The sequence below is a fragment of the Rhinichthys klamathensis genome, unplaced genomic scaffold (genome assembly GCF_029890125.1).
Source record: "Rhinichthys klamathensis goyatoka isolate OS25496 unplaced genomic scaffold, OSU_Roscu_1.1 h1tg000073l_1, whole genome shotgun sequence".
NCBI lineage: Eukaryota > Metazoa > Chordata > Actinopteri > Cypriniformes > Leuciscidae > Rhinichthys > Rhinichthys klamathensis.
Window position 1 is genome coordinate 493,128 of NW_026606616.1, and position 56,199 is coordinate 549,326.

General features: G+C 38.7%; 1 protein-coding gene across 2 annotated transcripts; it reads right to left on the reverse strand.

The window, feature by feature from the left end:
- Window positions 1-482: 482 nt before the first annotated feature.
- Window positions 483-53,518, reverse strand: nfatc1 (nuclear factor of activated T cells 1). Of its 2 annotated transcripts, none has more exons than XM_056250700.1 (10): window positions 53,386-53,518; window positions 45,097-46,126; window positions 44,812-44,971; window positions 38,906-39,108; window positions 37,421-37,593; window positions 36,187-36,327; window positions 21,710-21,765; window positions 17,360-17,492; window positions 14,434-15,072; window positions 483-1,806 (listed from the first exon to the last, which is right to left on the reverse strand). In XM_056250700.1, the coding sequence occupies exons 2-10, from the start codon at window positions 45,981-45,983 to the stop codon at window positions 1,751-1,753; spliced, it is 2,448 nt and encodes an 815-aa protein (XP_056106675.1). In that variant the 5' UTR covers window positions 45,984-46,126; window positions 53,386-53,518; the 3' UTR covers window positions 483-1,750. The 2 variants fall into 2 exon arrangements, with proteins under 2 accessions (XP_056106675.1, XP_056106674.1); XM_056250699.1 differs by lacking the exon at window positions 53,386-53,518 and adding an exon at window positions 48,574-48,944.
- Window positions 53,519-56,199: the final 2,681 nt, after the last annotated feature.

Genomic DNA, 56,199 nt, shown 5'->3' on the forward strand with positions numbered 1-56,199 from the left:
GGAGGATTAAATTCACAAAGAAATATTGTAATTTAAAAGGCTTTTGAATCAGTATATCTACAAATCTTATGGTTACTGAGAAATAGACATTGTGACAACTGGTACTTTCTATATATTTGTATGCATATCTGTACACCATTCAACTATACACAACTCTAAAAGAGCCAACAAAGCATGAATTTATTGTGCATATTTTGGTACTGAAATGTAAATGCTCCGTAGAAATGTAACAAGCATGGGTAATTGAATACATATACTTGCAAGAAAAACTCTGTTGTTGTCATTGATACCTTGCGGAAGAATATATCATGTTAGGTCTGATTGTCAAGAAAGAACAACAACAACAACAACAAAACAATATGTGGTATTTCTGAGATCCCAGTACAGAAAAAATACAAATTAAAGTGCATACATTACCTAACAACCTACAGACAGGATACAATGTACAGGAAGCAAAACCCCCTGTACGAAAATCTCATTATATGCTGAGAAACATGCATTACGTTTATAATTAGAGAGGACAATTACATATATAAAAGTATTCCTGCTTAATAAACACTTTAAGGCACAGTGCAGTAAACCATCAGGTCATAGAGGCAGTTATAGTGAAACATATATTCTGCCGTTTTAAAGGCAGTTCAAGAGAGCGTAGCCTAATCGGAAACCATTATCCTGCCTTGAAAAAATGCTAGAATAATATTGGATGGTTGACAAATGCCAGTCCAGTCATTCTGGTCACAAAATTTGCTACCATTGTGACCGTAGAGGGGACAGAATTACTATATTCCCTTATGGCTTGCGTGTGATTAATTCCAGCTCACTCCAAATAAATAATTCTATTCTATTCTATTCATAAAAATTCCAGTTAACAAGTACATATCATACCTGGTATTAAAAAGCTATAGACATTGGAATGGCTATTCAGAGATAAGCACAGACATCTGCTGTCAAATGATGAACAAAACCACAATTTGGCATAAGCGTAAGGCAAATCAACAAGGCCGCTCGGGCTTACAAATAGGTCAAGGCTTTCAAAGTGATATTCGACCAAACGTCTCCATAAAGGCGGTCGTCAATGTTTTCTTCTTCATGAGGAACAGATACTTCATTAAACCACACGTATTTGTGCCACTGGATGATGAAATGTAACAAAAACACAGACAGAGTGAGTTTTCAGAAGTGCACAGCTGCATTCACATACGCATGCATCCAAAACAAAAACAAAAAAGTTTAGGTTATAATTTACAATTGTGCATGCGTCAACTGTACGCCTGGCTTTTGGCCTGCAAAATTACTTGGATTTGTGACCAGACTCAAATGTTCTTTTTTTAGAAATGTACATGGTCGTGGATGGAGAAAGATGTCAAACTGCACTTACGGTAATAATTTAAAAAGCTACATCGTGTACAAGAGAGTAAATAGGAAAGCAAAAGGAGAGACAACTTGGTCCACAACAGCACACGGCTCCGTCTCGGCAGGATGTGCTGATAAATTCTGAAGTGAAGTGCACTTGTTTTTTTTCTTTTTTCTGTGCTTTTAGGCTGGTTTTCAGGTTCCCCGTGGAAATAAAACAAGCAAGGTTCGGTGAGTTCTGACGGCCTCGCATCAAGTGGAACTCTGAGAGCACAAGGTTTGTTTGTTGAGTCGGTGTTATCAGGGTCAGGTCTTGCAGATTCAGATCTTCTGTATGAAATTTGGTATGCTGAAGAGTTCAAGACTGCCGTGGTCTTCTCAGAGGGACCCTCGGCTGCTATGCATGGCTGTGCACGGAGATGCTGGAGAGATCGTTCCTGATGATTTCATTTACTGTGAATGCAATTGGAAATCATGTTACTTTTAGGCTACACCCAAAACAAACAATTGTATCAGCACAGGAAAATATTGCTAAATGCACTTTTACAAAAAACTGTTCATTCTTAAAATGCTGTCTTGCCCTGGTTGCAGATGTATGTCACAGACATCTATTATATGTGGACGATTTAGAAAGATGATGTATTGTTCGTCTGTAACAGAGCACTAAAATAATAGACACGGTTGTTTTCCCCAGCATGCACTATTGTTCAGAAGTTTGGGGTCGGTAAGATTTTTAAATGTTTTTGAAAGAAATGCTGACCAAGACTGCATTTATTTGATCAAATATACAGTAACAGTAATACTGTGAAATATAATTCTGATTTAAAATAACTGTTTGCTATTTTTATATACTTTAAAATGTACCGGTAATTTATTCTTGTGATGACAAAGCTGAGTTTTCAGCAACTTCCAGTTTTCAGTGTCACATAATCCTTCAGAAATCATTTTAAAATGCTAATTTCTTATCATCATCAATGTTGAAAACAGTTGTGCTGCTTAATATTTCGGCGGAAACCGTGATACATTTTTTTATTTCAGGATTCTTTGATAAATAGAAAGTTCAAAACAACAGAAAGATTTTTTGTAACATAATTGAAGTGTTTACGGTCCCTTTTGATCAATTTAATGTGTCCCTTTTTAATCAAAGTATTCATTTCTTTTAAAAAAAACGTACTGACCCCAAACCTCTGAACGGTAGTTTACATACACTCATCAGGTGGTTGACATGACTAAAATAAATTCAAAATATGTTGAGTATGTTGATCAGCAAATCATTTTGCTTCTGTGATATGACTCATTTTCAAAAAAAAAAAAAAAAAAAAAAAAAAAAAAAATGAAACATGTATTAAGGAAGTAAAAAATATCCATTTTGATTGACTTCCAATTGAAGTTCAAGATTATTTGACATTCTTTTGCAAATCCTAATAGACCTGATTATAAACAAAATGTCAGTTTGATCGATTTTAATTAGGTCCGGGGAACATAGTAAAAGATTTTAACAGGTAAAATAAGAGTTTAATTATAATTTCTACATATACAGCATCTGTGACCCCAAACACAACAACAGTCAATATAAATAACATGAATAAAGTAAATCAAGTCTCTTTGAGTGGCTTCCCTGAGACTGAGAGGAAGAAAGATCAGAAGATCTCATGCCCTCTTACGGAGGACCCTGCAACTCCAGCCGTCTGCTATCTTCCTGCCCTCTATCTGTCATTGCATTTTCCCACACACTAGGACCCTGGCTCCTTCTGTCAGCTGTATTCTTTGGCCCGAGCATGGGAAGTGACTTAGCGTGGCTTCAGGCTACACAAACAGCCTGGCACTCACTCGCTGTGTGATAGCAGGGGAAACCGGATGAGGCTGCCTCTTAGAGTTAGCATGTTAGCATATTAGCGGTAGACATATTATCTTACTCGCAGGCCCATAGGGAGCATTGTATGACCAACACACAGCACATTACCCTTCCCTAAATGTCTGTATTTCAGTTTTCAAGCCTTCAATGGTTTTATTGCAAAACATTTGAGCCTTTTAGCTCTGAGAAAAGCAATTTTTTTTTAACGGCTCTTAAACCTCTAAGGGCCATAGATAGCAACTCTATCGGTTGCTCTATCTGTTTCAAAACAGCACATTCCTCTTCCCTTACGATCAGCGCAGACTGCTTTAGTTGGCCTTTGAATTCTTTAGCACAGACGTAAGCACCTGCAGGAAGCATTTGATAACTATTAGACAAGCTGTGTGTGTTTTCCTCATTTGTGGTGAGGAATATCATCACAGCAGAATTCTGCATCTTTCTAACGGCATAAAACGTTTTAAAGTCATAGTTATACTTCTTTAACCTTTTCTGTGTCAAATAATATATATATTTGGTCATTTTGAGATTATCAGCATTGGAAAAAGTATAACAAAATCTAACAATAAACATTTGTTTTCAGGCTTACTGTTAATGAATTTTGATTAAATGTTGAGTAGAATAAGTGTTTTTCATTTCAAACATGTAATTTACGCCTCCTTTGCTGTTCTTAAATGGAATTATTCATAACATTAGCATTATCGTCAATCAGCATCATGTATTCAAGATATTGGGATTTTACACACATTTACAAAAATTGTGTGGTGTAAGATTTTTAAAATGTTTTTTTGTAAAAAGTCTCTTATGCTCAACAAGGCTGCATTAAAAACAGTAATGTCGTGAAATATTATTACAATTTGAAATAACAGTTTTCTATTCTATTAAAATTTAATTTACTCCAGTCTTCAGTGTCACATGATCCTTCAGAAGTCATTCTGATATGGTGTTTTGCTGCACAATAAACATTTCCTATTATTATTAATGTTGAAAACAGTTGTGCTTCTTAATATTGTTCAGAAACCGTGATACAATTTTTTCAGGATACTTTGATAAACAGAGTTCAAAAGCATTTATTTGAAACAGAAGCGGATGCCTTTACGGTCACTTTTGAACAGTAATGAATAAGTCACATCCTTAAACGACCCTTAAAAATCATGTAAGCCTTAAAATCCCAACAATCTAAAGGCTGTGACACAATGAGAGAGAGAGAGAGAGAGAGAGAGAGAGAGAGAGAGAGAGAGAGAGAGAGAGAGAGAGAGAGAGAGAGAGAGAGAGAGAGAGAGAGAGAGAGAGAGAGAGAGAGAGAGAGAGAGAGAGAGAGAGATTGAGAAGACATGTGGCTGAAGGCGGTGTATTTCCTTCCCTCGAGTGTCTCTCTCGGCCAAGACCAGGAAGCCTGCTGAGGAATTCCCTGCAAATGAACCATGGTCTTCGTGCTCCCACTGCAAAACTGCCTAAGGGACTGAGAAGAGTCCGGAATGCTGACGTTCCCTCTAAACAATGAAGCCGAATCTGTCTTTCATCTCCTCATGAGGGGAGGCGCACCCAGCCTACCTGACCCCGGCCTGACACGGCCTCTTCCCAGTCTCCTGGTTTCTCTTTTTCACCAAACTGACACAGGATCTTTCTTGAAAGACTAAAAGAACTACGCCTCGGGAAACCGTCAGCTGACAAAACACAAAAATCTACACTTAAATTTACCCCTGATATTCAGAATATCACAACTCTAACCACTAATATACCGAAATATACCGAAGCTCCAGTAAAGCTGGAGAAATATTTTTCACAGCCTTATAAATATTAAAATCCCTTAAGATTTCATATTCCCTTTGGCATAAGCCCATATGATATGCTACTGCCAGTAGCGTTCTGATTGAGTAGCACTAATATGTGAACAGGAAATGAATCAATGAGATGGTTGAATTATGGGGAGAAAATCACACATGGACATGCCACACAAACACCACTCCATACTGAAACAATTAGGGACCTTTGACAGTAGGGAGTAAATTACGTCAATACATCTTCGTGAAAAATTTGGCGAGCACTGACAACTGCCATGGGAGTTTGGACATTAAAACGCAGGTCTCTTGAATCACTAGGATCCCAACTGTCAAAACAGAGGAGGTTGGGAAGAAATATCTGCAGGACTGCACACGTGCAATAAAGTTTTATGGTGAGCGGGACACTAAAGAAAACATCTTTTCGATGCGAAAGACTACTGAATGAGTTGAAGGGACAGACACAAGTTTTAAGGGTAAAAATTATGTCCAAACCAGAGAGCTACAAGCAAATATTTGGGTTTAGTTTCTTTTAAATCGAAAATACAGTAAAACAGTATAATTGTGGAATAATATTGCAATTTAAAAATAGCTGTTTACTATTTTAATATATTTTGAAAATGTCATTTATTTCTGTGATGGCAAATTAATTTATTAGAATTAATGATATATTAGAATGATTTCTGAAGAATCATGTGACACCGAAGACTGGAATAATTCAGTTTCGCCATCACAGGAATACATTACATTTTAAAGTGTACTCAAATAGAAAACAGTTATTTTAAATTGTAATAATATTTCACATTATTACTGTATTTTTAATCCAATAAATGCAGCCGTGGTGAGCATAAGAGACTTCTTTCAAAAACATTTAAAAATCAAACTTTTGACCGGTATTATATTTAAAACGGTTTTATATTTATAACGGTCTATATTTAAAGGGATAGTTCACTTTGAAATTAATTTTTGATATGTTTTAGCTTACCTCAAGGGCATCCAAGATGTAGGTGTCTTTGTTTCCGCAGTAGTTTCAATTTTGAAATTTTTAGGTCAAACCGTTCTTGTCTGTCAGTCATATAATGCAGGTCTATGGTCACCACCTCAAAGAGCATGCACAGAGAAGTCCAAATTAAACATGATTTAATGACTCGTAAATGTAAGTACACATTGATGGCCTAAGACACGAAACGAGCGGTTTGTGTGAGAAAACGAACAGTATTTATATCGTTTTTACCTCTTGAAACCACAGCCATGTCCAAGTGATCTGAGGGCGCGGGCGCTTCGGTCTGTGCGTTACAAGAGGTAAAATCGATATAAATACTGTTCGTTTTCTCACATAAACCGCTCGTTTCGTGTCTTAGGCCATCAATGTGTACTTACATTTACGAGTCATTAAATCATGTTTAATTTGGACTTCTCTGTGCATGCTCTTTGAGGTGGTGACCATAGACCTGCATTATATGACTGACAGACAAGAACGGTTTGACCTAAAAATTTCAAAATTGAAACTACTGCGGAAACAAAGACACCTACATCTTGGATGCCCTTAAGGTAAGCTAAAACATGTCAAAAATTAATTTCAAAGTGAACTATCCCTTTAAGTAAATCAATGGAACGTCTGTAAGATAAATAGGTTCTTCTCTGGTAATATTACTGGTAGTACAAACATGTGAGTTCTAATAGCCATGACCTATTGTGTCTTGGTATAAACACCTTTTCTAAGATGACGAAGCGTCCGTCTACTAACACTTTTCAGCATTCGCCACGTGTTCGAATTGCACCAGATTCAGTGCAAGCAGCATAACTTTGACTGTTTACAGCTCCCTTGAGGTTTCACCTTACATTGACCTGATCATTCAAATCCTTTTGAACCATGTGCCTCCTTGGCGTGAATAACAGGACACACAGATTTCTTGTTAACTCATTCTTGGGAGAGCATGCCACAAAAGAGAGTACAAAAGAGAAACGTGAACATAACCAAAGATATCAAGATATTTATGCTGAGCGGAGAGACTCAAGGGACGCTGTTATTTTGAGCCAAGATGACAACTTACATTTGAAGAGGTTTCATCTTGTTCGGAGTGCTTATGGTAAATAAAGAGAACCTCAGTAGGTGTTGACACATGCACTAACATTTTGAAAAGACCAAAGGAAACTTTGATTGTTTTCAAGTCTCTGTTGGTCAACAATTTTGGTTTGGGGTTTTGGCTAAGGATAGCAGCTAGTGACTCATGCACTGCGATGCTGCTTTTGTACACTGTTGGCTTGAAAAGAAAACTGTTGGCAGTTGCCATAGGATACATCTCAATTTGCTGCCACATTTCGAATGAGGAGTCTAATGAAAGGACTTCAACAAGTGATAAGTGACTGGATACACTATAATAAAGCTGCAATATGAGATGCTACTTAGGGCTTCATACCAAACTAACAAGTGTTTTTGATTTCAGCCTGGTGCTGTTTGAGTTGGCAAAGAATAGCCGAGACTTACCCTTCATAACCCGATAAGCTTAGCATGACTCAATTGGTATTTCAGCACGTGATAAACAATTCAGAGTGAAGATGATGCATGAACAGAGTTTATAGAGTGCGACAGAGACGGAGATCATGAATCGATGCATTCGTCAGCCAGGTTTTTATTAGCCCTCTGCATGAAAAAAGAAATCTGGGCGTTGGACACCATTTCTAGTTCAATAACATGCTAAAACAGTAGAGGATATTTAAAACAATAGCCCAACAGTAGGTGCTAGCAATGTCAAGATCGTGGGTTCGATTCGCAGGGAATGCATGAATCAGGGTTATTATCGTTAAAACGTACACTGTAAAAAAATCTGTAGAAATTACAGTATTACTGGCAGCTGCTTGCCAGTAACTTACTGTAGTTTTAAATTGATGTTATTTACTGGCAACAGTTTGTTCAAAGTTAATTGAACATTAAACATTAACAAGTCTTTATCTTTACAGAATAAAACTAAAATAACAGCCTCATGCAAAGCATTCTGGGAACCAAAATCTGAAGGAAAAAAAACAGAAAAAGGTTGATGAAGATTTCTGGTTCCCAGAATGCTTTGCATTAGATTGTTATTTTATAATTTTATTCTGTAAAGACAAAGACTTGTTAATGTTTAATGTTCATTTAACTTTGAACAAACTGTTGCCAGTAAATATACATCAATTTAAATCTACAGTAAGTTACTGGCAAACAGCTGCATAACTACAGCAATTTGTTTACAGTGTAGAAATATTAAAAAACGTTTTTTTTTTAATAAAGCTGAAATAAAATAAGACATAAATAAAATATGAAAAGCTAAATGAAAATTAGCACTAATTGAAAACTGAAATAAAAATAAAGTAAAACTAAATAGTAACTTACAATTAATAACAAAATAGTTAATAGAAAACTGAAAATATAAAAATAAAAGCTAATAAAAAATATTAATAGAAACTATAATAATACCTGAACAATACTAAAATAGCACTGGCATGAACTGATATTTAAAACAAAACAATTCAGATCAGAGTCCATTCCATGTTCCATTACATTTAGTGGTTCTGACATTGAAATAAAAAGCTCAGGATTCTTCCTTATTACAGCCAATGACCATTTTAGCAACCACAGATACATATTTATGTATCCTTCTGACTAAATTAAGAAATGCATGCCTTACAGAAGCTCATAAACAAATAAATAAATATTACTTAGATTTTTGTTTTATTTTGACAAATGTACCTCTTGAACTGTGATATAAAGGTCTTGTATCTCTGGGATTGCTGTTGTGACTCTGACTGGGAAGTGAATATGTGGATGTGAGGTAACCCAAGAACCTGCTTCCTGCTGGACCAGGATAAGCAGCAGCTGGATCCGTGTGATAGAGCCCAGAGACCTGGCCTGCTCTCTACCTCCAGGAAACAATGGGGGAACAAGGAACTACCAAACAATTATCCCACCAGCACTGTTAGCCTCATTATGGGGTCCGCAAGCGGCAAAACTCCCAGTAGTCCTAATTGTTTTAATCAGCAGAAGACAAGAAAAACAGACCTCGGGTCAGGATCACAATCACACTGGGATTTGTCATCTACGCAATGACCGGCCTCATAATTGACTCACAGGGGTATATCTTCCTCAAAAACTATGTTAGCCTAACCAAGTATGACCACAAGATCTGTTTGGCCTTTGCTACAATGTTAGCAAAATTATGATATGTCTACCAATCTCTTCTATTTAAACTCTTATGTAAGCACCCAACAAATTACATTATTTAAAGCCCAAAAATGTAAATTCTGTCATCCTTTACTTTTGTGGAAAAAATTCTCAGGTTCCCTCAGGTGAGGGGTCCATACATTGAGTCAAATGGGTTCAGTGTTGTTTCAGAGCAAAAACATAATTTAAAATATCTCAGTTTGTACTCAGAAAATAAATAAAGTCATACAGGTTTGGAACAACATGATGATGAGTTTTCATTTTTGGTTTTCATCACCACTATCGACTATTACTTCAAGCACGAGTCAAGACATCTTAACCCTTGTGTTCTGTTCGATTTCTGTGTACACCCCTTATGGACCGGGTCAAATTGACCCTAATTGGATTCAATACAATTCCTCAAAAATCACACTATGAAAAACAACAAAGATTTAGATACAAACTGTAAACTTTTAATATCAACATTTGTCAAACATTACAACATTATATCTGAAAATATGATTTATGAAAATGTTTTTAAAACATTTTTTTTAAACAGTTTTGTTTAGAAAAAATTGGAAAATAAACAGTATACTGATTTTTTTTGCATATATATATATATATATATATATATATATATATATATATATATATATATATATATTTTTTTTTTTTTACATTTTATGCTTTGAACATCGTAACTTAACAAAAAAAAATAGCTGTATAATGAAAATGTTTCATTTTCCTAAGTTAACTTTCCCTAGTTTCCTAAGACCTATTTTCCTAGTTTCATTATTCACTCACGGGGAAGTGAGAAACCAAACATAACAAAAACATACATCAAATAAATGTTTTTTATTTATTTTTTGGCTCTGTGAAGCTGCCTTTGAAAATCCTACATAAAAGTTTTGGTTAAAAGCTAGGTATTTTAGATATGTTGAATATTGAAATGAGAGCTTATTTTACTATCTGTGTCTGACAAAGATTTTCATCTGTAATTTGCAAATAATTCTGAACACTATAATTTTAGCTTTTTCAAGTGTGTTTGGTTAGGGTTAGAGCACTTTTAGATGCACTTGCACGTTAGAACTGGAGTTGAAGTGCCCTGACATACAGAAAATAAATGTTTTTATTTTGTGTCTGTACAGTTGCTTTTGAATGGCTGTCTATGAGGGTCAAATTGACCCGCGAACATCACGAACGTAACAATAATTTTGTTTGTATATGTCAAAACACATCAGCATGTTGAAACTTTGCATGCATGTTCATCATGATAAATGAGAAAAAGTCACAAAATATCAAGAAAAAAAACAAAGGTTAACCAACAACTTGAAAATCGAAACGGGTCAAATTGACCCGCAACATAACACAAGGGTTAATAACTCATATACAGGACTACAGTTTAAAGGGTCATGAAACCCTAAACCAAATTTTCTGAGATTTTATCAGAGGTATGTGTGTTGAACACCATTGAAGACAATGTTAGCATCTGTTAGATTTAATAGTAGGGTGAAAATGGTTAAATTGTAGTTTCTTTCCGCTATTTTCGTCTTCCGGGTTTAAAATCTTCATCGCAGGCTGTGACGTGGCAGAGCACAGTATAGTGCGTTGATGACTCATCGGTGTCTCATAATTATTAATGAGACTGAGTTTTCATATCCTATGAGAAGACACAGTCTCTTAATTATTCATGACACCACGTGGATCTTTCCAGTGACAGACATGTCAAACTGTGATATCGCGTAGTAGATGAGAGAGGCAATCATGGGACGCACGCAAGTGTTTGTTTTCGTGGTGCAAAAGTCCAATTGGTTTGAATATGTTTCCCCGCGATGCTGCCCGGGCTAGACTCTGGCTCTGGGCGGTTGGTTTTCCATCAACCACGGACACATCTAAACGTGTGTGCCCCAAACATTTTTGAGCTTCGAGAATTGGAGAATGGTGGACTTCGCCTTGTTGACAACCAATGCAGGTTGCGTCTTGCGAGTGATGCGGTACCAAGTCCCGAGGACTTTTCTATCCCTTCAGAGGTGTGTGTGTGTCTAAAATGAGAAGTCATCCACCTCCACAGAGCCATCTTTATTATGGGGGTTCAGGGGGCGCGTAGATCTAGGCTATGCACGGAACGTTTTTTTTAAGCGAAAATTAATCATTTTCAAATATACGTATAGTGTCTATAAACTATATATTTTATAATGGCATTATAATTATACATGTAGCCTACATTAATATGTTCTCAATAGAATTACGATTACTGTAGGCTTACTAGGCTAATATAGCAGGGCATTCAGTTACTTTTGAAAGGACAATAATAAAGTGTCGTATTTCATAAGACTTTAACTTTGCCAGCTATAAAAAAAAAATCTAGCATTTCCTCACGTTTTACCACTGCTTTTAGTGACAGTCGATATGCATGGGATACTGGCGATGACAGTGATGGCCTTACCACACCCCTTCTCACAGCCATCCACGCCCATTTAAGTTGCATTTTTCAAAAAGATTGTGAGCTAGACTTGAGCTGAAAGAGGGGGGTTTCATGACCCTTTAAAATGCTTGTCACTTCATGGGTAACATTTCTATTGTTTATACTCACAAATGAACAGTGTATTGGGTGACAAATTGTGTTTTTATAAATTCGCATAAATATGTTTCGCAAGTCCTCACTGTACTTGCTCAATGCTCTGAATGTTCAAACTGCTCACCACTCCTACATATGTTTCTTAACAGCCCCACAGGCTGAATTGGAAAGTTTGTTGTGGTTTCTTATGGGGAACCCAGCTCGTGGGTCACGTGGTATGGAGCGGTTCCCGTATTGACCCCCTCCTTTACAGCAGGATCTACTGCTTTGGCTCGGCCCGAGCTGGATCGCTCTTCCTGGCAGCGCTCAAGCCACAGGCTTGCGTCGGCAGCGGCCAAGTCAGTGTGCTTTATTGCAGTGAGGCCCCTCAAAGCTTACGGCTGGTGAAGGCCAGGAGCCAGGCTCGCAGCCAGCTTTTGTAAGAGTTTCCATGAGTAAAAGGGTTTGTAACCCCTCCTCAAAGAAGCAAAGGAAAACAACAGAAGGACCGTATCAGAGGAAAGAGTGAGCCGTAAATGAAGACTGAAGTATTGGATAAGTGGTTGGTTGTGAAGTTTGAAAGTACCTTCATCACACCGACAGCTTATTCAAGTATATAATAAGAAGTAAGAACATCTTCAATGATAATAAGACAACTAAAGCCTCAGAAAACCTCAATACTAGATACGTTGACAGCAGTGCATGACGGATGACAGTTTTGTGCTGGTAGAAAAGTGCCTCTGTTTCAAATCAAATTAATGAGAGTGGTTGACAAGCTCCCTGAATGCCACACCTGACAGAGTCCATTAAAGCTGCAATCTAGAAGAAATGCAATCCGAACTTATGACACAGGGAGCCGTGTTAGCGCTCGCTAAAACGTGTTATATTTTGCCAGGAGAGAAATGACAGGTAATCATTTTGACAAGCAAGCCCATAAAAAATCCCGCTCTCACTCCATGCATAACTACTTGTCCATGTTTCCGCTTAGTTTAAGCAGTATGGACTATATTTCAACTGCTCGAATGTATGAAGACTTAAGCCTTGCCTGGAACCTAAGGAAACCACTATGGCATGCATAATCTGCTATCTGACATCTTAACTCCAAGGAAGGATCTTAGATCGCTAGCATTATGTTTGTTGTCTGCAGAATGATTTAAGACAATTTCTTTCACTAAATTAGCATATAGGAGTTTTACGTATGCAATAGTGTTTTTAGGGCAGCAGGAAGGAAGCCCTATGAAGACTTTTGGAGAACACAAGGTTTGAGAAATACATGTTCTATAGTGTTGAAAAGCTGAGGGGTGATGTCCAGACAATTTGTCTATCAGCATGATACAAACTAAATGACAGTGCTGAAAAGTGACCTCCTGTTGGGCTTGAAGCACCGTTTCAGCAGATCTTTTCATAACCACTAAGGTTTGGGTCTCTGCAAATACACTAGAGAGCCATTAGTCTCAATGTCTGTACACCCACGGACTGGACAGAGACCGCCTGATGCATATTACACACAAAACTGGACAGAACTTTCTCAACCTGGCAAGCTCTAATCTGATTGGCTGACTATAAACAACTTTCCGGAGTCATGGCACAAAGGGTTTTTTAATCAGCCAGCCTGGAAAAAAGTTGGGTTTATAAGTATGAAATATTCAGTATATTTTCCAAAGTTTGCCAGGATAAATAAAAGCAAAGTATGCAAAGGGTGCTACTTGGGTATCATGTTGTACTTACTGGTGCACTTTTTGGATAAGGGATATTCAATTATATAAAATATAGTACTCCAAGGCACTCAAAGTAGGATTTAAATGAAAGAAGTCTTTGTTAGATCATGGCAATAGAGAAAGTAATTCAGATCAAAGAATATAGAGAGAGATAAAAATAAAGATTTACATGTACATGGCATAATAAAATTTTAAAATAAATTAAATAAAAAATAATTATTTCAAATTGTAATAATATTTCACAATATTACTGTTTTTACTGTATTTTTGATCAAATAAAGTAAATGCAGCTTTGGTGTGCATAAAGCCTTACTGACCCCCAACTTTCGAATGTTAGTGTATTCCTTTTCTATATTTGTTTGATTTTTGTCTGCGGGGAAAAAAAACATTACTTTTTACAAACAGAAATTTTATACACATTTTCTATACACATTTTTCACCAATTCTTGTGAGGCTGTTGTTTTATTTATTTTCCCATTGCGGCCTATTATTGTTGAACTGTGATCTGTTGCATTATATGTCATTCAGATCATTCAGTCTCTTTCTGTCTAGGTTGGTGGTTCTGGGCCAGAACAAGCTGTGATGTAGATCAGACCTTTCGCCATTTAGTCAAAGGTCTGGCTATGACTAGAAAACCATTATCTATTAGCTTTTATGATTTAATAGACAGATCTAATATTAAAATTCTTCCATCTGTTGAATGTTTCTTCCACAGATGCTTAAAATTTAACACAAAAAGTTGAAGGGAAAGCGATGAAGTCATTCATTAACTTTCCAGTTAATTTAACTTGCTTTCTCGATATATTAAACATCATGGAACGCTGTCGTTGTGGCAGTACGGTTAGCGCTGGATCTTAACAGTCTTAATTTTGTGAGGGAGCACTCAGGCAAAAAAAAAAACATCAAGCAATTAGAAACATCTGTTGGGCATTACATCACCAGACTACGATGCACACGGTCACTAAATTTCGCTTGAATAGTGCGCTGTCACTTACCATCATCTAGGTACATTTGATCCAGTTCCTGTGGTTCCTGCTTGATGCTGACAGCCAGCATGGCGGGGGCGTCTTCCTCCTCCTGTAGGAGGGGGGAGGACCCGCTCCTCACTGGTCCTTTGGTTATGTGAGCCGCTAACGCAGAGGCCTCACTGGTGGCCTGTGATTGGGTCAGACTGAGGCTGGGAGTGAAGGGGAGTTCTGGTGCGGAGTTTGGGGTGGAAGGATGGGACCCTGGAGAGGATGCAGCGCTTCCTGTCGGGTAGAGCATGGACTGAGGGTAGCGTCCGGGTGTGGGCTGGATGGTGGAGACGTGTGGGACCGTAGGAGACTGGGAGCCCAAGTTCAATCCCACTGATAGGCACTTAGTGGAGATGTGAGGCGGGGAAAGATCCTGCAGTTTTGGGCTGGTGCTGGGGGAGGACGAGCAGGACAGGGAGGTGGGCTTTGCCGCAAGTCTCTGAGGGCTCGACGCGAATGAGCCCGTCACACAGGACCTTAGTTCTGAGGGTATCATGGGGGTCATCGCCGGGGGGCTGTAGTAGGGCTTCGGATGCAGTGCCAACCCAACAGGATGGAGCGGCGCACATACCTGGGGGAGGTCGTAGTCGTCGCGCGGCTCTGTTTTTATGGTTGGAACTGGGGAGGCGAAGGCGAAAAGAGAGCAAAGAGAGAGATCAGATGAAGAAAACGGGGGAAAAGGAGAAAAACTAATAAAAACACGTTCCGGGTTCATGTGACTTATGCGAGCTAGCGCGAGTGAGTGGGTTTGTGGCTAGGATACCCACAGCGAAACAAACATTCTCATCAATGAGACTATGTGTCTGAGGCTACACGCTCCCGCCCAACTGAAAATATTTAAAGAAAGAGGGAAAAAAGGGATGAATCATCACCACAAGAGCCTTCCAGCTGCTTTCGAAAATAAAAGGGCTATTTTTTTTGGATCTGCCCCCAGTGCTAATACCATATAAGCGTGCATTATGAAATATTTTACTGCTACAGTAGTTTCGCATCCACTGATCCCCCCCCCCCAGAAAAAATCCAGCATTTTTTTCAGAGTGTCATTTTAAGATGCGATCTCAGGTTTAAGAGAGCCAAATTGCTAAGAATTGGACTGAAACTGAATTAGAAACAGATCAGCAGATCCTACATATCGAGTGCATGGAGTTCAAACTAGCAGAGAGGCTGCCCAATTTTAACATATACACAAGTAGCAAAGGTGCCTTTAAAGACAATTTAAAGAAAAAAGAGTACTGTGTAGTACACTTTCAGTTCATGTTGTTTAGCTTCTAAAGCCATCTATATGCTTCAGGAAAAAAGCAAAAAAATATCAATGACCTATTTTTACCCAATCAGATGCTCTATAGAATGAGAATGTCCCTCCCCCAACACCATCTTCATCTGACTAGCAAACTGCAAATCATGACTGTTATGTAAATATAAGCCTGTGTTTCAAAATGAAATTCATAACTAACTCCAGGGAAGACCACTATACTTCAGCAATTTCACCAAGTCATCCATGTCTTTTTGTTCTAAACATCCATTTATTTGTAAGCATTAAAAAGCCTGATAATATAACTACAACTAAAAACGACCGTTTCTTGGTGTATATGATTCTGGTGAACAGATGTTGAGCTACTGGGGAGAATTCATCTGTTGTTGACAAACTCTTCATCCACATGACGTTACATTTTTCACCTTTTAACTTCTGGCTGCATTTCTCAACAGACTGTCAAGCAGCCGTTTATTTTTCTTCGTCGATGAGACATCCCTCACACAAACATGCCTCCACAGAAGCCCTGAAGTTTTAGTTTGCATTCTGTCAACAATACAGAGAAAAGGGGGAAATCTCTGTGCCGCCCAGACCGACCGCAGTTTTAAAATAGAGCCTAGACACCTATTTTAAGCTCTAAAAGGGGAAATGAGGCTTCTAGCACATGACCATACAGGCAGGCAGATATCTGTCACTCTGTCTCATGTTACCACCAAAAGCCATCTTAGATGATTCAGATTTTTGTAACAATTACCACTGAAGCTTATAGACTTATGATACTAATGTACAAGGGTATAAGTATATGACTCTAAACATCAATAATAGTTATCTAAAAAAAGATGCACTTCTATGTGCAGTTAAAAAATAAATACACAATGAACAATATAATAATAATAAAAAGTAATTATTTCAGGGGTTCTTGGTCTTGGCCTGAAGACTTAAAAAAGAAGCTTAACTTTAGGAAAATGTTCTATCGTTCCTCCCACATTAAAATGTATGAAGTATGATTAAAATGTATATGACTTGAACATCAATAATAATTATTTAAAAAATGAATTACTAATATAATTAAATAGTACTAACAGTTAAAATAAATAATGTACAAAATCATTATTATTTTAGGGGTCTTTAGTCTGAAAACCTCTGCTCTAAAAGACAGTTATTAATAAAATGTCCCGAACAGATTCCCTGCATCATCTTTACAGCGTCCAGTCTAAAAAAAGACAGTACTGCAGTGTGAGTGGGACGGCCTGCAGTTGCAGTGCCCACACTTCAGGAGACAGGGCTGGGACAAGCTGGGTCTGACTCAAGCCTTTGAACCACCCACTGGTTACGCACACTGGGCCTGAGGGAATTAGCGGTGGTTAGGACTTTTCAGAAGTCAAGTCATTTTTTTTATTTCACCTGGCAACCAGTCTGGATTTGAATAATAGCATTCACATACTGGACCCCACCCTGTCACTGCCCTTCCACTGCTCCCAGAGCAGGTATGGAAAAGAACAAATTTTATGGAAATGCTTTTAACAAAGAAAGAACTAGCCACAATTCCATCCACTAAACAAGGCTTCAGAATTTCTTCTGAATTAATTCAGTCACAGATTGGAAAAAGAAGCGTGCGTGAATTAAAGGGGAAAGAGGCGATTTTTTTTTTACCGTTTGTGGGCAGGTATGTGAAACGCTGGTACTGGCTTCTCTTCCGTTTGCCATTGCACACGTAGAAATTCACTTGAACTGGGTTGGATATTCTTTGGTTCCGATATGATGGGACTTCCACAAGCAAAGCCACCTGAAATGCAATATATGAACATGATTTCAGTCAGCTGATGTTGCAGTGTCAGTGTTGACGCTCAAAAAACAACAAACTTTTTTATAATACTACAAAGCCGCTGTCTGGGTTGCTTCTGGTTCTCTTGAATATTGAGCAGGGGAAAAAAGAAAGTATTTTAACACCACCTACAATCAATTGGAATAGATTCATCAGGCATTTTAATAAAAAAACTAAGTTTTTAGATACCAAAAACCTTAACAGCACCATCTCCATTATTCAACCTCACACCATGTGCAGCATCCAACAGCCGCACACGCATCCAGCGATTGTGGCTTTGTGAGCTCGGGGCAGATGAGGTTCAGACAAACCAAACTGCATGCAGCAGACGGTGTTATTTTTGCGCTTCTCACCCTGAATGAGAGAGTGTCCGGGGAGTCCGTTCAGACAGTTTATTTCCCCTGCGCGTCTCCCCTCTCTGTCTCCAGACACCACTGAACTTTTGACCACTGAGCCGTCTGCGATTATAACTACAGTATGAGAAAGGTGCTGGGAGTGTCAAACTGTCTATCTCCCCCCAACCTCTTTTCCTCCACCCAGAGATGAACCCTGTGTGGCTGAGAAGAAATTGATGGTAGTGCTGTACAGTAGCCAGAGAGGAAGTCATCAGTCTTCTTGCAGGTTTTAGAACCATGTGCAGGTGAGCTCCCAGACTATTTATATTAGCACATCGCCTTAGCCGCAGAGAAATGCCAGACCAAGCACAATGTGTTTGAGGGAATTTCATCTATTAGTCTGATCTGCAGCTGTGCTCGGGACCCTTGGCCTGCAGCGAACTCCAACTCTACTTTGTAAAAATTCAGATTTACTTCAGTAAAAATGTACTTAAAAGCATTAAATCACCAACAACACACCCATCTATCTATCTATCTATCTATCTATCTATCTATCTATCTATCTATCTATCTATCTATCTATCTATCTATCTATCTATCTATCTATCTATCTATCTATCTTATCTATCTATCTATCTATCTTATCTATCTGCAAGCATTTTTACTTTTGTAATGTGAGGTATTTCTGAGTGAAAAACATATTCAGTGAAAAATTGTAAGGCAATTTAGGTCATTTGGCGGCCTAATCTTAGTTACGCCCCCAAGGAGTCATTTTCTATGAAGGTAAAAGTCATTGAGAAAGAATCTCTAAAACTGTTTGTCAAGATGACATTTCAAAAAACATGTTTCAAAATGGTAATAAAATCTCATAATGGTATCATAAATTTTCTTTCTTTAGCTTAAATCATGCTAAAAACAAAACAAACACACACATTAAATTTTTTTTTTTTATGAATTAGAATGATTTCTGAAGGATCATGTGACACTGAATACTGGAGTAATGATGCTGAAAATTCAGCTTTGCCATCACAGGAATGAATTATGTTTTAAAATATATAAAAATATAAAACAGTTATTTTAAACTATAATAGTTTTTCACAAGATTGTTGCTTTTACAGTAGTTTTGGCAAATAAATGCAGCCTTGGTGAGAATAATGGACTTCTTTCAAAAACCCCAAACTTTCGATTGATAGTATACACTCACCTAAAGGATTATTAGGAACACCTGTTAAATTTCTCATTAATGCAATTATCTAATCAACCAATCACATGGCAGTTGCTTCAATGCATTTAGGGGTGTGGTCCTGGTCAAGACAATCTCCTGAACTCCAAACTGAATGTCAGAATGGGAAAGAAAGGTGATTTAAGTGGCATGGTTGTTGGTGCCAGACAGAGCCGGTTTGAGTATTTAACAATCTGCTCAGTTACTGGGATTTTCACGCACAACCATTTCTAGGGTTTACACAGAATGGTGTGAAAAGGGAAAAACATCCAGTATTCGGCAGTCCTGTGGGCGAAAATGCCTTGTTGATGCTAGAGGTCAGAGGAGAATGGGCCGACTGATTCAAGCTGATAGAAGAGCAACTTTGACTGAAATAACCACTCGTTACAACCGAGGTATGCAGCAAAGCATTTGTGAAGCCACAACACGCACAACCTTGAGGCGGATGGGCTACAACAGCAGAAGACCCCACCGGGTACCACTCATCTCCACTACAAATAGGAAAAAGAGGCTACAATTTGCAAGAGCTCACCAAAATTGGACAGTTGAAGACTGGAAAAATGTTGCCTGGTCTGATGAGTCTCGATTACTGTTGAGACATTCAGATGGTAGAGTCAGAATTTGGCGTAAACAGAATGATAACATGGATCCATCATGCCTTGTTACCACTGTGCAGGCTGGTGGTGGTGGTGTAATGGTGTGGGGGATGTTTTCTTGGCACACTTTAGGCCCCTTAGTGCCAATTGGGCATCGTTTAAATGCCACGGCCTACCTGAGCATTGTTTCTGACCATGTCCATCCCTTTATGGCCACCATGTACCCATCCTCTGATGGCTACTTCCAGCAGGATAATGCACCATGTCACAAAGCTCGAATCATTTCAAATTGGTTTCTTGAACATGACAATGAGTTCACTGTACTAAAATGGCCCCCACAGTCACCAGATCTCAACCCAATAGAGAATCTTTGGGATGTGGTGGAACGGGAGCTTCGTGCCCTGGATGTGCATCCCACAAATCTCCATCAACTGCAAGATGCTATCCTATCAATATGGGCCAACATTTCTAAAGAATGCTTTCAGCACCTTGTTGAATCAATGCCACGTAGAATTAAGGCAGTTCTGAAGGCGAAAGGGGCTCAAACACAGTATTAGTATGGTGTTCCTAATAATCCTTTAGGTGAGTGTACATCCAAGAGGAAACAAACTATCAAAAATGGATGGTGAAAACTGGTGATTACATATTAGAGAATTTGCTAAAGTGATATGATACTATAGTTATTTGGCTGACCTTACTGAACATACAGTGTTATTATTTACGAGATCTGAGAAAAAAAAAAAAGTCATGAACAACTTATTTGGTTATTCACTTTCTGGAGCTTGTACCTACTGACTGAAAAGTCAAGCTCCGCCCTTTATTTACAAACACCAAATTCTAGAAACTATTTCAAATGTTGGTGTTTATATGAAAAAGTAATGTAACATTAAAGAAAATCTTGCTTTGTGAAAAGACAAACCAACCCAAAAACCGTTCCAAAAACTGACACAAGACAGCATAGCAAAATAAAAGAGCCATGTGGTTTAGACTGTGTGAGAAAATGGTTCACATTAAATAAATATACATATACACACACAGCCGGGTAGGGAGGGGAAGAAATCAAAGGCGTCCTTGTAAAAAAATGGTCTAATACATTAATGCTCCATTCAAACAGATGGTCCCCATTCACTCGCTAAGCATTGAAACCAGGCGTGGAGGCTCTCATAAAGTTATGAACCAAGAGACACCAGACAAAGGCTAGCTTTCAGGGAGCTTTTGGCTCCGGAAGGGAAGAAACAAACATCAATTCATCCTAAAAAAAAATATGACAGCCATAGTGCTCTCTTCATTTTATTATGAACACATGAGCTCAGACAGAAGCTACTAAAATTTAGCCATAAATTAAGGAATTTTAGCTAGCTCATTTTTTTGATAGCAGGACCCAAAATCGTACTTGAAAGTTCTACCGAGAAGCAATTAAAGAGTCACTACGCAATTATAGATTCTCTTTACGAGAATCAACAAATAAAATGGTAAATAGCTGGTGCGTTTTCCCTTTAATGCTTTGATTAAAACATTCTGTCACATTCCAGAGCTTGTCTTTTTTTCTTATCTGGGCAATACTGACAGTTAAGACCTTTAGAATGGGTTTTATCCAAAAGTCTGAGCTGACATGTGCTACCTAACAAGAGTGTGTGGTGAGGGGAGCAGGTGCAGTGTTCACACACAAACACAGCCTAATCCCAGAGTCTAAACTGTGGTCCCTGAGCTCTCGCAGCAAGAATCTTCCATAGAGAAAACAAGGAGCAGGTTTGCGTGTGCGAGTGTTGTGTGTGTTTCCTCCCGAGAGAAGAGAGTAGGGCTCCACACATACATTATATCCGCTTTACACACAAAAAACAACCTGTTTACCTCAAACACAACAATACAACAAACATTTCTTAGTTGTAAACATTTTTTTTTTAGTTATATATAGTTATTTTTTAAAATGTATATAGTTATATAATTTTATTCATAAAATTCTCAAGATTTCATTTTGCTGCCTTTTTTTAAGTGTAAAAAAGTTGTGTAAAATGCAAGACTTACAGATTTAAAGGATTCTCTGTTGACTTTGGCCTCCATTTCCCAAATGTGATGGCCATCTGTAAAAAATAAAAATAAAAAAGAGCTGAAATTTATAGCATATGTGACCCGTCACGGAAACCAGGGACACAAGTCGGCAGCACAACTTGCGAGCAAAATGAGAAAGAAGCGTTTTTTTCCAAAATTGGTGATTTCCGCTTTTTTGCAGAATCTGTTAGTTGAGATCATGAAGAAGCCTCTACATGTTTGAGATAACAGTATTGGTATATTTAAAAGCGTACATTTTGAGGTTGAAATCGGCTTGTTTTTCGGAGATTCTAGCATGCAGTAGGGGCGTGTCATTGTCTGTGTGTATTTCCATACTGAATAGCCGCCGGCGCTTTTGCCCCCGCCCCCCAACAGCGTGGCTACTTAATATGCAGCGCTCTGGCCGGCTCTATCTGATATCAAAATTCAATGAAGATGGACGCCGCAAAGATTGTCGCAGACGAGCTGAAGCGTGGCAGTTACACCGAAAATGTTTTCGCCGCACTTTGTGGGCTCGGGAAACTGAACCGGAGGTATGGGCGCGGCGCGCGCGCCCTCGGTGCTTGAATACGGCGGCTCGGCTCGCTGACAGCGGTGGCTAACTGTTTCATATGTGATGTCCCGATTGCTTTGAATGGGGAACGTTTTGTGAACAGGGAACAGACTTAATGGACTGGCAACAATCTCCATAGAACATGAACTGGCACAGAGAATCGAAATAGAGGATGCAGTTAAGACCTTTGCTGCGATGAAGGCCTGCCGTGCGCGTTTCTGAAACGTAAGTTAAGCTTCATTTGCTCTCTAGTCGTTATTTAAGATGCTGAACCTGCTGATGATATAATGTGCTTGCGGACATTTCATTTGTGTGTGTATACGCACATAAGAAAGTGGTGTAAAGAGATTTGCAACAGTAATCTGAGGAGGAAATATGATTATTTGGAAAATTCCTGTCATGACTGCTTAAAGAAAAATGCCAGCAGGCATTTACCTCCTGCATAAACTTTAATATTGTTGACATTTTGGGCACACGCGCGTTGCGCACTATTTGCGTTATATGTAGGCCTATGGCTTATTGGTCTTTGTGTGTTGTTGCTGGTTTTGCGTTATATGTATATGGCATATTGGTCTTTGTGTGTTGTTGCTGGTAAACGTTGCAAATAGAGGGGCAGCACAATTGTTTTTCGCCTAGAGCGGCAGAAGTGCATTCGCCGGTCCTGGGGGTGAGTTTGCATTAAGCATTAAAGTTTGTCGTTTTGTTTTAATTCTAAGAACACGTACATGTTATCTCATGTTTAGTCTGTTTAGACCTTCCCATACCTACCTATTGTTATTAGCTAGCTCAGGAAAGAAAAAAAAGCTGTAAAGCACAGGGGGAGCTTTACAGGGGGTATGGCTTATCTAAATGAGATGTAAATGAGCCCTATTGTCACTCCCAGCAGGAGAGAGAGGTGAGAATGCACAATCTTTTGAGGCCGTTTTCTCCCATTTTACCTTTTTTGAGTTCCTACCTTCAAATGGCCACAACTTCTCCAAATATTATCAGATTTCCACGTGTTACACATCGTTGGAAAGCTTGGAGACTACACTTTCAGAATCTATGAATAACTCAAAATGCCGAAGAACCGACTTGTGTCCCTAGTTTCCGTGATCGGTCACATATTATTAACATTCACCTCACATATGTGAAGGACTACACCACAGAGTGAGCTTCAATTCAGAATAGAAGATACATTTTGATATTAAAATCCACATATTATCACACTGTGATGGAAGTCTGATCAAATCAAAAAAATGAATTTATCACCAGTTACAGTAGATGATTGAATTGAACTTTTTCCACACACATATGGTTGTATTTTATAATAATTAAATTAAATGAACCATATCACCATGCATAGTTAGTATAGATAAATAAATAGATTTTAGAGGGATGAAAAAGAGCTTATATTAAATGTATTTGATATTTTTGGGAATTTTTGGTGCAAAGCAGTGTCACTTAAAATGTCAATATGTAATATGGCTAATACTAACAGAATATTTTTCCATAGTTTTCCTATTCAGTCTCTCACAACATATTTGGTAACACTTTACTTAAAGTTTTTATACATAATGCATTATAAAAGTATTTGTAATTCATTAATTATGCTAGTTTGTAATGCATCGTATAATGCATTGTATGTTCTCATGAATAATTGTAACCACAGTTATAATACATTATATGACTTATCTATTCACTGAACACACCTTTAGAAAGTATAATGCATTAAAACACATGACAACCCACCAATTTCAGATATGGCCTTTTAACTTTGGTAACAATTATTTTTAAAAGGATATAATGCATTTATAACATGCATTATGAATACTTTTATAATGTATTGTATATAAAGGCTTTAATTAAAGTGTTACCATATTTTTTTTTTTTTTGCTTATGAAAGAAAATATGATTATGGTATTGTGTTGAGTCACCACTGGACATCTGGGTCCTGAGGCAAGACCAGTTGAGACCCGTTGCCGTAAACAACATCAGTACAACATAAAAGAGGCAGAAATCCCAAAAGTCTTTCGAGAGCAATCGCTATACTGCAGTCAGCCTTGAGATTACATCATGTCCTGTCTGCCTCTGACCCGCTCGGGCAGATGGGGGGCTGATGCAATCCTAATGATCTTACCATAGCCAAGAAGTGTGTGTGTGTGTGACGTGCTTTTGCTATGGAGGGACCAGTCGCTTACATCAGCCCCTTGTGGAATCTCGCAACTCATGACAAATAGTGTCTGAAGGGTCCAATAAAAGGCCTGGTAAACTCTGCTTCAGATAATGAGCAGCGGCTGTTTGGCTAAAGAGCGTGAGGCGCGCTTACGCGTCACAGACTCTCATCTGTCCTTTCTCTCAATCTCCAATCTCTCCTCGTTATAAAAAGTTTTATTTAACTATTTTCAGCCTCCGGGTTTTTTGATGCAAACAGGCTTTCCCACACAAACGTTTGGGAACAAAAGACATATTAAGGTCTCGTTTGCTATTTTTAGTTAAGACATCACTGAAAAGACTTTTTACTTAGACCGTAAAAACAGGAGAAAACCACAGGGTAGTTTGGTCACAGCATCGAACCGCTAGGGCAAACCACAGACGCACACACAAAAACAAAGCATCATTGTGTCTAAGAAAGATTAAAAATAAAGAAAGAAAGGAAATTCGTCTAATATTATCTAAAACAATAGACAACGCATCTTTTTAAACTTTCCATTGGCTTGTCCGCAGTCATATTTTTACATAATTGCATATTGCTATCATACATTTCACATTGATGATGCTCATGGGTTTAAACAGAATGCGGTGGAAAAGACTGTATTGGTTTTCCATGATCATTTTCTATGACAAATATGCTCCAGGAGACCCTGAAGACTGTATTCCTAGACATTGAGTGCTTTATTTATACCACTGAGAAAGATCAAATGTATTGTTCTCACCTCACCTGAAATATTTATAAGAGGTCTCAGGCTTCAAGTCAGACAAATTGCTTGTCGAATTTGAAGACAAATGACTTGTCAAGTTCTCATAACGTTACTCAACAGCATATGCAAGGAATGGGTTATCCAGCATCAGATTTAGAGGAGCGCTAACAATACTCTTAAGTAACGTCTGATTGCGATGAATCTGGCACCGGGGGAAATTTTCCATTGGAGGTCCTCAAACTATTCCAGACATATTATTCAGACTTTAGAGATGGAATGCTGAGACTATTTGGATTGCTTTTTAAAAGAAAGCTTAGACAGTGGGGTCTAGTTTTCGTGGGCAGACAGTGAGGGCATCCCTGGCTAGTCGCGCTGTGGTCTGTGATGTGGTGGAACGGTCTGTCATTACTGCTGGAAGGTAATGCGATGCTAGAGGGAACCTCCATTGCCACTGTCTCCTTCTCTTTCTCTTTTGCTCCTGCTCTTTTTCAGATCAGTTTCATGAAGTCACCAACTATATTATGGTTAAATTCGTCTATCTACAGTGATGTTACTCCACATCAAAGTGGCACATATACAGTTCACACAGACTTTATGATTCCATTTTTCTAAATGACATATAGACTACTTGTCAGAAATGGCAAAATAAGAAAGATGAACTGAAATTGTGTTTCCAAAAAAATAAACAGAAAATAACTAGAGAGAGCCAAATTGACCAAAATTACTGTCTGTCTCCATCAGTGATACTATTTCACCCCTAATACAAACTCTTGTATATGACATCACCACTTGGATGGGGCCCCGAATTATATCTGCGGTACACCAGCATAATGTCATACTGTCATTTTTTTTTTCAGATCTCTACTGTAGACTTTCCTCTTAACCTCAGTTCTTTTGGTGGTCTGCAAGAAACAACCATTTTGGAAAAATATTTATGTGCAAATTAAAGTTTATTTAATTTGTGCTAGATGCTGTATGCAAGAAATTGTCTAAAAAGCAACTGTATTGTTTAAAAAACTGTACAAACAATTATAATGATATTACAGTGTTAATACTTTTATTATGAAAAACAATACTAAAATATGTAGTATTATTTATAATTATACATTTTATATATGAATAATCAAATACAATTTTAACATTCAGTTTATTTTTATGATGTAATATTTTTTTGCATAATCTGCATTTTTGCATACAATATATAGCATGCATTATATTTGCACATTGTTCGGCAAGATGTGAAATATCTGATTAATTAAAGAAATGCTTGAATCAACTGATTCATTAATTTCAATTTATTTCAATTTGTAAATCTCTCTTTATTGGCCCTGTCCCAAATGGCACGCTAAACACTCGCGGTCTTCCTACGAGACCGCAATTTCATGACGCAACGCCGCTTTGCCTGTAAGGAAGAAGGCTGCTGCGGAGCTTGCTTTAGTGCGGGCTTGACAAAAGTGTGCATCGAGAGCACATATCAGCTGCAAATGGGACACCCTACAGGCTCGTGGACTTCATGATCAAGCGGAGGCCACTGTAAACCCACAAGACAGTACGTGCATATGAGGTGCACCATTTGGGACAGGGCCATTTTGTGCTGTCTCTTACTCTCCTCATCTCTGCAGAGGCGAAACCTTTTCTCAGAGCCTTTCCTCCAGTGGGACGTCCTTAAGTACTAGTGCAGGACTGTGGAGCCTGTGGTCACAGGAGCTCTCATCTCCACTCTGATTGAGCCACATGAGTGGAATACCTGCCCACTCTCACTACGCTGAAGAACTGATGAGGACACGGTGTACTTCATCTTGATGAGGTGCTCAGAAAATCCTCTTGCCTAAGACTGAGCCTTGCCTTGACCACGTCATATCAGACTACTTGCTCAGAGAGAAGCATACAAGACCATTACTAATAAAAATCCTGAACTACTTTACTTAAGAGCCAAGGTCAACATGACATATTTCAAATACCAAACTTTAACAAGATTTTACATGTGGTATTTGTATGTATAAAACTTTCTATGCGCTAGGATTTAACAGAGGCTTGCCAGGGTGTTGCAATGCAATCGCTAATGTGGTTTTCAGCATTGTTGCTAGAGTGGTTGATTACTGATCCAAGTCAAAAAAGCCCATCCCAAGTCTCTATGATATTCTGGTCCCTATATATGGCATTTAAATAAAAAAATGTTGTCCACCAGGTGAAAAAAGTCTGATTGCTTAGAAACCCGCAGGATTCACAATAATCTACAGATCAAAGTTTAATACTTAAAGGGAAAGTCCACACAAACATCATTTACTCACCCTAATGTCGTTCCAAACATGTATGACTTTTTTTTTGGAGATATTATAAAGAATTATGCAGGGTCTATGATTAACTTTAGAAGAGTCCAAAACAACACTGGGCACCACTGGACTTTCACAGTATGAACTATCTTCTTTTATGTTCCACAGAAGAAAGAAAGTCATACAGGTTTGGAACGACATGAGGGCGAGCAAATCATGATTTTTTGGTGAACTATCCCTTTAAGTATTAGGATCTTAGCAAATACCTCTAAAAGAGCCGAATACTACTCAAAAGCTAACTTCCGGAGCCAAGTTTCTGGATCAGCTAGCACTTGTCAAACTCCCCCTAAGCCCAGTTCAGAATCAAAAGCACTGTTGTGTTGTTGATTAGGGTGGGCCACAAAAAAGAAATCTCAGTGCCCCAGGCGGTCGGGGTAGTAGGCAGTCAGGGAGATGGGTGGTGGTAGTGCGCGTCCAAAAGCCTCCCTCAGACTGTTGTACTGTAAACACACACAGATGCGGCAATGCAGACCTGCTCGCCACAGCGTTGTGAATAGACTCCCTTGTCCTCCTGCAGCGGAGAGCGACTCCCCCCTTCTCCTCTGGGCAAAAGGGATCAGCGTATGGCACGAGAGAGAAAGGGGAGCTCAGGCTGGGATGACCCTAATTGCAGATGCTCAAGCAAGCCAGTTTTCCAGAACGTGCTAATGAACAGCAGCTGTGGAGTCTTCAGGCAAGTAGCGCTGCTCTTCTATGCCACGTTAAAACGCTACAATGTGCTTGAAAAATCTTCATTTTCATTGCGTTTAAATGAAAAACAATAAAAGCCATCAAATTCTGCCAGGCCATTGTTGTGGATGGTCTCTTTATAAATGTATAATATAATTTTTTTTGTTGCTCCTTAATGAGGAGACAATGCAGGGATTCCCTGAGGCTTGCGACCACGATTGGTTTGTTTGTGAGAGTGCGCCATTGTTGCCGAGGGTTGTTGAGGACGAGCCAAACCTCAAGGCTCCTTCACACGGAGGTTATTGTTCTGAAGTGTGAAAGGCGGACACCCACATGAGATTTTCATTCACGAAGCTTCTCCAGAACAAACTCATCTCACACAGAAGACCCATAGAAACGACTTGCAACTAACAACATTATCAGTAATGTTTGTGAAGGCAAGCAGCATTATTACAATTGCTAATATGGAAGGTTGGGGATTTGAAAAACTCCTTATATTTTTGGCAGGTGGATGATGGTAAAACAAAACTTGTTACATCAAATGACAGAATTTAAAAAAAAAAAAAAAAAGATACTTTGACACTTTAAAAAATGATACTTTGTTCTGATACTATGACCATGCGGGCTCCCCCAAAGTGCCTATCGAGGGCGCCTATCGAGGGCACATATCGACCACAAAGTGAATTGTGCCATTTGGGACAGGGCCTATGATGGTTTAAGTTACATGTACTTGATTATACACCCATTAGTACCAAATAGTTTGAAAACTAGTTATGTAGGCCATATGCTGACAATTGATAAAATACAAATTGAAAATACTTTAGGGCTTTTCACACTTGAAATATTTAACCCTAGCTCATTGTAAACCCGGGGAAACAAATTCCAGGGTTACCTTGATTCACGTTTCACATTGCTCATAATTTAACCAATGTTAACAATTAATCCTGGGTAAGCAGTTGTTTCTCACAGTATATTCCTATACTCAGGGTTAAACCCTCCTTATTTGCCTATTTGCGGTGACAGTGTCACTGATTGGACGAACGCTGCACCAAATATGTTTACACAAAGGCTCTAACATTATATATTGCCGACTGTACTATCAAGTTTACGCTGAATGGACTTTTCCGAATATAAAGGTAAGAATGAAACGGTATCTTCTTCATTCCAGTTGTCACGTTTTCTGACACCGTTGGACATTTTTCCACCGCTGAAGCTACTGTTTATACAACGCGCAGTGTTTCCGTGACTGTCCAAAGAACGTGAATATGAGGCACGCTATTGGCTGTCCATTGCTAAGCATCTATTCGTAACATTTTAACACAGCATCGTTTTAACACTGTACGAGTTTGGCACTACAATGCGTGGTTAACATCGCAAGAACGGTGCTAACCCTGCCCCGGAGCAGGGTTTCATAACCGCAGGTAAAAAGCGGTGCTAACCCCGCTTCTAAATTACAAGTGTGAAATGTTCCTGTGCCCAGGGTTAATAGCGGGGTTTAGAACACCGATAACCCAGAGTTAAGCGCAGAAAAAAAAAAGTGCAGGGTGAAAAAAGCCCTTTTGAGTGGAAAGATTAGTTGAAAACAACAGTTAGTTGAATTAATTATCAGAGTATCTTTTCTACAAATTACATTGTTAGGCCATTAAATGGCAAATGGCTGGCTTAATGAATGAGTCACTGAATCGTTGCTTCAACAGTTTCATTCAAAATGACTGATTCTTGCAGTAAAAATGACTCACGGTTCAGTGAGGGAGTCAGTTGTAACTCAGTAGTGGTGAGCTGTGAACGATTCACTGACAGTGAAGCTGAATCAAACCACTAATACCCCTTTTCCACCAAAGCATTTTGAGAGCCGGTTCGGAGCCGGTGCCTACTCGAGAACCAGTTATTTGTGTTTCGACAGCCAAAGAACCGGTTCACGGCCAGGAAAATTGGTTCCAAAGCGGCACCAACTCTTTGCTGGACTAGAACCGTTCTTTTACCACGTCATGCTTACGTCGGGGGCGGGTTACTGTGAACAACAACACGACGGGAATGGGAAAGCTAAGACGTATGGCGACGTACACAGTGATGTAACGACGTCGTTCGCTGGGCTCTCTAGTCAGTGGAAAAACAAACAGGTTCTGAGAAGGTTCGCAAGTTGAACCAACTTTGAACCAGCATCAGTTCCGAACCAGTTCTTTTTTGGTGGAAACGAGGTATTCCTCATGAGTGAGTAAAGGCTAATTCACACTGCACCAAGAGACACGACAAATGGTGTCAGTCACCAGATTACAGTACTTCACTTCTCAGACTGTTACGTGCACCGCACAAGATATCTGATAAAACAGATGGACACAAACAAAGATTCCGCAAGTGGATTTTAAAAGAGTGTTGCAAATTTTGTCGCATTTGTGACCATTTTAGTGGAAATCTGGAGTTACTGGGAACCAACTCTTGAGTCTTGACCAACAAACAAATTAGTTCACTTGTGCAAGATACAAAATTGGGTGATGCATTTAAAATGTGAATAAACTATCATCTGCCTGTTTGATTAAGCACCAAGTATTTGGTATAGAAGGTTTCTATGGACAAAAGCTGAGAACAATATTCACCTGAGCTGTCTGGAACCACCCATGAGTGCAGACTGATCTACTTCAAATAACTGTTCTAATGAAGACTGACTCATACACACACACACAGGTCTATACCTGGATAACTTAATCTAATGGGTAAGAATAAGCTCCAAGTCAAAGCACTGTCATGTGACCATGCAATCTCTGAAGACATTATCATATGCACTCACACACCAATGCACAAAGAAAGAGGGGGAAAAGAATTTTAAGTGGTTTTGCAGCTGAGCAGGCAGTGAAGTCCAGTGAGTCCAGATGTGAAAACGCTCCTCTCTCATGAGGGAGTTTCTTTGTGTCTGCCTCTTTCTTTCTCTCTTTTTTTGCCCTCTATTTTCCCTTCTGTTAGGAATCCCCACTGTTCCGTAACACACACACACACACATATTAACTGTAACACATCAGGGCCAATCACTCATACACAAACACATAGCCCTTTTCCAGTCAATGGAAAAAAATTCGATTTGAAGAGGAACCACCATAGATCACATCCCTGGCCAGTGTCAAATAAAGATATCAAAAACATCATTAAGTTCTGTTGTTACGAATTTGCATACAAAGTCAACATGCTGCTCCACCACTGACACCGTGAGCTCTCCAACACTATTAACCTGATATGTATCTGAGGATGCCAACTTAAAGAACTTTAAAGTTGAGAAATTCTTCTCTCTCCCTCTTCCTCTCTGTCCACGTCTACAGAGAAAGAAAAGGAGATGTCTTATCTTTAGTCATCAGCGTGTGCCAAAATGAAGACTTCTCTTCATTAGTCCGATTATGTCTAGACTAGACAGTGAACTCAAATTAGTAACATACAGATATTAATCACGGATGACTCTGATGTGGATGGTGCCCAGATCATTTCAGCAGACACATTTATACAAAGAGACTTGCAGTACACTTATGCACTGAAGTCTTAATGACGAGAGATCAGGAGCTGAGCAGCTGCTGCATTAAAGACTTAATTGATCGTGAAATATAATTCTATTCTATTCTATTCTATTCTATTCTATTCTATTCTATTCTATTCTATTCTATGGCCTTTTATTTGACTGGTTTGATTTATTTATCATGCCCTGGCAACCAGCTAGACCACCTTAGTAACCATTTAGCACGTGCCAAACACTTAGAACACTTTAGCAGCTACCTAGCAACGCCTTAGAAACATATCTAATCTAATCTACCTACCAACCCATCCATCCATCTATCTATCTAATCCGCCTATCTGTCTACCCATCCATCCACAGTACTTAGCATAAGTGAATACACCCATGCTAAAGTTGACTAAAAAGAGGAATAAAAAATCATCTTTTGGAAATTGATCTTAATGCCTTTATTTAAAAAATAAGGAAAAATCCTACCTTTAAGGACACCAATTTTCTTTACGATACATTATTCATTCACAAAGAAAATTGGTGTCCTTAAAGGTTGGATTTTTCCTAATTTTTTTAGTTAAGACATTAAGATCAATTTCCAAAAGATTTTTTTATTCCTCTTTTTAGTCAACTTTAGCATGGGTGTATTCACTTATGCTAAGGACTGTATCTATCTAATCTGCCTACCTGTCTACCTACCCATCCATCCATCCATCTATCTATCTATCTATCTATCTATCTATCTATCTATCTATCTATCTATCTATCTATCTATCTATCTATCTATCTATCTATCTATCTATCTATCTATCTATCTATCTATCTATCTATCTATCTATCTATCTATCTATCTATCTATCTATCTATCTATCTATCTATCTATCGATCTAATCTGCCTACCTACCCATCCATCATTCATTTTCCATGTCTATCACCAGCAATGCCCTTGCAACCTCCCATAACTCCATACAAGCAATCTAGCAACTGCCAAGCAGTTAAAGCAGAACATCCTGGAAACCCAATAGCTTTCCTTAAAATGCTTAAAATCTCTCTTCAAACTGCATTAATCAAATGAAATAAATCCCAAATTTCTACTCTTCTCTACTCTTATACTTCTTCAATAGTGTATTACCAATCAGCAATCAGTTTTTTTAAATCCCTAAACTTCTTTCTTTCTCTCAGTCTCACTATTTTTCCTCTCCTTTTGCATATTAGTTATACTGTCTATGACTTTCCATTTAAAATATGCTCCAAGCACAGATGGGAAAAGAGTCCATGAAGTCACGTTGCAGCTGAGAGGAAGCAATGGTCAGAAAGAGGGAGAGAGAGAGAGACAGAGGGATTCCCTGTGTGTGAGTCACGTTGTGGGAGCCCCCTCTTTACTCATAACAAAAACAACCCTTTCCTTCGAGATTGAACCCACAGAGACAGACTGCACAGCGCTACAGACCGCAGATTAATTTCAACACCTTTTCAGTGACAGTTATGATGTTGATCAACAACAATATTAGTGTAATATGCTTTAAAAGAACTGTCCACCCTAAAATTAAAATTCTGTCATCATTTATTCACCCTCATGTCGTTCCAAACCAGTATGACTTTCTTTCTTCCATGGAACATGTAAATCGTTATAGTATATCTTGGCCACTCTTGTAAATTTTGTTCCGTTCCTCACACAATAACTATTGTATGGCTTCAAAAGACTTTAAATATATTACACAAGTTGGACCATTCCAATGGTTTATATTTCATTTTCGATCCTCATACAAATGCATTATATGGATATTTTCTTAAGAAATGTCCCTTTGTGTCTCAAGTAAGAAAGAAAAACATACAGGTTTGGACAAATATGAGGGTAAGTAAATAATGACAGAATTTAATGGGTGAACTATTCCTTTAAAAATTATGATACCACAACTAATTTGAATCTAATATGCTTTAACACATGAAGAAATCCTATTTAAAAATCTAAACAGAGGCTGAACCGCCTCTTTCCCTTCCTAAAAACTGAATGTTCCCCAGTTTTAAAGAAACCAAAGTTTTATAGATGATGGTAAATGCAAATACAGGGGAATACATTATAAGGCAATGAGGCAGGAGCATGTGACCGAGCTCATGAAAAATGATAGTGGAAAAGATTTGTCTTTAGCAAACTGGACAGAGAGAGAGAGAGAGAGAGAGAGAGAGAGAGAGAGAGAGAGAGAGAGAGAGAGAGAGAGAGAGAGAGATAGAGAGATTGTTGCCTGTTGATGCCAATGGTGGGCTGGCTCAGGGGTGTTTCCATGTGAGGAGTGCCCAAGAATCCACAGCGCATGCCAGACACGGGGAAACCCTTCTCAAAAACAAGAGCACACACCCTTCTGTCGGCAAGCACACACATGCCCTCCTATCTCACTCTCTCCTTTACACAAACACCTACGCAAATATGTGCACAAACCAAAAATGTCTCTGGGTTTGACAGCATGTTATTGATGCTGTAACTTAAACAAATGTTCATTCATTACATTAGTAAATCCACAACAACCTTTATCCATCCATCCATCTATTATATAAGAATAAATACATATAAATTAGTGGCTATTAGAATACAGAGAGGTTCAAAATCATTCTACAACTACAACACATTTCAGCAGCTTCATTTAATTTCAGTTCCCCTCTTCACAGGTAAAACAATGAGGCCATTTCCTTCAGCTTTGTGTTACGGATCGCCAAATATCCAGAGTGTTTACATTACTCGGCCTTGGCCTTGTCTGCACCTCCTCTCTTTTTTTCATTTTTTATTTTATTTTTGACACACTCATCAAGGAAATGACTGTTTGTAAATCTCAGGTATCAACAGTCAAGGGCTACTGCTTCTATTTTCCATATGGAAAAAGAGAGAGAGAGAGATCTGAATAAAGACAGACAAAAAAATCAAAACAAACGCCCAGACACAAGGGACAGCCCAGACTGCACACTCTCTCTGTTTGGGCTCCATTCCTGGGCAGCACAGGCAATGGAAAGTTCTGGAAATGTAAATCTGTTGGGTTAAAAATACAGCGCATTAATGTGCTCCACATGTGGCACTCTGGCATAGGGAGCGATATTTTGACGGGGAAGAAGGAGGGATAGAGGGAGTGGTAGGAGGGTTTTTCTATCTGGAGAAAGCATACACATACATACACACACACACTACTGAACTACTACTAACTACTACTACTACTACACTACTGACAGTAGTTTAAGGACAAAGCAGGACTTTTCCACATATACTGGACAGCTTCTAGGGGCCCGTCACAGGATAAAAGCTCTTGTGAGTAAACATTGACCCCCATGACTATAACAGAGAGATAAACTACCGCATCAAGCCCAGGGAGGCAGATATTCATATTGGATCCTTTTACTTCCACTGGACTATGGACTGGAACTGATTTCTGCACCACCAGTGGCATCAAAATAACGGAAATGTGTTTGTTTGAGCAGCGCATCACAGTATCGGCTAAACCAATGGGATAATTTTGGGAGGGGATTAAGAGTTCATCCAAACAATGGCAAACAGGTTTTGGAAAACACTCTGAATATTTGGCGATCTGTAACACAAAGCTGAAGGAAATGGCCTCATTATTTTACCTGTGCTGAAATGTAGAAATGTATAGTTGTAGAATGATTTTGAACCTCTCTGTGTTCTATTAGTCACAGATAGATAGATAGATAGATAGATAGATAGATAGATAGATAGATAGATAGATAGATAGATAGATAGATAGATAGATAGATAGATAGATAGATAGATAGATAGATAGATAGATAGATAGATAGATAGATAGATAGATCTAGAAATGTGAAATGGCCTAGAAATGAGACAGTGAAACTTTAAATGTAGTTACGCAGTGCCTCATTCCACACAGTTTGCTTATTGTCCGTCCTATACAGTATGCAAGATTAGTATCCATCCCGAATCATGGTGCGTTGAAAACAGCATGCCAAATGTGGCCATATGGCACCCACACATGCTTTTTGGCCTAATATTGTCCAGATCCCCTAGCACTATGCAAGAGGATTGGTTTGCAATGGATCGAAACATAATATCTTAATAATAATAAACCAGGCCCAGACTGAATCTGTTTTTGTTTTTAGGGGGGAAATCTGCTAAATTAATTTATATATGGTCAAATGTGATGTGTTAAATGGAATTAAGTGTACTAGACATGCATTGGTGACTAAAAGCATAATCAATAAGCAAAAAAATGTCAATAACATGCAAGGGGTGGGAGATATACTTTGCAAATGATGCAGAGATTCCTTGTGGGCCTAATTATAAACCAATGCTCATGTACAGGTTTACATCATACTTAAAACTATGTTATTTACCATCGTCAGCACCTTACGTATTTCCTTGTACATATGGGAAGTCTGTGAATTGGGATTCAGCCTGTGTCCCTACAGCTTTATCTTCAGAAACCTCCCAACAGAGAGGCCACTTCAAAACAATTCCAATTGCTCACACACACACACACACCTCCAAGTGTGTCCCCTACCTTGTGCTCTCTCCACAAACACCACCTTGGAGTCGGGCTGGAAGTTGTGCCCGCTGAGAAGCATCTGTTCCCCCCCTGAGGCGGCACAGCTTTCCATGCTCTGTTTATCCACGAGGGGCAGCTCCTGTGCCGAGCGCTGGGCTGCAAGAAGGACAAAGAGACAGAAAGAACGTGAAGAAAGAGATGTAAATGTGCAAAACCATTCAAAACTCTACATATTTACAGCTGTCCTTTCTACAACAGTAGGGTAAAGAGCTAAATCTCAGTATAACTGTAAAATACAAATATCACGTGCTCAACAAGGTTGCATTAATTTGATCAAAAACACAGTAAAAACAATAATATTGTGAAACTTTAATTTATTCTTGTGATGGCAAAGCTGAATTTTTAGCATCAATTACTCCAGTCATCAGTGTCACATGTCACATGATCCTTCAGAAATAGGATTCTCTGTATCCTTCATTGAATAAGTTGATTTGGTCAAGAAACATTATTATCAGTGTTGAAAACAGTTGTGCTGCTTAATATTTGTGTTATACACTGTGATCATTCACACCCTCCACCCCCAAGATTCTTCGATGAATAGAAAGTTCAAAAGAACAGCATTTATTTTAAAATATAAATCCCTCATAATATTATAAATGTCTTTACTGTCAATTAAATGCATCTTTGCTAAATAAAAGTATTAATTTCTTTTAAAAAATGACTGACTCTAATCCTTTGAATGGTAGTGTATATATTATGATATGATATATGATATGATGGACATGACGTAATAACTGTATATGCAATGGTTACATGAACACAGCAAACTATTTACACTACAGTAGATCATTCTGTACTTTCTTGTACATTCTAAAACATTCAGGAATCAAATTTCTAAGGTCTAATTTATATAATGAGCAAAAACAGTCTTTGATTTATTGATTCAATCCATCTAATTAAAGCATTCTTGTCAGTAGAGGATAGTGCTAGCAAGATCATAGGTTTGATTCCCTGGGCTGGTTCAGTGGTTGGGACCTTCCATAGTATAGAAAAATATATATATTGTGGAAGTCAATGTGTCCCATCAACTGTTTGGTTACTGACAATGTAACCAGTAAATGATAAAATAATATTTATTTATGGGTGAACTATCCCTTTAACTGATAAAAAAAATACACCTTGATTGCAATGTTAGTCGCATTGGATAAAAGTGAGAAAAGATTTAGTGAGATTTAGTGGCATGACTCACAGCACTCAATGGGGTTAGATGCCGCCTGTAAGGACACCATCCTGCCATTAGGTTGGTTGATGTGGACACGGAACACCATCCTCACACGCGTGTTCTTCCGTCCGATGTCTGTCTCGCCCTTCCGGAGCTCGATGTCTGAGTTACGCAGCTTGAGAATTCCTGCGCAGTCGATTCTGTGGCACAGTAAGAACGTTAATGTTTGAGGAATAGACTCAACAAATCCTTTCAGAAGTACAAAAATGTGTGGTTAATATCGTTAGACAGTTGTTTAATAAACATTTTTTTCAGAACAGAGTAAACGTTTAATTTATTGCCAGATTTTTTTTTTATTACCACTTCTGCCAAAATTATGCCTGGCTCTTATTCTGCACTGCATAAATACATGCCCTTTCTCTCTCTCTCTCTCTCGTCCCTTCCAATTTCTGCTCCTGACATGGCAGAGATGTTGTTAAAAATCCATGAAAAGTTTACTTTCTCCATTAAACATACAAATCCTCCAAATAGAGCAGAAAGCCAACGTGTGTAAATACTTGCTTTAAAGCCTTTTAAAGTGTTGAATCTCATTGAAGAAACATGTAGAGCCCTTTATTTAAGATTCATCTGTGTGAAATAATCTTAAAGCTTACTTTTTGGCAAAAACAAAAAGTCTGAAAAACTGGAGAAACAATCAGAGTATGAGTGATCTGTCAACGCAGTACATATACTAGAACATCAGATATTAACATTCCATGTTTACGTGGTGAGGACGAGCACACTGTGTTCTAGTTGTCGTCCTGATTTTTTGTTGAATAACATTCGTCATTCCTTTTTTTTTTTTAAAACTGCTTTAAAAAGTGTGAAGCCCGTGCTGAGTTTCCAGCACTATGCGTCTAAACCGAACTCTATATACAAGGCAAGGCACAAAATATAATTTTCTCTCCAATCAAAGGAATATATTAAATAAAATACTAAAGAGTTTAAAAATTGTTTAAACTGCACTGAAACAGGGGCATAACCATTTTTTGGCTTTACTACAGAAACGTGGCAAAGAGGGAACACTACTCTGAAACACGATCCAGAGGGGTGTGTGTGGTTTTTTTTTTGTATAAGTTAAGTGTTACATCCATTATAGAGTGAAGAGAAAATGCTGAGCTAGTAAGACTACCGCCTGGCTTGCAGAACAGACTCCAGCCAGCGCGCCATTACAGGCACCACGCGACCAGAGGCCTCCTGTAACACAAGCCCTGGAGCTCATACAAGGGAAACCCACAGCGCTGGGGCTCTGTCGAAAGCGTGCGCGCACAAAAACACACTTCTGCTTAGCAACTGCCTTCACAACAGGGGAATTGGCGGTAAAACGGAGGGGTTTTTCAGTGTTGTTTATTGCAGGAAATATGCACAGGATGCATTGAGGATATACAGAATTATGTGGTACAAACATTTCCCTCACCGGGCTTTTCTGTGTTTTTTTCTTTTTCTTAGCATCTTTCTGAGATATATACTCACATGGCCCTCATGTTGCTCTCGGGCAGGAGAGGAATCTCAAGAACTTTGGTGTTGGACTGCATGACCTCGTGGCTTGGTGTGGACACGGTCTTCCCGGTTATACGGTGGACCTGGTAGAAGGCGTGAGGCCGGAGAAGACGGTCGTCTGCCGTCCCAATGAACAGCTGTAGGGTCAAAGGCTCACTCTCCATGTAGCCGTGAAGCTGAAAGATACAAATATGAATTTAGTGGTGCATTTCTAGCTAAAAGCAGTTTCTACTTCAGTGTGAACAAACTGATGTATGACATGACACAATTAGAGCCAATAAGAAGATAGTTTATGTTTGATGTAAAGTGGGATTTTAGATTTTTAAAAGTGGGCGTGGCTACCCAGCATGACCCTTTATAAATTGACACTGAATAGTTGACAAAATAACCTGCTGTACAAAATATATATTTTAATTGCCACTTTTTTTTGTCTGGTTAGGACATTAATCACTTCCATGTTCTAATTAACATGTGATGCTATTTTGTCACTTTATTTTTATTTATTTGGCATTGTGTCAGGTAGCTCCGCCCACATTCAAATCTCATTAGACCAAAAACCGGATTTGTACGATTTAAGCAATTAATACTTTTATTAATACTTTTATTATATAATACTTAAGACTAATTTATTCAACAAGAGTTCATTAAATTGATCTAAAGTGACAGTAAAGACATTTATAAAGTTACAAAAGGTTTCTATTTCAGATCAATACTTTTATTCTAAACTTAATTCATCGAATATTCCTGAAATAAAGGTTTCCACGAAAAATATTAAGCAGCACAACATTGAAAATAACATTTTAACATTGATAATAATATGAAATGTTTCTTCAGCACCTAATCAGCATATCAGAATGATATTTGAAGAATCACGTGACACTGAAGACTAATTTAAAATATATTAAAATAGAAACAATCACTTGAAATTGTAATAATATTACACAATAATATTTCACAGTTTTACTGTTTGTACTGTATTTTTGATCAAATAATAGCAGCCATAGTAAGCATAAGAGATTTCTTTTGAAAAACATAAAAAAATCTTATAGAACCAAAACTTTTGAATGGTAGAGTATATTGTTTAGCAAATATATTGTAAACTAAGAGAGACTGATTTTAGAAGCTGAAAAAAGTTCCACAAGGAAAACCACAAAAAAAGCTTAAAGAAAATCCTAATTCGTTGACGTAAATATGAAGTAAGATTTTAAATTTGAAGAGTTATATTCAAAGCTCAAGCACAATGGGTCTAAGCAGCTGATGTATGGAGATTCTCAAAGAGGGTGGTCAGCATCTGTGGTGAAAGTCTGGACCAGTCTGTATATTTATTTAAGTAGATATGTTTAAGCCTGGCATTTGTGTTTATTCAGGCAGTAGGGAGTGCACAAGCCAGAAAGACAGAGGCCAGAGAGATCCCACTCCCAGAACCCTCCCCTCACTTCATTACATTATCACCCACTAGAGGAATGCCAAAACTCCATCCGCCCATGGCACGGAGTTCAGAGCCGCATGTCCACACCTCCAAGTGCTGTGGGTCAGTTCTCACCCACTCAAGCTCTCAACCTCCGTGGCACATCTGCGGGAAACAGTTTGAGGAAAAAAAGTAGATCTACAACACGGGCTCCGTTGAAGAGTTACTGGCCACATCCAGTGAGCAAATTCTTACTGGAAAAGGTTATGTCTCATGTGATATTGAGCAAGACCAACTGTTCTTCTCATTGAACTCATTCACTAACAGTGCATATGCCTGTATTTGGCACATTAAAACATTGAAATCCTGAATCATACATATAAGTTGATACATTTTTGTCTAAATTGAAGGTCAAATTTAGAACCAACTAAAACCCACATACACACAAAAAAAAAAGTAAAAAAAAAAAGAAAAAGAATTTGCTGACTTATGTGGCTATATTTACACAAATCTTCTAAAAAAAAAAATACCTCGCAAAATTAAGATAATTAGAAGAAAAATTCGAAGATAAAATACAAAGTATAAATTATAAGGATCCTAAAGTGCAAAAATGAAAAATATTATTTATATTATTTTTTAAATATTTAAGTGTGATATGTTAATTTAACTACATTACCATAACAGAATTATATGGAGCCAATATATAATATTGAATATATTTTATGATTACATAAAAAATTAAAAGATACATTTTCATAAATCCCAATAATGGTAAGCAAACAATAGTTTACGTAATATTGGGCAGGAATAAAGATCTGAGCAACTTTGACAAGGGCCAAACTGTTATGGCAAGGCGACTGGGTCAGACTATCTCTGAAATGGCAACAGTGGTAAGATTTTACCAACAGTCGTCTGAGGAGGGACAAACCATAAACCAGTGACAGGGTGTTGGACGCCCAAGGCTCATTGATGCACAAGGGCAACGAAGGCCATTCCATCTGGTCCGAGACAACAGAAGGTCTACTGTGGCACAAGTCACCCAAAATTGTAATAATAGTTATGGGACGAATATGTCAACACACAGTGCATCACTGCGTATGGGGCTGTGTAGCCTCAGACCAATCAGAGTGCATATGATGACCCCAGTCCACCATCGAAAGCGCCTACAATGGGCACACAAGAGTCAGAACTGGACCCTGGAGCAGAGGAACCTGTGCGCCGTTTACCTGGGGAAGTGATGGCACCAGGATGCACTGTGGGACAACGACAAGCCAGTGGAGAGAGTATGATGCTCTGGGCAATGTTCTGCTGGGAAACCCAGGGTCCAGCCATTCATGTGAACGTTGAGCATTGTTGCAGACCAGGTACACCCATGGCAATGGTGTTCCCTGGTAGAAGTGGCCTCTTTCAGCGGGATAATGCACCCTCCCACACTGCACACATTGTTCAGGAACGGTTTGAGGAACATGATGAAGAGTTCAAGGTGTTGCCTTGTCCTCCAAATTCACCAGATCTCAATTCAATTGGGCATCTGTGGGATGTCTTGGACCAAAAAGTTCAATCCACGGCGGGTCCACCTCGCAACCTACAGGACTTGAAGGATCTGCTGCTAACATCAGATACCACAGGACACCTTTAGGGGTCTTGTAGAGTCCATGTCTCGGCGGGTCTTGGCAGCACGCAACAGCATATTAGGTAAGTGGTCATAATGTTTTGGCTCATCTCTGTACTGTATGCATAAGCATTGCAACATGAATGCAGCCAATCATGTGTAGTCAGGGTATCTGAAATCTATCTAAAAATAGTTTATAATTAAGGGTAAATTTGAGGGTAAGATCAAATGTATGTCTTTTTGCGCACTTAAGTAAAAACACTTGAGTACGCAGTTTATTAGTGAATGAGACACATTACTGTGATAAAACAAGTCATAAAAAGACTTAACCAGATAGAAAATCTACTAATAGTACTCAACAAAAAAGTCATAAAGATCACAGTAGGCCTACGAGATAAAAAAACAGTCTGAATATTAGAAATGTGGAAGCACTGCCCTTACCAAGCAACCTATATTTAGGGATTTCGTCACTTCTTCCAGTTACAGCGGTGATTTTTGTTGACAGAGCTGTTCTTAGAGAAGTTAACTTCCCGAGAGACTAAAGCGCAGACGTGGAAGCACATAGCTGTGGTGCGGCAGGCTTACTTCAGAGGCTACACACTCACGTCTACCGTCAATCCGACGGCACATGTGGTCAAACTGCATCCAGGATACAAGAAATCTGAAAGAAACCACCAGGAACCCGAGCAGGGGGAGAGAGAAAAAGAGAGATGGGGCTGTAGCAGCCTGGGTACAAAAATCCTGACCATCAGAAACCACCAAACCCCAAGTGGAGAGACAGAAGGAGGGAAGAGGGGAGCTCTAAGACTAAATATGAGGATATAGTGACTCACACAGTAGGCAACACATACAAGTAGGTGCTTAAAATTCTGAAAATATGATTAATTTGTTGAGATCAGGGCCGAAATGATTGGGGGTTGGGAAGCCTGACCCTCCAGTTTAGGCTTGAACCTCTCCAGTCTTAAAAATAAACTGGAGTTCTTAAAAGTATATATATATGACTTCCACTCACCATTAAAGATTTACATAAAACAAGAATGTTAGAGAAACTGTGGCCACATTTCTATGAGAAGAACTTTCAATTGAAATACTCTGATTACAGTTCAAACAAATGTGACAAAAGTACTTTAACAACTCCACTTAAGGTCACAAAAGAACTTGCACACTGACTGAGATCCTCGGAGGAGGACAACGGTGGTGACAGAGCATGAAGGGAGGTGCTGTACAATAAAAGAAGAACATGTGCAGCTGAGAGCGCTCTCTAATCTGATGGTTTACAGAATGGGACAAGCTTGTTTGAGGCTCCGTCGAACACTCCCCTTCACTTGCCTGCCAGAACTGTGTGCAGCGAAGACTTGACGCCTCCACAAGATGCTGTTGCACATGATGTCAGTGCAGAACGAGGAACTTTAGCTAAACAAAAGGCAGTCTGTGCACTAGGCCGGAAACGGCAATGGATCTGAAAAAAAAAACGCGAGGGTGAGAGGACCTTGTTTTTTCAGACGGGAGTCGCACTGAGCCACGTGTTCACAATCATTAGCACCTCGTTATTTTGAATTTGAAGTACCCAGCAGCCAAAGATGTATTCTGAAATGTTGAGTTCACCTTTAACTGCGATTTTAGTAAATAAAGTGGTCGTGGAGACTGTGGTTCGCATACCCCAAGAGTCACATCCAACCACACTGATGTTTTTCAGATAAAACCACGACTCCTGTCTTTAGGAATTCTGTTATCCATTAGGGAGCATCTGCAACCAACTGGAGCAGTGAATACCCATGAATCAGCTACGAAAGCAAATGAGGTGTGTGACTCACTGATGAGCAGAACGGACTGACACCAAGACACTGCTGTCTTGTGAAATATCAGAAGACCTCAACTCACACTTCCTGAACTGGCAGCATAACGAACAATATAAGGGTTTAAATCACAGTGCGTCACTTTGACGTTTAGAGAAAACAAATAAAAGGAAGTTCCCTTACATGAACAAAAACAATGAGAGAGTGAAAATATACCACCATAGTGCATGGAGAGGATGTTGCAGGATGTTGACTATAAATAAATAGTTTACAGTTTAAAGACCATTCTCTGACAGTTTCCACAATGAAAGTTTTAAAGTGCATATACTGTATATATACACACACATACCTATTCTAAAGCTTGGGGACAGTAAGATTGTATTAATTGAATAAACAGAAATAGAAATCTTGCTATTTTAAATAAATGCTGTTCTTTTGAACATTCTATTAATCAAAGAATCCTGAAAAAAAGTATTGGTTTCCACAAACATATTGAGCAGCACTACTGTTTTCAACATTGATGATAATAATAATAAATATTTCTTGAGCATCAAATCAGCATATTAAAATGATTTCTAAAGAATCGTGTGGCACTGAAGCCTGGAGTAATGGCAGAAAATTCTGCTTTTCCATTAAAGGAATAAATTATATTTTAAAATATATTAAAATAGAAAACCGTTATTTTAAATTGCAATATTATTTCACAGTATTACTGGTTTTACTGTATTTTTAAATAAATAAATGCAGCCATGGGGAGCATAAGAGACTTCTTTCAAAAGTGTAAATAAAATCTTACCCTGAAAACTTTGTATTATTCTATTTTTATTTTATTTTCAAATCTATTGTATATAACAAAAAAAAAGAGTTTTTTTTTCATGCAGAGATCAACCTAGAAGACTAATCTAACTAATCAGTTCCTGCATCATCCTAAAACCAGTTGAAACATTCCACAGAAGAATGTAAGTTGTACAGGTTTGGAACAACATGAGGGTGAGTAAATAATGACAGAGTGAACTATGCATTTGAGAGACCCTACTGCTTTTTAGAGATTTTGAACTTATACCTGAACCACTGGATGCCCTCCCGCTAGTGCTTTCACGGCCCCTCTGCTGCCTTCAGTCTCATAATGAGCACGGTGATGGGACTTGGGTTGGACATCAATCTGTAGGCTATACGGCCCTGAACTGGAAGGCAACTGCCAATCTAGTGCAGGCAACGATGGACTTCGAGAATAAGAGTGAGAGAGTCCAATAATGAGGTGAAGAGAGAGAGAGAACTTTGGTTAGCACAGACAAAAGAGCAAACTACTTGTCCATGAATATGAAAGAAATTTTTATATGCAACCAACCTGATGTAAGGCTTCGGCTTGGACCAGTATGGGTGTTGGGGTACATCCAAGAAGCCACTACAGTAGGTCTCTTTTTTGAAGGGCAGGCGTGCTGAGAAGTCATCCTGGCAAAGCTCCAGGGATCCCGTCTCCTCTCCACCTGGTTCTACTTTCAGGTTCATCGAGGCACTGTGCTCCTGACTGGTCTTGCGGGACTTCAAAGGGATCCCCTCCCCAATATCTGTTAATCCATCTGTGGTGAGGGCATTAATGGCGGCGACAATGGCAGAGTTGGTGTACTGATTGGTGTTGGCGAGCCAGGTGTCCTCAGTCACACTGAGACGGGGTGAAGTTTGTGGCGATGGCCCCGGGGATTGATTTGGCGAGTACGGATGGTACTTGTGTGAGTTGACGCCATTAAAGCTGTACTTCCGTTTACCGCCACAAGGAGAATTTGGTCGAGAGCCTCTGGTGCCAATCCAGCTGTCGTCTGTGATACTGGCACGGGGAGAACCGGATGGTGAATGGCGCGGAGACACCCCGAGGGTGCAGGACTGCAGCGATGAGGAACCTTTCGGGGAGACGCATGGAGACTGCCAGGGCGAGTTCTGCGGCGAGTTGTCGTAGTTGTACGAGAAGCCCGATTCGTATGACGATGCATCTGAATGGCAGCTACGAGAAGACACGCTGCTAGCCGGGCTGAGACAGGTGGGATCACGATAACCGTCGATACTTGGCAATGTTAATGTCACTATGGAATTGACTCGCTTGGCCACGGGAACGCTGTTCTCCTCTACTTCATCCTCGGGGAACTGCCCGTAAGCCGTTATCTCAATGCGTGGACTCTCCAATGTGGGAGCTCCATTGGACCGGGGGCCGGATGTTTGGAAGTAGCCCACCGAGCTCATGTCATCTTGAGGGGAGAATGAGGATGGTTGACTGATGGATATTGACAATGAAGGGCTGGTCTGGAGATTGTGGTACTGGGAAGATGGGCAGGGGTTGCTCAGAGGAAGTGAAATGCTGGTGTTTTGGCTGTAACCATAGGCATCTGTAAGGTGCAATCAGAATTTCATGAGGTACTGCAACAAAAAATAAGCTACAGAGATAAAAGAGCATAGGTGCAGAACATTTCTTGAAGAATGTGCATAAAGCTGCTGTGTGAATATTTGAAGGAGACTGCTGCTTTTACAATCATCCACCTCTAATAAATAGCCTAGCTTTTTATTTTTTATGAACTGCCATTTGATTCGTATAAAATGGTGGCATTATAAAAAGACACTCTACTCTTTATTAGTAATAGCTGTGAGTCAAAAAAAACGTTAGTGGCTAAAAGCCACAACCTCTGCAGAGGAAGCAAGGTGAGTGATACACAAATACCAGGCCAAAAATAACAAAGTGTTAAAAATATCTTCCTGAGGACAAAACCAGACGGAAAACCAATACTCATAAGCAATCTTTGTCGAAAAACGGGCAAACATTTGCTTCAATGCAATGTATATATTGAGATTAGAGAACAACACAACATTTGAAGTGCAACATGACTAACAGAAGATGTCTTGACTAGAAGAAAAAAAATCGAATGATTGGTGCTTTCTGGAGAGTACAAGATGAATCATTGCCTACTTTAGCAATTTTAGCTTATCCAAAAACTTTTCAAACATTTTAAAAAGCAGTTGTAATACGTCATCTGGCTTGTTCAGGTTAAGTCTGTCCATCTACTATCCCATTAAGACATATTTTATTGATAACAGAATTTTTGTGAATGTATTTATTTTTAAAATTGTATAAGAGCAAAAAGGAAAAAAAAATGCTGTTGAGTTGAGTGAGCCACTGTAGTCAGTCAGTCCAACCTGGTGGAAATATATGTAATGTAAGTTAGCCCAAACTGGCTCACAGTCACTACTGGCTCTGCTTGCAATAAAATTTGCAATGATTTCTCGCTACTTTAGAGGACGATTAAAAACACGGATACTTGAAAATGTGACCACAGCGCAACAAAGCACCCTGGATACTGATAGCATGCTAATGTATCCCTAATGTATGTATCGTTTTTGAATCAAGTTAACAACTACATATTAGATTTTTGTAAGCAAGCCGGAAGTATACACCATGTGATTCTGATAGCTTAAAAAATAAATAAAAGTACTAAATTACTGATTACTAAAAGTACATTAGTAACCCTGCTGAAACAAAACACCTTAAATCAGCTTAAGCAGGTTTTCTAGTCTCCCAGCCATGTTATGATGGTCTGTTGGCTGGATTTAAAGTGGTTTTAGGCACTTTTCAGCAGGTCAGGTTCGAAGACCAGCTTGTAGACCAGCTAAACAACCTGCGATACCATCTTAAACCAGTTAGGACCAGGAAACCATCTTAAAGCTGGTTTAAGTTACTATTATTTTTCAGCCAAAAATATGATAACTGGTTTTGTTTTAGTAGAGCTGTCATTATGAACTATAATCTAAGTTATCTTGCAAAATGCACATTTGCTGCAAAGAGAGGGATGCAAAAAGCCACAATCTAAATAACGTCCCTCCTTATTCATCTTCGTCCGGCCCACCACTCCCTTCTGCAGTCTCTTAAACTAAGGAAAACTCATTCAGTCCATTGACTGAATAACAAATAACTTCAATTTCACCAAACTGATCACAGGTTGAGCTGTAACCACCAATGACCATTCAGAAATGAGCTACTACTGGATGAAATACATCATCAAATCATACATGGGGAGGGTTGTAACAACTTTCCAAAGTCCTAATGGACACACAAAGATTGCACAGAAATTAGACAATACAGGTTTAGAATTGTTATCCTATTCCTATACTTGTTTTTGTATTTTATTTGCTATATATATATTTGATTTTTTTTTTCTATATTTTTTCTTTTCTTTTGAACATGCTGAGATTTTGTTCTTATTATCTTCTTGTTAAAATATGTCCTGGTACTAATGATCATGTTCTGAAGAGGAAAAAGAAAGAAAATAAATAAATTATTCATTCATATATAATTTGGGGTAGTGATAAGATATGCTATAATAATTATAACTAGTGAAATGTCTATATTTTCTATCGGTGTTACCTACCCCAACTACTGTTACAACTCACCTCTTTGGTGAGGTTGTTTACAACAGCAGTCTTTGTATTTGACATTCATTTACACAGTTTGGGAACATGCTGTATATTTCTAAATTACTTTAATTTGTAGCAGACAAATCTGGGAACGTTATGTCAAAGTTGGAGAGCCATGGAATTGAACGAGATCGCGTTAGAGAGTGTAACAACACTCCCCAGTCTCCCTTAGTAACAGATAATGGTGAGTGCACGAGTCGTAGATTTTTTTTTTCATTCACTACAGGTAAACTCATAAGCAAACGTGCATCCATTATTATGACGGTTCGATAATATTAGGCTAATATTATAGACCTAATAATGATACAGAAACACGTTCGAGTGAAATACGAGAGTGTAAGTACGTGCATTTAATCTTCGTATACGTTACCTTCCTCTGCCGATTTCATGCTTGCGAAGTGTCTAGTGAACTCACACCAAGTTCAACGCACTTTCCCAAAAAGCACAACAGTGTCCGATCAACGTGTTATGTCCCAGTATAAGGATGACTCCAGATATCTGTGATAAAAATGTTCACTTCTACCGCAATAAAGGTGTATTCCAGTCACGAAAAAAACTGTAAGTTATTTGAAAGCTCAAATGATTTGATAGACAGCACTTTAAAAGCGCATGCAATTACAACGCAAAAAATGTATTAATCTTATTTTAATTCAGTTTCTCTAACTCGTTATATTTTCTATTCTGGACTTGCATGTTAGTTTCCAGGGGTTCTGGTGACGCACTGCTTTGCGATGGAAAGGTCTCTGTATCTATATAAAGCCGGGAAACACCTCCGAGAAGCCCCGCCCCTCCATGGAGTGACGCAGGCACCACGTCTCAAGCTCAACGGCAGATGAAGAGGGATTCTCTCCTCGCAACATTTCCAGATGTGGAGCCGTTGTTGAAACCCAAGGCAAAAGAGTCGGCCGTATGCGCATGCGCATCTGCTAGTGAAGTCCAACTCATTTCAGAGAATCGGTTCTTTCGAACAGTTTGTTTTAAAGAACCGGTTTAATTAAAAATGATTCAACGGGTGTTTAATATATCCCCAACCTCCTGGCATTGGATATTACATTCTCTAAAACGTTCCAGTAGAGTCATATAAAGGTAAATATTACTGTTTAGTATGATTTTGTTGGGATATAGCAGGTTATTTTAAAAAGATGTAAAATTATTCCCCAGTTGCAGCAATGATTTAGCTCATTTAAAATCAAAAAGTCACTTGTAGGCCTATAATACTAGCTACTAAAATCTATTGACTGAAATGTTTTGGGCTACTAAAATACTTATTAATTAAACCCAATTGTGTTTTATTATAAAGTCATAGGCCTATGTTTAAGTTTTTGTTATTGTCAACATTTCTTTTAGTAAACCTACTTTTCACCTCATTAGTTTTTTCATTGGTCCTCGGGTAATTACATCAAAAGAGACAGCTTTCAGTTCAGAGAGTTTTGTTGCGCTAACCACATATAAACCAGAATCATTGCAAGTTAGACATGTAAGCTCAGCACGCAATCATTATTTTAAAACTCCAGAGCGCTCTGTTACCGATTCAGTCTGATTTGTTAATTTGTTTAGTCTGATTTGTGTAAACATCTTTTTAGACCAGTTTTGTGCAGAGGTTCATTTAGAAGAACCGATTCAAATTAACGATTCACATACAAATCTTTTTCAGGTTAGATGCCATATTGAATTCAACACGGATGAAAACCAGGCTGTGAGGAATAGACTTGAAGTCTTTACACTGTACAAAGGTCCTAGTTCACATAATTTTCACAACTTTTGAAACTGTTTCATGGAGTTTGTCTACGGAAAGTTTTTCAGTTTCCGTTTCCTCAGCTTAACAATTGGTATGTTGTTAAACAAAAATCCATTGAAATCCATTGTAATTCGATCTCTCACAGCCTGGTTTTCATTCATATCAAAAATTAAATATGGCGTTACCCTAACTAAGATCCATAGCTGAAATGCAAAGTGAAAGAGCCAGTGTGTGCACATGTGCATCTACTGGAAATCAAATGTGGCCGTTTTGAAAACAAAGGCAGTTAAAGAAACCATTATCATGTTAATTATTTCTTTTGTCCCATCAATAGACGGATCATCGCGTAGCAACAGCAGTGCGTTGATAGTGATTGAATAAACAGACTTGCAGCTCCAGTTGTTTTTTTTAGGACATCACAGTGCAGGGAAATGGGATCTGAAAATCACAAGATGCTGTTGGCAGCTCGGGCAACTATGATTTCGGTTTTGACAATTTTCCAGTGGGGCGCGATTCGCTGCGTCATCGGAAATCATCCAGGACTTTTTTTGAAGCCAAGAAATGTTGGCAAATGTTTGCATCAATGTAAAGGGTTCTCATACTATTTGCTTTTTTTAGTATTCATGCGTGAAAAAGATTCACATGCAATTAACCCTAACCCTAAACGATGTATGATTTTAATGTATGTTAAAGAAAGATAAGTCAGATACTGCAAATACAGTATGGTCTTCTCATTAGGCAAAAAATAGCTTCTTTTTTTTACGTGGCTGAGCATTGCAAGCTCTCTAATGACATGGGCATGTTTTGAAGTAGCTGCATAGTGTTTGCCCCCACCAAGAATTCATCCAGGTCGAGTAACAAAAGGGAGCCAAATAGCCTTCACCCCACACGCACAGGATGATATATAATTGCATCAGGAATTAGTGCATTTATGAAACACTAGCTGTTTCTTTCATCATGGGAACATGGTAATTGTGCCATTACCCTCGCTTACAGTCCTCTCTCTCCTGCTGTTCTGTGGGTCAAATGTATTTGTTTGACCTCATGGAAAGCTCTCACCCACTGGTTAGGGGCCCTAAGTGGGCTTGAGGGGATGTGGGCAGGGCCTCCCTGTCCTCCCCAGCTATGTGAAAGCAAGCTTCGTGCCGCAGTTAACACAGCTTCCAGGCTGAAGGTAATAAATAGCACTAACAGTGCTGATTGACGTGCGCCGAGTTCTACGTCAGTTGGCCTGTAGTTTTTCCACTCTGTCTGCCCGTTGTTGAGGGCAAGGGTTTTTAAGCAACAGCCGGACAGTTCCGGATATTTTGTTCACCTCAGCTTTGCAGTATACGCCAAAAACCTGGTGTATTTTAGTCCCTACAAAGACTTTTTGTTGTCTATGTTACTGGATTTAAAAATCTAAACTTACAGCAGCATTATTAAACTGTACACTCTAACAAATGCAGGGTTGTTTTAATAAAAATTTGGGTCAAATATGGACAAACCCAACCGTTGGGTTAAACATTTTAATTAAAAAAATGGAACCCAACGGCTGGGTTTGTCCATATTTGACCCACATTAGGGTTGAAACAACCCTGCATTTGTTAGAGTGTATGCAATGACTGAACACAAAACCTATGGCTAATTAGCAAATAAGTAAAGACATGGACATGAAATATTGATTTAAGTTTTGAATTGTTTTATACGGAGCCCCACACATGACATGCAGGAAAAATACGCTAAATCCAGCACACGGTTTACTAATTTGTTCCCTCAATTTATAAATTGTGACCATGGTTTACTATTTCGTTCCATTGATTTGCTATATCGTGCGCACGATTTATAGATTGATGGAACAAATTAGTAAATCGTCTGCACAATTTAGCAAATCGAGGGAACAAATTAAATTGTGCACACGATTTTTTTGCATGTCATGTGCAGGGCTCCGTAGTTTTATTATTTCACACTGTAAAAATGTGGCTGTAGGATTTACTTTGAATCAATTTTCTCAAATAATTACAAAGAAATATCAAGTACCATTCAATTAAATGTGACTTTTTGAAATAGAAAGACTGAAATAGCTTTTTCTTGTAAAACATACTCTAATAATCTTAAAAAATATTTTTTTCAGTGTACCCGTGAATTACATTAAAGCTTCTGAAAAATCAAAGAAAAACCAAAGAAAAATGTAGGCTATACTATAAAACACTGAAACAATATTACTAAAATTAACTGAAGTCACCCGAGATCATTTGAATACCATCTTCTAAAAAGACATGGGAATTCAGTGCAATGTTCACAGTGGTTGGTATTAGCTGAGTGTATGGGTTGCACACTTGTTATTGCGGTGCATTATGGGACTAAATGAGTGCATTCAATAATGTGCACTATTGTTTCGGAAACCACTACAAAAGGCTGTGCCTTCAAATAATGCACTATATTAGGTGTGGAGTGATTTCGGACACAGCCAAAGGCTTTAGATGCCTCCAGATGCATACGAAAACCCGTGCTGCAAACCCCGCCCACCAGATTTCATTGGTCAATTCACAGTCACCTGTCAAGAAAAGTTCCGACTCCATAGGCGTAGTTCAGAAAAATCATAGATGAGAGATAACATCAAACAGTAATTCTTTCTATCAGGATTTGCTATACTGAGGTTAAGGTTAGGGTTTAAGGAAGGGATTAACATGGGCCATGAAATCTTTAGAATCGCCAGCTTGGCGGGTTTGCGCTTTATGATTGGGGAATCACGCTAGCGACAGTGAATATCAGACCACTGGATGGCGTGACTGACCAATCTGGATGGCGTGACTGACCAATCTAGAGACCAGATGAATAATTGATTAGACGCCCACAAAGGCAGGTCAGCCAGTTTACTCGCACTACAACACTGGGACTTTAAAATGTAGCCATACATTTCTCATTTATATTCGAAAGACACCTTATTAACTGCTATGTCCAGGAGTGGCAGTGACTTTATGACTTCAAGAACTACTAACGCTAATGATAATGATAATACAATGAGTGATAATGCAGTTAGCTTGGCTCGTGTGTCAACATGATGCACTGCTGTTTACTCTATAAGGTTTTCAAGAATACACAAATGACAAATTATGTTTCCAAACAGGATACATGGGCGGCAATGTGCTATAACGCAATATATGCATCAACGCATGGCACGCCACAGATGGCAAAGACATTAGGGACAATGTAACATGAGTCCATAACTAATGCCACAGATGTTGAATTGTCTGTCTCGGAGATGTTTAAAAAAGGCTGCACACTCATAACAATGGCATGAATCATAATAAGCATGTGCATCACTAATGATGTGTCAGCGTTTAAAAGTTGTTAAAATAAACCAAAACCACATTCAACCGCCATGTGCACCCAAACCGTTCCTCTGTCTGTGCCGTGATTGGTCAAGAAAGGGGGAGTCATTGATGTCATAGGTCTACTCACCTCTTCTTACAAGTCACTATTCCGTCTGGCTGGCAGGGCTCATCATCATATTTGTGGGTGAGTATACTGGGAATGACGCTGATTTGATGGTGGTCTTCTGGAAAAGACCTCAAGGTTCCAGCTTTTTTTTCTTTCTTCCCCTTTTCCTTAATAGATAAAACAGATAAAACCAGGTTTGGATGCAGAAGTTGAATTTCAGATGACTAGGGCTCCATGAGCAACTGAAAATACGTATCATGTTTTAAATGTGACCATGGCTAAAACTATGCGAAGACGATAATGCAGAACAAGAAAAGCATGTTGTTGTTTTTTACGTCACAATGGGATTGTAATCAAATGTGTTATTTTAGCCTTTTTACGATGTGCCTTATGAGTCCATGTCATAAAACCCAGACCACATTTAAAAGTAAGCTGATGAACATATAAAATGCTTAAAGTAGAAACAGCAACAGCAATTTGAGGTGGTATTTACATGACATGGCCTTGGTTATAGAACTGCCCCCCGCTGTACCTTGGGGCTTCCTGTCTCCACTGAATGCTCTCTTTGACTCGGCTCAGTGACGGAATCCCCAAGTCTGTTTCCTGTTGTGTAAGGTTGTTGCCGGGCAACTGTGGCTGTGTTCCAGAGGGGTGGGATTTCATTGGCTCCCACAGGCTGAGTGAGCAAACACAGACCCTCTGCCCAGAGCTCCACTGTGGGGTCCAGACACAACAGTGACTAACTTATCAACAACACAGCGAGTTGAGCAACAAATGGCAGGAAAGTCATTTCAATAGATTTTTAAGAGAGTGGTATTGAGCAAATGCTGCCCTTGAAAATACATTCCCCAACTTTCATGTGACTCAGTAAACTCGGCAAAAATAATTACACCAAATCGTTAAAACATATAGACCTTCTCAGGCTTGCCTGAGAAGAATTCTGAAGCATTTTAACATCACAAAACAAAACATTTTTAAAGTACAGATAGATTGATACATAGAATGAAAGACAGACAGAACAATAGATAGAATGACAGATAGATAGATAGATAGATAGATAGATAGATAGATAGATAGATAGATAGATAGATAGATAGATAGATAGATAGATAGATAGATAGATAGATAGATAGATAGATAGATAGATAGATAGATAGATAGATAGATAGATAGATAGATAGATAGATAGATAGATAGATAGATAGATAGATAGATGGTCAGTAAGATAGACAACCAATTATGTTGGTTGTCTACAAACCGGAAGGTTGGTGGTTCAATCCTCGGTTCCACCTGACCAAGTGTCGAGGTGTCCATGAGCAAGACACCTAACCCCAGCTGCTCCCGACGAGCTGGATGGCGCCTTGCATGGCTGCCGTTGCCCGTCGGTGTATGAATGAGTGAGTGAATGGGTGAATGTGAGGCAAATTGTAAAGCGCTTTGGTGGCCATTGGGTCTGTGAAAGCGCTAAATAAATGCAGTCCATTTACCATAGACAGACAGACAGATAGATGGTCAGACAGACAGATAGATAGATAAATATAATGACAGACAGAATGATATGTAGATAGATAGAACGATACATTGTAGTATGATAGATACACAGCTAGATAGATGGTCAGACAGACAGAAAAAATGATATAGACAGACAGATAGATAGATAGAATGACAGACAGAACGCTATAGAAAGAACAATAGAACGATAGATATATAGAGATGGTCTGACAGACAGACAGATAGATAGATAAAATGACAGACAGATAGATAGATAGACAGACAGAACGATAGATAGATGGTCAGTAAGATAGACAGACAGACAGATAGATGGTCAGACAGACAGATAAATAGACAGACAGATAGATAGATAAATATAATGACAGACAGAATGATATGTAGATAGATAGAACGATACATTGTAGTATGATAGATACACAGCTAGATAGATGGTCAGACAGACAGAAAAATTGATAGATAGACAGACAGACAGATATATAGAATGACAGACAGAACAATATATAGATAGAACGACAGACAGACAGACAGACAGACACACAGACAGACAGACCAATATATAGATAGAATGACAGACAGACAGATAGATAGATAGACAGACAGACAGACAGACCAATATATAGATAGAATGACAGACAGACAAATATATAGATAGAACGACAGACAGACCAATATATACATAGAATGACAGACAGACAGACAGATACAACGACAGACAGATAGATAGATAGATAGATAGATAGACACACAGACAGACCAATATATAGACAGACAGACAGACAGACAGACAGACAGACAGACAGACAGACAGACAGACAGACAGACAGACAGACAGACAGACAGACAGACAGACAGACAGACAGACAGACAGACAGATAGACAGATAGATAGATAGATAGATAGATAGATAGATAGATAGATAGATAGATAGATAGATAGATAGATAGACAGACAGACAGACAGACAGACAGACAGACAGACAGACAGACAGACAGATAGATAGATAGATAGATAGATAGATAGATAGATAGATAGATAGATGACTTTTCACTGTAGAAATAATTGCTGACAAATACAGCTGAAGGTTTTCATCAACAGAAAGTGCTTAGCTAAAGGAGTATCCCAAATCTGTGTCCACCTACAGGAAACACAATGCTTTGGAAAAACAGACACTCTAGAGACAGTAGAAAAACAGTGTGACGCGTGTTGTGCCCCACATGTGGCTGATAAAACAACACAACTGCCCCACAACCTCTGCGGAAATGTCCAGCGCACAAACACATCAAAGGGTGGAGACTATACAGGCACGTGCAGCGGATTTGGGTC

Coding starts and splice junctions, on each gene's coding strand:
- nfatc1 (XM_056250699.1), bottom strand. Junction 37,594..38,905: donor GAGAGCAACATGAGGGCCAT/GTGAGTATATAT, acceptor ACTGTGCCACAG/AATCGACTGCGCAGGAATTC. Junction 21,766..36,186: donor GTTTGTGGAGAGAGCACAAG/GTAGGGGACACA, acceptor TATTTTTTACAG/ATGGCCATCACATTTGGGAA.